This window comes from Dioscorea cayenensis, chromosome 10 (genome assembly GCF_009730915.1).
Source record: "Dioscorea cayenensis subsp. rotundata cultivar TDr96_F1 chromosome 10, TDr96_F1_v2_PseudoChromosome.rev07_lg8_w22 25.fasta, whole genome shotgun sequence".
NCBI lineage: Eukaryota > Viridiplantae > Streptophyta > Magnoliopsida > Dioscoreales > Dioscoreaceae > Dioscorea > Dioscorea cayenensis.
In genome coordinates this window covers 16,043,553-16,115,641 of record NC_052480.1, presented here as the reverse complement: position 1 = coordinate 16,115,641, position 72,089 = coordinate 16,043,553, and the positions used below count along the sequence as shown (strand labels likewise).

Genomic DNA, 72,089 nt, shown 5'->3' with positions numbered 1-72,089 from the left:
ATTCATCAAAGATAGACATCATATAACTTTAAAATATAGTGGGCACGTTGCATAATCCAAAAGGCATTTTCCTTTACATGAATATACCATATGGGCAAGTAAATGTTGTCTTCTATTGATCTTCAAGTGCAATAGGGATTTGTTGATTGATAAGTACCTGATATTAGTAATACAAAGTATTCGTTTTCTTACGATGAGTATTACTTTTCTCAGATTTTATCGCTAATATATGTGTATTTGTGTTCTTTGGTGCATGTAGGGTTGTGGAGGCAAGTATAGAAGAAAGAAGCCAAAGTAGATCATGGAGGCACTATGTTGATGAAATCTTGGAGTGAACAAATATGAAGACACAAGTTGTGCTCAAAGATACATGAATGTGTGCCAACTTCCATGTGCTTAAACAATTACATGGTCTGGAGGGGCACGACGATAGCCACATTTGTGTATTATGACTTGTGCAATGCTAGCAAGATCTTTGTCAATGTTATCCCTTATTGAAAGAAGTGAAGCGATCTACGGCATAGACGTGTGACAATTCATGTGGCCTAAATGAAAAGTGTGGATTCAGGAGTATTTTGGTGGAGTATTGTAGCAGGAACTGTAACAAATCAATGTAGCAAATTGCTATAGCAGTTATTGTTCACAGGTTGCTGAAAAAATCAATTCCTGTAAATTCACACCGGCGTGTGGAAATTCCACACGCCCGTGTGGACTCCTGATTCCAGCCCAATTTAAGTCACAATTTTAAACCGATTGGAGAATCTTTTTCCCCATCTTTTCCCCATCTCTTCACCATCTTTGGAGGCATCCGCGGCTAGGGTTTGGAGATGCTTTGGTTAGGGCTTTTCGAGTCATTTGACTGGCTTTCAACACCGTGTTTCTTTAGAAGATAGTTATTACGGGGAGCTTTTGTCGGCATCGATTCGGCGACATTTGCCCTAGGCTTGACGAGGGAACCTTTGAAGAAGACGCGGAACTCCACAAGACCATCGATACGAACACCAAAGGGGGTTTTACTCATGGAGTGGTTTGACGGCTTTCGACACCTCGTTCCTTCAAAAGATAGTTATTATGGTAGCTTTTATTATTGATTGAATGCTTGTTGAGTTGATTTTCCCTTAGAGTGACACTAGCGTTGAGAATCCACCTTGGTAACCTTTGTGGATGAGTGACACACCATGAGAGTTAGACAATGCTAGATTGGAGAGGATTGAAAGGGTGAGTCGAGAGGTAGCGGGACACCCCTTTCCCCTCTTGTATGATTTATCCTGTCTCCATGTTCCAAGAGTTCTTTGTAGTTACAATAGAGTGAAGTGCTAAGAGACAAACTCCGTTGGGGCTTAGTTGCAAGAGCAACAGAGTGAAACGTTGAAGTAGTCCTTAGTATCTTGGGTTTGATTGTGATAAGGGGTCTTTCACTTGGACCAAAGGGTGATATCTACATTAGAGAATAGGGTTTATCACATGGAGTCCCTAGAGCTTTAAGCAACCTTACACAGTGTGGGGCATCAAGACAGAGCAATTTCTCCGCTGGGGCATAGTATAAGGTTAGTCACGGTTGACCTTAAGTTTGGGACAGTGTGTTTAAGCATTTCCATAACTCATTAGACATCAGTTAGTAGAGATAATGATTAGTCTTTCACTTGAAACAATTATCCTAGAGTGAGAAATATCCGGGTGGCCCACTTACTGTCGAGTGCCTCTCCTATCTTTTGTTTGCGCCTCCTTCTTCTTTTCTTATTTCTATTTCTGTTGATTTTGTTCACTTCACTATCGATTCATCTTTATTCTAGTTAATAGAAATCTTTGTGTTTCTGATCACTATTCCCTGTGAATTCAACTACTGATGAGCGATCCGCAAGTGCACGGAGTCGTCAAGTAATACCCCTCGTGCGAGCACGAGAGGATCGTATTCCCTGGGCCCAAGAATCTACTCTTACTTCCTCTTTGCGTATTGTCTAGCCGAATAATTCGAAGGGTTTCTCTAATCTATTACTTGAAATAAAAGAACAACAAATGGAGTCTATGATAAGGTAGGGGTATAAAATCAGGGGAAAGAAATGGTCACGGATGCGAATTCTACTAAAGTGCAAAGGATGCTATGAATGTCATGCAATTGAAGGTTTGGACCTAGAGATTTCCTAAATTAGATCAACCCGATGGTCACGGCAATTAACCCCTAATCCGGTATAAGTATTGACACGTAATTTCTTCCGATCAAATCCTCACACGATTGCATTAACAAGTGGGGAAATCCCTAATTAGGGCCGGAACACAACTTTGGTCTAGCCCTAATGGTGGAGGGGCATGAATACCCGATGGTCACGGCGTATTCGTACATGAATCCCTTCCAAACTTGGTGTGTCTAGTACAAGGGCGATGGTCACACTACCAAGTACAACCTAGCAGTTGGTTTACAGAGTTCTCATGTAAGCAACACATCAAATGCACCAAGAATGAATCACAAATACACAACAATAGCAATAGACAAAATTAAATCATCCAAATGCACAAGTTCACCCCAAGGCTCACCGGCATCCAGTGACCTTGGGGTCTACTCGTCCATACAAACAAATACAAGCAACAAGTCCATGAAAACAACTACAAATGGCATAAGAAAACTCCCTCAAACAATAGAAGTAGGAAAACAAGCCAAGCTAGGTGGAAATGCTTCCACGGACGCCGCGATGGGGGCGGCTTCCTTCATCGTCTACAAACTCCCAAAGAAAAGATCGATGAAGATCTAGCCAAAACCGAGCTCTCCCTTTGATTTTCCTTCTCCAAAACGTGTGATCTTGCCTCCTAAAGACTGGTGAAAATCGGCTCCAAGAACTCTCCCAAAAACTCCTCCCCGTTTGCCCTAGAAAAATCGGTTTCATTTATATCCCGTCAGTCCATGCGGGCGCATGGAGCCCGTGGAAGCTCATGCACCAAATGCCTAGAAAAACATGCGGTACAGGATAAGCTACGAATTTCACACGCATCGACTATTGAGAATTTCTAGCAAACCTCACGGGCACCTATGCGGGCGCATGGAGCCCGTGAAACTCACAGCCAAATGCCCGCATCAAGAACAATGACCTGCTACAATACCGCTACAGTGCTGGGACCCCCCAAAAATGCCGTTTTTGGTGTCAAATTCATCTGATTTACATTTTTCAGCATCGTTCGACTCATTTAAGACCTGCAACACTGAAATAACCAATTTAGACATAAAACGGGCATCAATTCGTTAACATATTCACAAATGATACAAGATTAATACATATAAAATACATACATTTAGGCGTTTATCAACTACCCACTCACCAGGGTATTCTTACTTTGACAAACTTGTGCACCTGCAGTCAACACGCAAAGGGTGTTATCAAGTTTTTTGCGCCGTTGCCGAGGAATAGGTGATTTAGAAATAGTTTGCACTTTGCTATTTTAGCTATTCATCACTTAATCTATTTCACATTTTCTTATGCTCTCATCGTTCAAATTGATTTTTTTCTTTGATTCCAGGAAAAATAATCAACATACCTGAATTATTTGACGCAATCACGGGAATGGTTGAAGATATAAAACATAAAGTTCAGTTGTTTGCAGTACAGTCGACTTCATGTTGTTCTCTGCAAGAGCAATTAACCATTAACCATCGCGTGGAAGGATCAGTTGTTAATTAAATTAATGGAATTTAGGATCCGAATTGTGAGTTAAATAGTTGACACGTCCGTATATGCGTGTAAACCGCAAGAGCATGGGTGTCGAAGTAATAATCCCAGATGAGTGGGTATCGTATCCAGAGAGAGTAGGGAATAAAGATACTTAAGTTGTTTCTTAACTAATATGGAAGATGAATACTGATAAGTGTGACAAAATATGAAATAATGAGAATAAAAGCAACAAGATAGAGGGCACATGTAATGGAGAAGGTAGGGGAATCGATACAGATGGGGTACCCGGATATTGATCCACCTAGGACAATCGTTTCAAGTGCAAGAACCCTCTATTATACTTCCTAATTGATGCAACAAAGAGTCGTGGAAATCCTTAATTACAGGATACCAAATCTAAGGTCAACCATGCCTAACTCTATACATGTCCTGGAGGAGAGATTGAATAACCTCTCAACCTCTCCCTCGCATAGAATTTCATTAAGCTCTAGGGATTCCAAGTGAAAAACCTTGTTCCTATGTATAGACCTAATCCTTTGGTCTATGTGGAAGATCCCTAGCCACAATTAAGCCCTAGGTGCTAAAATCACTTCAACACTTCACTCCATTGCACACGCAACTAAGCCCCAGTGGAAGGTAATCCCTTAGCCCATTCACTCTACTATGGCCGCAAAGAACTCTTGGAACGTGGAGGTAGGATAGATCACACCGGAGGGGAATGGGGACGCTCCGCTACCTCTTGACTCATCCTCTCAACCCTCTCCAATCTAGCTTTGTCAAACTCTCATGGTGTATCACTCACTCACAAGAGTTACCAACAAGAACTCTCAACCCTAGAGTCACTCTAGGGGAGTATTCATACAATCAAGTCTCCAAGATTAGGACTCACAATAAACATCAATTAATTGAAAGCATAATAAAGAGACTCAATAAAACGAATACATCCTAGGGTTCACAAATACCCAAGTACCCACTAGGGGTTTAGCTCTCCATGGAGCTAGATACAATCAATGAAATCGAACGTAAAAACAAAGCATGCATAGAAAAACCACCTCATTAGTCATGGCGATGGTCTTGTGGAGAGTCCTCTACTCATCGCAAGGGTCCCTTTTTCTGGCCTAGGATACACCTCACCGGATCAGTGCCGACGAAAGCTCTCCCACTAACCTTCTTTCAAAAGGCGCACGATGTCAAAGCAGTAGAACCCCTCCAAAGCCCTAGCCAATACCTCTAAAAACCGTAGCTGCTGCCCTCTCTCATGTTGGGGAAAAGATGGAGAAAAGAATGCTAAAATCGGGGCTGAAATCGGCTTTTAAAGGGCCGGAATCGGGAATCCACACACCCATGTGGGCTCCCCTATGGATTTTTTGCACGGCCGTATGGAATTTCCACACGCCAATGTGGATTCTCTGTTTTCTTGTTTTCTCAGCCGCCTGTAAACAGTGTTGCTGCAGTATTTTTGAAAAGATTTTTCGAAGATCACTCAACCATTGACAACACTCCTTGAAAAGGATGCCCTATTTGATTTTAGGAATGATTGCTTGACTGATTTCAACTTGTTCAAGGAAAAATTAGTGCAAGCACCGATTTTGATCACACCGGATTGCAACAAACACTTTGAGCTTATATGTGATGCAAGTGATTATGCGGTTGGAGCAGTTTTGTGTCAGAGGAAAGGTAAGCAGTTCCAACAAATTTATTATGCTATCAAGACTCTCACATGTGCTCAAGAAAATTATACAACCTCCAAAAAAGAGTTGTTAGTAGTGGTGTTCGCTTTCGACAAGTTTAGGCCATACGTCATCTTATCTAGGGTCACGGTATTTACTGATCACTCGGCACTTTGTTATCTTATGAACAAGGCTAATGCGAAACTGAGGTTAATTCATTGGATCCTATTGTTATAAGAGTTTGATATGGAGATAAAAGATAAGAAAGGAACCAAAAATGTGGTTGCGGACTGACAAGGTCCCCTTGCGTATATCCCGCAAGTGCACGGGTTTGTCGAAGTAATAATCCAGGGTGAGCGGGTATCGAATCCATAGGGAGTAGGGAATAAAAATACTTAATTCGATTCTTAGCTATGTAAAAGATCAATGATAATGAGTGTGACAATGATTCAATTCTCAACAATAAAAGCAACAAGTAAGAGAGCAAAACTAAAGAAGGGGGTAAGACAATCGATAAAGATGGGGTACCCGGATAATGCTCCACCTAGGATAAATGTTTCAACTGCAAGAACCCTCTATTATGCTTCCTAATAAATGGAATGGTGAGTCGTGAAAATCCTTAATTACATAGTCCCAAATCTAAGGTCAACTATGCCTAACTCTATACATGTCCCGGAGGAGAAATCGAACAATCTCAACACCTCGCACTCGCATAGAGTTGCAATAAGCTCTAGGGATTCCAAGTGATAAATCTCTTCCTAATTATAGACCGAACCCTTTGGTCCAGGTGGAAGGTCCCTAACCACAATTAAGCCCTAGATACTAAGATCACCTCAACCATTAACTCTATTATGGCCGCAAAGACCTCGAGGAACGGAGGTAGAATCTATCACGCCGGAGGGGAAAGGGGACGCTCCCGTACCTCTCGACTCACCCTCTTAACCCTCTCCAACCTAGCTTTGTCTAACGCTCGTGGTGTGTCACTCACTCACAAGGTTACCAACAAGAACTCTCAACCCTAGTGTCACTCTAGGGGAAATGTTCATACAATCAAGCATTCAAGGTTGGAACTCACAATAAACATCAATTTATTGAAAGCATAATAAAGAGGTTCAAAGAATCAAATACATCCTAGGGTTCACAATACCCGAGTACCCACTAGGGGTTTAGCTCTCCATGGATCTAAGTACAATCAAAGAAATCGAATGTAAAAGCAATGAATCCATAAAGAAACCCCCTCGATAGTCGTGTCGATGGTCTTGTGGAAAGTCCTATACTCGTCGTCCAAGGATTCCCTCGTCCGGTATAGGATACGCCTCGACGGAAGCTTCCCTACCAACCTTCTTCCTAAGGAATGACGATGTCGGAGCCATAGAACCTCTCCAAAACCTTGGCCAATACCCCTCGAAACCCTAGCCGAAGCCCTCTCTCAAGATGGGGAAAAGATGGAGAAAAGAATACCAAAATCGGGGCTAAATCGGCTTTAAATAGGGCTGGAATCGGGCGACTACACGGGCGTGGATGCTCCACGCGCCCGTGCGGAATTTCCACACGGCCGTGGATAATTTCCACACGCCCGTGTGGATTCTCTGTTTCTCTGGTTTTTCGGCCGGCTGTGAGCAATGCTGCTACAATATATGCTACAGTGTTGCTATAGTGATCTGCTACAGTATTTGACCTGAATAGCTTCCCAGTTCCATACTTTCATCGGGGTAACGCAACGGGCACACGTTCACATCATGGATCACTTGCTTCTTCAATGGTGTACATGTTGGTGGAGCTCTTGTTCTATGTGCATAAGTCGGAATGCTCGAATGTGACTGCCTTTGTGCCCCTCCAAATGGATGTGCCCACTAGAATATCAAGGAGGTTGGCACACACTCTAGCATCTCACACCTAACCTATGTCTTCGCGTTTGAACCTTAGCAAGATTTCCTCCAAAATTGGTGCATTATGATCCACATTGGCTTATTTCCTTCATACTCGGCCTCACAACCCTACCTGCATAAAAGTAACATATAAACACACATATTGGTGTAAAAACCCCAGGAAAGTAATGCTCAACATAAGGAATGAACGCTTTGTATTCGTATCGCACAAGCACTTATCACGGACCATCTGTCTACATTGGAGTGGTGTGAAGGTCAAGGGTCGTCATGCAATGAAAGTAACAATTTCTTTCCCGAGGAGCACTTGTATGTAGTTCAAATTTCTAAATTAGAGGGCACTCCATGGTTTGCAGATTTCACAAATTATTTGTAAGGGAAAGTACTGAGACAGGGTCTTACCTTCCAACAAAATAAGAAGTTCTTTAGCGATTTGAGGAATTACTTTTGGGATGATCCATACTTGTTTCACATTTGTTCAGATCATGTAGTCCGAAGGAGTGTATCAAGAGAAGAAGGTTGGGACATCTTTGCACATTGTCATTCAGGGCCAGTTGGGGTCATTATGCTTCAAGCAGAACTACTGAGAAAGGGTTAGCTGCCGGATTTTATTAGCCGACTTTGTTTCAGGATACACATCAATTTGTTCTTCAATTTGATAGTTATCAGAGGGCAGGAAATTTATCACGGTAGGATGAAATACCACAAAATCAGATGCAATTTTGTGAGGTGTTTGATGTGTGGGGTATTTATTTCGTGGGACCATTTCCAAAGTCTAATGGTAATCAATATATCTTGGTGGTGGTTGACAGTATCTCTAAATGGGTGGAGGCTCAAGCTCTGCCTACTAATTATGCTAGAACTATGGTGAAATTTCTGAAGAGGTTATTCACTCGATTTGGATCTCCACAAATTATCATTAGTGATCGAGGAACTCATTTTTACAACACCCAACATGAAAAAGTATTGAAGCACTATGCTGTGCATTACTGCCTTGCCACCCCCTACCATCCACAAATAAGTGGTCAAGTGGAAGTCACTAATAGAGAGTTCAAGAGAATCCTAACGAAGTCTGTGAAACAAGGAAAGTGGGATTGGTCAGAATGGTTGGATGACACACTTTTTGGCCCACAAAATGACGTATAAAACTCCAATAGTGGCATTTGCTTGCTTGGCTTGAGCAAAGCAGGGGAACAAAGAATGCTTCATCTTAATGAGTTAGATGAGTGGAGGATGAAGGCATACGAGAATGCAAGGATTTATAATGAAAGAATTCAGAAGTGGCATGACAAGCATATTAAGAATCTGAAAGGGTTTAAAGTCAACGATTAAGTGTTGTTGTCCAATTCTCGATTGTGGCTATTTCTTGGGAAACTAAAGTCTAGATGGTTTGGACCTTACACTGTAACTGAAGTATCACCTCATGGTGCTGTGAAAATTACCCATATGGAGAAGGGTACATTTAAGGTGAACAGACAACAGTTGAAACTATACTTTGAATGAAAGGTTAGTAATGATGACTGATAAGTGCTTGGGTAGACATATTTTTATATATGTTTTACATGCATTGAGCATCATTTTTACCATGGTTTATGTCTCATATTGTGTATTTGGTGTTCTTTTATGCATATAGGTTGTGAATGCCTTGAAGAGTAAAAAGGAAGCAAAGATGGGCTATAAAGACACAATGTTGGGAGTTCTTATTCAATTCAAGGACCAAGACACGAGAGGAGTTCATAAACGTGGAGATGTGTGCCAACTTCCAAGAAGATTCAAGTCAATTTACGAGTTGGAAGGGCACAAAGGCAGCCACATCTTCATGTATCTTCTCTTTGTGAAGATTGCAAGACCTCTCAAAGATACGTCGATGAATAAAAGTTTTATAGCCTACCACATGGACGTATGCCCGGACATGTGGCCTCAAGAGAAGAGTGTTTGGACCGCGTTTTGTGAAAAGCACTGTAGCAATTTTACCGTAGGAATTTTGATGTAGCAGCGCTGTAGCAAAATCACTGTTCACGCGCCCGCGTGAAAATTTCTGCAGCCGACACGGGCGCGTGGGGGCACATGGCAGATGCGGTCTAAGGCCTATAAATAGCCATTTTGCCCTTTTTCTTTCTCATCTTTTGTGCTGCTCTTGAGGGTTGAGACGGCTAGGGTTTGTAGAGGAGGTCTTTGCGGCTTTGGAGGCACTTCGTCACCAACTTTGATCGATTCCTCCTCCGTCATAGCATCAAGGAAGCCACCGGTGAACCTAGCTTCGGAGTGGGTCCTTCAAGACATCGAAGCTCTCCATCAAGGCCATCAGTTCATATATAAGGGGGTTTATTTCTATGGTTTTAATGTACTTTCAATCATTGATGGTGTGTTTTGTATGTTGCTCCATGGAGAGCTAAAACTCTAGAGGGTATTTGGGCATGTGAACCCTAGGATTCTCATCTTTTGTGGATTTGCTTAGAGTTTCTATTTAATCCGAGTTTGATTAAGTTTTAATCTTGATTGTCTAATGCTTGCTTGCCTTATTGATCTTTTGGTTATTTGGTTTGCATGATTTGTTACCTTGGTGAGAGAGAGGTCTCCATTAGGGTTAGAATCTCAAGATTGAAGAGGGTTGAGAGGGCGAGTCATGAGATAGTGAGCATCCTCTTTCCCCTCCGATTGGTGTATTCTATCTCCGTTCCCTAAGCTCTATGCAACCATATTTGGTGTGAGGTGTGAGATTGAGAGATTTCTCCGCTGGGACCATGTAGGGTGTTAGGATCCTTTTGCCGGGAATTAGGGTTGGATCAATCTTTAGGAATCGGATACACCTCTTGGAATCCCTAGAGTGCTTTGCGGTCATATGTGGTGTGAGGTGTTGAGATTGAGCGATTTCTCCACCGGGACCTCGTAGAGGACTAGTATCGGTGATCGGGAAGCCGGATCCGATTATATTTAGATTTCCATGACTTAACTTACTCATCATAAAAACACTTTGCTTATCCAGTACCTAATACCTGAATCCTAGGGGAGCATTGCCCGAATACCCCATTTTTAATGATTGAGATCTCCATCCATTTAACCATTGCCTATTCGTCTCCGGTATTCATTTCTTCACACATTAGATCACCACACCTTTCCATTTATCATTAGGTTAGAAAGCAAAGAAGAAGTTAGTACTAGTAGCCCTGTTCCCTATGGATTCGACTACCTGACTCACCAGGTATTTTATTACTTCGACACCCGTGCACTTGCGGTTTACACGAATATTCGGACGCGTGTCAATGACAAGGAGGTGTTCTTCCTCCATGAGCCCTTGTGAAGTAAGGTCAGGTATGTTAATCTTAGTAACGTTAAAAAAGCGCTTCTTGGGAGACGGCCCAAATCTTTACTGTTTTTCCTAGGGTTTAGTTTAGTACTTGCATGAATAAGAGCAGGAGTGTTGGTGTCTTGATTTTTACATGATTTGGCTGTGTTTTCCTCGTGGATTATTGGTGTTTTCATGTGCTTAATTGTTATTGGTGAAGTTTCTCGGTCATTTGAGCATGTTTTTCATGATTCTGTGGTTAATTTTGCATTGCATAGATAGGCTCTGAGTAGGTATAAATGTGCAGAAATTTTCTGCATAGCCTATAAAATTTTTATAAGCCATCCAGAGAACACACACAACCATGTGGAATTTCCACACAGACATGTGTCTCTGTTCAGAGCTCATCCAGAGCGGACACAGGGGCATGCATTTGTCCCTGTGAAAATACTTCTGATGGTCACACGCCCGTGGGTAATTTCCACAGGGCCATATTGATAAGTGCTTATGCGATATGAATGCGAAGTCTTCATTCCTTATGTTGAGCATTACTTTTCTCAGGTTTTTACACTAATATGTGTGTTTTTATGTTACTTTTATGTAGGTAGGGTTGTGAGGCAGAGTATTAAGGAAATATGCCAATGTGGATCATAATGCACCTATTTTGGAGGAAATCTCGCTAAGGTTCAAACGCGAAGACATAGGTCAGGTGTGGGATGCTAGAGTGTGTGCCAACCTTCTAGCATTCAAGTGAGCACATCCATTTGGAGGGGCACAAAGGCAGTCATACTCGAGCATTCCGATTTATGCATATAAGAATGAGAGCTCCACCAACATGTATATCATTGAAGAAGCAAGTGATTCACGATGTAAACGTGTGCCCGTTTGCGTTACCCCGATGAAAATATGGAATTGGGAAGTTATTCAGGTCAGAGATTGTAGTAGAGCACTGCAGTAACACTGTAGCATGTACTGTAGCCGCATTGTTCATAGCCGACCGAGAAATCAGAGAAACAGAGAATCCACATGTGCGTGTGGAAATTATCCACGGCCGTGTGGAAATTCCGCATGGGCGCGTGTACCGTACACGCCCGTGGAGTCGTCCGATTCCAGCCTTATTTAAAGCCGATTCAGCCTCGATTTTGGTATTCTTTTCTCCATCTTTTCCCCAACTTGAGAGAGGGCTTCGGCTAGGGTTTCGAGGGGTATTGGCTAGGGTTTTGGAGAAGTTCTATGGCTCCGACGTCGTGCGTCGTTTGGAAGAAGGTTATTGGGAGAGCTTTCGTCGGCATCGATCCGGTGAGGTGTATCCTAGGCCGGACAAAGGATCCCTTGCGACGAGTAGAGGACTCTCCACAAGACCATCGACACGACCATCGAGGGGGTTTCTTTATGGATTCATTGCTTTTACATTCGATTTCTTTGATTGTACTTAGATTTGTTCAATCGACAAATACAAGTTTTGAATCAGTCGAGGCTACACTTCGCAATCACACCACCTCCTTGCACAACCTTGAAAATCAAGTGGGGCAAATTGCGAAGTCTCTCTCCGAAAGGCCACATGGAAGTTTACCAAGCAACACGGAAACCAATCCTAGAGAACATGTGAAGGCGATCACTTTGAGAAGTGGTCATGAGGTTGAAGGGAGGCTTCCGAGTGAAAAGCCGAAAGAACACACACCCGAGGTTGTAGAGGTTGAGAAGGGAGTAAACAAAGAGAAAGACGTGGCACCCCCACCATTCAAGACAAGAATCCCTTGCCCCTCTAGATTGAAGAATGACCAAGGGGATGAACAGTATAAGAAGTTCCTGAGTCTGTTCAAACAACTCCACATCAATATTCCTTTTGTAGAGGTATTCGCTCAAATACCTAAGTACGCGAAGTTCCTAAAAGACCTATTGACGAACAAGAGGAAATTGGAGGAGAGTGCTTCAGTGGTGCTAGATGCTTCATGCTTGGCGGTGTTGCAAAAGAACATGCCGAACAAGAAGAAAGACCCGGGAAGCTTTATCATTCCGTGTAAGTATCAACGTCATGCCATATACTTTCTCCCAAAAGCTAGGCTTAGGAGAGCCTAGTCCTACTCGGATGACTTTATAATTGCCGAACCGAACGGTACAACATCCGAGAGGCATCATTGATGACGTGCTTGTCACGGTGGACAAGTACATTTTTCCGGTTAACTTTGTAGTGCTAGATGTTGATGAGAATGTGGATGTACACTTGATACTTGGGAGACCATTATTGCGGACTTCCAAAGCATTGATTGATATGGACGGCGGAGAGCTCACATTGAGAGTTGGAGATGACAAGCTCACATACTGCCTTGCTGAAGCCATGCGGCATTCTCTTGATTTCGATTACACTTTATATTTTCTAGACACTACTGATGAGCATGTTGATGAATATGTGCAGGAAATGTTCAACCCAGATCCATATGAAGGTTTGTTCGACCAAGAGGAGAGCAATGAAGAAGTAATGATGCTTGGTTCGACTGGAGAAGAAACATCTACCCCGGGGATCTTGAAGAAAGTGCTCCGAAAAATGAAGAGGGCTCGGAGACGCCACCGAAAACGCTCCAAGATTGTTAGAGACGTACATGAGCCAAGGAAGTTGGACGAACCATTGCTAGGTGGTCCGAAGCCCGAGAGTACATCCTCTACCCTCAAGAGATTTTGCTCATCATGCTTTCAACCCATGAGTAAGAGGGCAACCTTCATTTATGAACCCTCGTGAGGTAAGAAAGATACGTCAAGCTTAGTGATATTAAACAAGCGCTTCTTGGGAGGCAACCCAAGTGTTTATTGTTCTCGCACCTTTTAGTTTAGTTTGTTTTCATGAATAAACTGTTAAGTGTTGGTGTTTCAATTTTTAAGTGCTTGTGCTGTGATTTTGTTGTGGGATTTTTAAAAGTATTCATTGTGTGTCTTGTTGAGAGTTGGTGAAGTCTGGTCGTTTGAGTTCTATTTCATGTTTTTATCTGGTAAATTTTTCATAATATAGCAGGCTCTGAGTGTGTAAACATGTTTAGAATAGTTCTACAGAGCCTGCAGGTTTTTCTATGTCATCCAGAGAAAACACACGAGTGTGTGGAATTTCCACACGCCTGTGGGTGTATACTGTGAGCTCATCCAGAGAAGGCACAAGGGCAGTCACACTCAAGTATTCCGACTAATGCACATAGAACAAGATCTCCATCATCTTATCCGTTATTGAAGAAGCAAAGTGATCCACGGCATAAACGTGTGCCCGTTTATGTTACCTCGATGAAAATTGGATTCGGGAGTATTTTTGGCATGGTACTGTAGCAGGTACTGTACCAAATTGCTGTAGGAAATCAATGTAGAAGTTACTGTTCACAGCCGGCTGAAAATCACAGAAACAGAGAATCCAAACGGGCGTGTGGAAATTATCCACGGCCGTGTGGAAATTACGCACGGGCGCGTGTTCCGTACACGCCCGTGGAGTCGCCCGATTCCAGCCCTATTTAAAGCCGATTTCAGCCCCGATTTCAGCATTCTTTTCTCCATCTTTTCCCCAACTTGTGAGAGGACTTCGGCTAGGGTTTCGAGGGGTATTGGCCAACATTTTGGAGATGTTCTACGGCTCCGACATCGTGATCCCATTAGGAAGAAGGTTGGTAGGGGAGCTTCGATCGAGGCGTATCCTATACCGGACGAAGGAATCTTTGGACGACGAGTAGAGGACTCTCCACAAGACCATCGACACGACCATCGAGGTGGTTTCTTTATGGATTCATTGCTTTTACATTCGATTTCTTTGATTGTATTAAGCTCCATGGAGAGCTAAACCCCTACTTGGTACTTGGATGATTGCGAACCCTAGGATGTATTCGTTTCATTGAACTTCTTTATTATGCTTTCAATAAATTGATGTTTATTGTGAGTTCCTACCTTGAATTCTTGCTTGAATGAACATTTCCCCTAGAGTGACACTAGGGTTGAGAGTTCTTGTTGGTAACCTTGTGAGTGAGTGACACACCACTAGCGTTAGACAAAGCTAGGTTGGAGAGGGTTGAGAGGGTGAGTCGAGAGGTACGGGAGCATCCCCTTTCCCCTCCGACGTGATAGATTCTACCTTCGTTCCTCGAGTTCTTTGCGGCCATAATGGAGTGAATGGTCTAAGGGATGAACCTCCGCTGGGGCCTAGTTGCGCGTGCAATGGAGTGAAGCGTTGAGAGGATCTTAGTATCTAGGGCTTAATTGTGGCTAGGGAGTTCCATCTGGACCAAAGGGGTAGGTCTATATTTAGGAATAGATTTATCACTTGGATAACCCTAGAGCTCATTGCAACTCTATGCGAGTGCGAGGTGTTGAGATTGTTCGATTTCTCCTCCGGGACATGTATAGAGTTAGGCATAGTTAACCTTAGATTTGGGACTATGTATGTAAGGATTTCCATGACTCACCATTGCATTAATTAGGAAGCATAATAGAGAGTTCTTGCACTTGAAGCGATCATCCTAGGTGAAGCATTATCCGAGTACCCCATTCTTTATCGATTGCCTTACCCTCTTCTTACTTTTGCTGTTTCACTTGTTGTTTTTATTGTTGAGAATTGAATTAATTTCACACTTATCACTATTGATATTCCATATAGCTAAGAATCAAATTAAGTATTTTCACTCCCTACTCCCTGTGGATTCGACCCCGCTCACCCGGGATTATTACTTTGACAAGCCCGTGCACTTGCGGGAATAAGCAAGGGGAACTTGTCAATAGCCAATGGCGGTTCACCTTAGTTGCAATGATTGTATTTGTGAGTTTAGGAGAATTTTTAACAATGAATGTTTTCATGCTCTAGTTTTTGCTTGAATTTCTAGGAATTTTTGCCCGATTGACACTTGTTGCATTACTCACTTTTTGAACTCTTTTGGAAACTCATGTTTCATATATAAGGGATTAATTATAGTTGTTTCTTGTGTTAATTCTAAAGAAAATGGAAAAAATGAAAAGAAGGAACAAAATAGTTTTATTGTTTATTTGTGCTTGTTGGGTAAAAAGAGTTACCACCTATGAAGTACAAAGCTACTCTCATAAGTCCGATACTAGTTATGCCCTAATGAGAGAAAGAGATATCTCATGGGATGAGAGAAAGCTACCACTCCGGTAGAAAGAGCAACCACTTCGAAAGTGTGAAAGCCACCTTAGCGGCCGCTTTGGAAAGGGCTACCTTAGAGGATGTGTGAAGCTACTACTATTATTGAATTTTTTGTTACTTTTTGTAGATAAATAATAGGTCCCTTGTACTTATAATAGTGAGGAGTATACTTTGGGTTGTTTTGAGTTAGTTCATACACTTACACGATTTCGGGTTTGTTGTCCTTTCTTATTCAAGTTTTTAGCTAGAGCATTGATTTTTCATATTTAGTGTGGAAATTTCCATTACTTGTAGAATGCTCTCTTTGTATGCTTTGCTGAACCTAAGGCCAAGCACTTCTAATATTTCCTTCATCCATGCATACAATGTTTTAATCTTTGCTTAGGGACAAGTATAAGCTTAAGTGTGGGGGAGTTTGATAAGTGCTTGTGCATTAAGAATATGAAGTGTTCTTTCCTTGTGTTGAGCATTACTTTTCTCGGGTTTTAACACTAATATGGGTTTAATTATGTTACTTTTATGCAAGTAGGTTTGTGAGGCCAATTATGAGAGAAAGAAGCCAATGTGGGTCGTAATGCACTAATTTGGAGGAATTCTTGCTAAGGTTCAATGCTAAGACATAGGTCGGGTTCCAGATGCAGGAATGTGTGCCACCCTCCTCGTACTCAAGTTAGCACAACTATTTGGAGGTGCACAAGGGCAGTCACATTCAAGCATTTCGGCTTGTGCATATATAACAAGATCTCCATCAACATGTCCATTATTAAAGAAGCAAGGTGATCCATGACGTAAATGTGTGCCCGTTTGCGTTACCTCAATGAAAGTATGGATTTGGGAGTATTTTAGGCCGGTATTGTAGTGGGGTATTGTAAAAAACACAGTAGTAAAAAATACTACAACAGTACTGTTTACAACCGGCAGAGAAAAAAGGAAAACAGAGAATCCATGTGGGGGTGTGAAAATTCCACACGCTCGTGTGAAAAATCCGCAGGGGCGCCCACATGGGCATGTGTATTCCGGATTCGAGCCCTTTAAAAGCCAATTTCAGCATTTTTTTCTCCATCTTTTCCCCAACTTGAAAGAGGGCGGCGGCTAGGATTTTGAGAGGTATTGGCTAGTGCTTTAGAGAGGTTCTATGGCTCCAGCATCGCGTGCCATTTGTAAGAAGGTTAGTGGGAGAGCTTTCATTGGCACCGATCCGGCGAGGTATATTCTAGGCCAGATAATGGGACCCTTCCGACGAGTAAAGGACTCTCCACAAGACCATCACCATGACTAACGAGTGGTATTTTCTAAGGATGATTTGTTTTCACATTTGATTTCATTGATTGTATCTAGGTCCATGGAGAGCTAAACCCCTAGTGGGTACTTGGGTATTTGTGAACCCTAGGATGTATTTGTGAATCTCTTTATTATGCTTTCAATTAATTGATGTTTATTGTGAGTTCCAATCTCGAAGACTTGATTGTATGAATACTCCCTAGAGTGACACTAGGGTTGAGAGTTCTTGTTGGTAACTCTTGTGAGTGAGTAACACACCATGAGAGTTAGACAAAGCTATATTGGAGAGGGTTGAGAGGGTGAGTCGAGAGGTAGTGGAGCATCCCCTTTCTCTTCCAGTGTGATTTATCCTACCTCCACATTCCAAAAGTTCTTTGCGGCCATAGTAGAGGTAATGGGCTAAGGGATGACCTTCCGCTGGGGCTTAGTTGCAAGTGCAACGAAGTGAAGCGCTGAAGTGATTTTAGCACCTACGGCTTAATTGTGGCTAGGGATCTTCCACCTGGGCCAAAGAGTTAGGTCTATACATAGGAACAAGGTTTTTTACATGGAATCCCTAGAGCTCATTGCAATTTATGCGAGTGTGAGGTTGAGGGATTATTCAATCTCTCCCCCGGGACATGTATAGAGTTAGGTATGGTTGACCTTAGATTTGGGATCATGTAATTAAGGATTTCCATGACTCATTATTGCATCAATTAGGAAGTATAATAGAGGGTTCTTGCACTTGAAACGATTGTCCTAGGCGGATCAATATCCTGGTACCCCATCTTTATCGATTGCCTTACCTTCTCCTTTACCTATGCTCTCTATCTTGTTGCTTTTATTTTCATTACTTCATATTTTGTCACACTTATCACTATTCATCTTCCACATTAGTTAAGAAACAACTTAAGTGTCTTTATTCCCTACTCTCTGTGGATACGATACCTACTCATCTGGGATTATTACTTCGATAACAGTGCACTTGCGGTTTACACGCATATACGAACGTGTCAGCCTGTGAAGGTCCATGCCTGTGTGGAATTTCCACACGGGCGTGTAAAGCACTTAGAGAAATTCCTTGGATGGACAGAAAAGCCACAGGGACGTGCTTCTACCCCTGTGGGTGGGGTACACTGGCGTGGGTAATTTTCACACGCCCATGTGAATCTCTGCAGAGAATTCTCCACCATCATGAGAAGACACAAGGGCGTGTGGATTTCTGTAGTATTATTTTCTAAGTCTATTTGATCGATTCTCGTTTCAACTTTTGCAGATATGGCTCCGTGGACAAATAAAGTGACCAGCATAGAGCACATAGTGTTCTCGATTCCCGAGCACCGGGCTCAATTTGAGCATTTATCGAAGCTAAAAATCTGTCAGATGTGATTCTTGGATTTGTACTTGCTCAGGGAGGTGTAATTGGCTGATGACATGGTTGATGAGCTTGAGCAATTGCTCACTATGGGCTGTTGGAGCAAATTATTATCTATTTGTGTGCCTGCCATTCGTTTGTTGACATTGGAGGTATTGGCGTCTTTCGAGCTTGATCGGTCTTATAGGAGTTTTGACAGTGTCGACGTCATATAGTTTAGAGCATTTGGACACCATTATAGTATGAGAGTCTAGCAGTTCTTAGTCCCACTCGGATTGTATGGTGAGGCGTTCATAGATAGCGCAGGAGTACCCACCAGTTCAGATATTCTCTTCGACGTGAGCCCATGATTGATTTAAAAGGCTTGAGGGTGTTGTAGGGGTATTACAGGCAGATTTGGCTGAGGTTCATGCTACACAGGCCGCAAACCTTGCAGAGCTTATGGCATGTCTTGACATCCTACAGCAGATTTTAGAGTGAGACGTGACATCCCCCTTTGTGATGAGACCCCACACTCCTCCATCTTTAGCACCAGTTCCAATGGCAGTCGATCTACTGCTTGTGTGTTAAGAATATGAAGTATTCTTTCCTTATAATGAGCATTACTTTTGTCAGGTTTTAGTGCTAATCTTGTGCATTTGTGTTACTTTTATGCATGTACGGTTGTGAAGCCGAATGTTGAAGAAAGATGCCAATGAAGATTGTGAATGCACTCTTTGATAAAATCTTGGGAAGGAACAACGTGAAAACCCAAGTTGAGATCAAGATATTAGAATGTATGCCAAATTCCATGTATTCAAGCAATTACAATGATTTAAAGGGGCACAGAGGTAGTCACATTCGGGTATCCCGATTTGTGCATTGATAGCAAGATCTTCACCAATGAGGCCGTTTATTGAAGAAGTGACGTGATCTACGGCATAAACGTGTGCCTGTTTATGTTACCTCGATGGAAAACATGAATTCGGGTGTGTTTCTGGTGGTACTGTAGCAGGTTACTGCAGCAAAACATTTGTAGCAATTTAGTTTAGCAGGTACTGTTCACAGTAGGCTGAAAATGTGATTTCCAGAGAATCCACACGGGCGTGTAGAAATTCTATAGGGGTGTGTGGAACATCCACAGGCCCGTGTAGATGCCTGATTCCAGCCCTTTTAAAGCCGCGATTCAGCCCGATTTCAGAATCTTTCTTTCCATCTCTTCTCTAACTTACGAGATGCTTGTGGCTATTGTTTAGAGAGGTATTGGCAAGGCTTTTGGAGTGGTTCTACGGCTTTGACACCGCGATTCTATTGGAAGATAATTCTTGGGCGATCTTTCTTCGGCACCGATCCGGCGAGGTTTGCCCTAGGCTTAACAAGAGGACCTTTGGAGGAGACGAGACTACTCCACAAGACTATCTACACGAATACTACTGAGGGGATTTTCCTATGGACTATTTGTTTTTACTTTCAATTTTACAATTGATTGTATCTTGCTCCATGGAGAGTTAAACCCCTAGTGGGTACTTGGATTTGTGAACCCTAGGATGTATTTGTTTCATTAACTCTCTATTATGCTTTCCTTAATTGATGTTTTAATTGAGTTCCAATCTAGAATGCTTGATTGATTGAATACTCCCATAGAGTGACACTAGGGTTGAGAGTTTACCTTGGTAACCCTTGTGAGTGAGTGACACACCATGAAGGTTAGACAAAGCTAGATTGGAGAGGGTTGAGAGGGTGAGTCGAGTGGTAGCGGAGTGTCCCCTTCCTCCTTTGGTGTGATTTATCCTAACTCCATTTCCTTGAGTTCTTTGTGGTCACAATAGAGTAAAGTGCTAGAGGATGAACTCCGCTGAGGCTTAGTTGCGCGAGTGACAGAGTGAAACGTTGAAGTGAACTCTAATATCTAGGGCTTAATTATGACTAGGGGCCTTTCACCTGGACCAAAGGGTTAGGTCTATACATAGGAATAGGGTTTATCACTTGGAATCCCTAGAACTCCATGCAACTCTATACCGTGTGAGGTGTTGAGACTATTCGATTTCTTCGCCGGGGCATAATATAGAGTTAGTCACGGATGACCTTAGATTTTGGACCGTGTATTGTAGGATCTCCATGACTCATTAATGCATTAGTTAGGATGCATAATAGTTGGTTTTGCACTTGAAATGATTATCCTAGGCGGAACAACATCCGAGTACCCCACTTCTATCAATTGCCTTATCTCTCATTTATTTGTGCCTCTCGTTCTTGTTTCTTTTATTTTGTTTACATTACACTTCATCAACACAATCATTGTTTCATCTTCACTTTGTTAAGTAGCAACTTAAGTGTCTTTACTCCCTACTCCCTGTGGATACGATACCCCACTCACCTGGGAATTTATTAATCGACAAACCCGTGCACTTGCGGGTCACACGCAAGGGGAGTTGTCAACCACGAAGGAGACCGACGCTTGATATGTCTTTACTTTACTTTGTTCTTATTTTTTGTACTTCATTTCTGTATTTTATTATGGACTAGTATCACACCGAAAGGATCTTCTTTCTAAGATTATCTTTATTTTTGCTGTCTCGAGTTGTATTTCGTGGCCTTATCTTTATATACTTAAGTTTATTTTTGCCCAACCCACAGGGTCGTAATGCACTAATTAGGAGGAATCTTGCTAAGGTTCAAACAGGAAGACATAGGTTGGGTTCCAGATGCACGAATGTGTGCCAACCTCCTCATACTTGAGTTAGCACAACTATTTGGAGGGCACAAGGGCAGTCACATTCAAGCATTCTGACTTGTGCATATATAACAAGATCTCCACCAACATGTCCCTTATTAAAGAAGCAAGGCGATCCATGACATATATGTGTACCCGTTTGCGTTACCTCGATAAAAGTATGGATTCGGGAGTATTTCAGGCCGGTACTATAGCAGGGTATTGTAGAAAACACTGTAGAAAATACCACAGTGACACTGTTTACAGCTGGCCGAGAAGACAAGAAAACAAAGAATCCACACGGGCATGTGGAAACTTATCACGCCCTTTGAAAAATCCATAGGGGCGCTGATAAGTGCTTGTGCGATATGAATGCGAAGCATTATTTCCTTATGTTGAGCATTACTTTCCTCGGGTTTTTACACTAATATGTGTGTTTTTATGTTACTTTCGTGCATGTAGGGTTGTGAAACCAATTATGAAGGAAAGAAGCCAATGTGGATCACAATGCACTGATTTTCGATGAAATCTTGCTAAAGTTCAAACGCGAAGATATAAGTCGGGTGCGAGATGCTAGAGTGTGTGCTAACCTCCCCGTATTTGAGTTTACACAACCATTTGGAGGGGCACAAGAGCAGTCACACTCAAACATTGCGACTTATGCACATAGAACAAGATCTCCATCATCTTATCCGTCATTGAAGAAGCAAAGTGATCCATGGCATAAACGTGTGCCCATTTATGTTAGCTCGATGAAAAGTGGATTCGGGAGTATTTTTTGGCATAGTACTGTAGTAGGTTACTGAAGGAAATCAATGTAGCAGTTACTGTTCACAGCCGGCCGAAAATCACAGAAACAGAGAATCCAAACGGGCGTGTGGAAATTATCCACGGCCGTGTGGAAATTACGCACGGGCGCGTGTTCCGTACACGCCCGTGGAGTCGCCCGATTCCAGCCCTATTTAAAGCCGATTAAAGCCTCGATTTCAGCATTCTTTTCTCCATCTTTTCCCCAACTTGTGAGAGGACTTCGGCTAGGGTTTTGAGGGGTATTGGCCAACATTTTGGAGATGTTCTATGGCTCCGACATCGTGATTCCATTAGGAAGAAGGTTGGTAGGGGAGCTTCGATCGAGGCGTATCCTATACCGGACGAAGGAATCTTTGGACGACGAGTAGAGGACTCTCCCCAAGACCATCGACACGACCATCGAGGGGGTTTCTTTATAGATTCATTGCTTTTACATTCAATTTCTTTGATTGTATTAAGCTCCATGGAGAGCTAAACCCCTACTTGGTACTTGGATGATTGCGAACCCTAGGATGTATTCGTTTCATTGAACTTCTTTATTATGCTTTCAATAAATTGATGTTTATTGTGAGTTCCAACCTTGAATACTTGATTGTATTAACATTTCCCCTAGAGTGACACTAGGGTTGAGAGTTCTTGTTGGTAACCTTGTGAGTGAGTGACACACCACTAGCGTTAGACAAAGCTAGGTTGGAGAGGGGTTGAGAGGGTGAGTCGAGAGGTACAGGAGCGTCCCCTTTCCCCTCCGACGTGATAGATTCTACCTTCGTTCCTCGAGTTCTTTGCGGCCATAATGGAGTGAATGGTCTAAGGGATGAACCTCCGCTGGGGCCTAGTTGCACGTGCAATGGAGTGAAGCGTTGAGAGGATCTTAGTATCTAGGGCTTAATTGTGGCTAGGGACCTTCCATCTGGACCAAAGGGGTAGGTCTATATTTAGGAAGAGATTTATCACTTGGAATCCCTAGAGCTCATTGCAACTCTATGCGAGTGCGAGGTGTTGAGATTGTTCGATTTCTCCTCCGGGACATGTATAGAGTTAGGCATAGTTGACCTTAGATTTGGGACTATGTATGTAAGGATTTCCACGACTCACCATTGCATTGATTAGGAAGCATAATAGAGAGTTCTTGCACTTGAAGCGATCATCCTAGGTGAAGCATTATCCGAGTACCCCATCCTTTATCGATTGCCTTACCTTGTTCTTACTTTTGCTCTTTCACTTGTTGTTTTTATTGTTGAGAATTGAATCAATTTCACACTTATCACTATTGATATTCCACATAGCTAAGAATCAAATTAAGTATTTTTCACTCCCTACTCCCTCGTGGATTCGACCCCGCCACCCGGGATTATTACTTCGACAAAGCCTGCACTTGCGGGATATAAGCAAGGGGAACTTGTCAAGTTTTTTTGGCGCCGCTGTCGGGGAGTTAGGCGTTTAGAGATACTTTTGCACTTTGTTTTCTTATCTATTTTACCTTTCATTCTATTTCACATCTCTTCTCTATCACCGCTCTTATTTGTTTTAAAAAATTATTTCACACTTTTCTTATTCTTCCATCATTCTCATTTCTTTTCTTTTGTCATGTTTTTACTTTTTTTCTTGCAAGGATTTTTAAATGATGATTGAGCCCAGCTCGTTGCTCTATATTTGCAGGTCGAAGCTCTCAGTAAAAAAGTTGATAGAGTTGTTACTTCACGACATCAAAACATTCCATGTTACAACGTATATCATCCAACTGAAGTGGGCTACCCAAACGTATTATGGGATAATGGTGAACAACATTGGGAGGCACCTCAAGAGGAATGTCAAATGGGTGAGATACTCGAGAGGATGCATTTCAGCTATAAAGAGTATTAGCTAACTTTTATTGAAGCATCCGATGTCTCAGGTCCAAAAATATGGAGACCACACGAAGATGTCATGAAGCCTCCTATAAAAAAACCTTGAGCATCAACTAGAGGGATACTTGACACACTCTCCAGTGGAACAACAATTATTTGAGCAAGCAAGTGAAGTTCCTTATAGAGAAGATGTGGTAGTGAATGACAATGAAGAAGTGAGGCGGAACGAGTATGATGTTGTCGAGATTGAGAGGATACAAGAAGAACCGTTCACTCAATATGATGATTGTTTGAGTGGACAGTATGTTTGTGAGCAAGAAATGATGCAAGGAGAGTTGGCGAAGACAGATTGTTTTCAAGTTGAAATTGAAGAAGAAGCAACTACTAAAGTAATGGAACACGCATCTCTCTTTGGGATTGATCAATTCATAAATTGCAAGAAAGAGATTTTGGGTTTGGAAGAAGATGTGGGTAGGAGATTGAAGCCATCCAATGACCCACCTGTGCTAAGCTTTGGACAATTCCCCAACCCAAATTGTTTCCTTTGGAGGCCAAAGGTAAGATGGTTGGACTCTCCAACAAATATTCCACCCCGCAAGTAGATTTTTTTGGTTTAAAGGAAGTAGCTATGCAATATCTAGTCGGGAGGAACACACTCTTTTCAAGCCCCCATAAGGTAAGGGAAGAGGTACGTCAAGCTAAGTGACGTAAAAACAAGTGCTTCTTGGGAGGCAAACCAAGCAATTACTGCTTTTCCTAGTTTTTTTAGTTTAGTGTTGCATGAATAAGAGCTTGAGTGTTGGTGTTTTGATTCTTATATGCCATTGTTATGCTTTTTCTTGTGGACCGCTGGTGTTATCTTGTACTTTCATGTGTTTTGGTGATGTTTTTGGTCGCTTTGAGCTATTTCTCATGTTTTTTTCACCGGTAAAAACTTACATATTATGGGTAGGCTCGAGTGTGTAAACATAGTTAAAAAAATTTTCTCGCAGAGCCCTCGCAGAATTTTCTAAGGCATCCAGGAAAAACACACGGGCGTGTGGAATTTCCGCACGGCCATGGATTTCCACTACGAGCTCATCCAGAGAAGGCACAGTGGGCGGCGGCCGCCTCGTGAACCACTCATGCGACTATCACACGCCTGCGGGTACTTTTCGCACGGGCGGTGACTTCCTCGCAGAGTTGGGCGGTTTATCCCGAGAGCACACAGTGGGCGTGGACTCGCCTCGTGGGCGACCTTAGTGAACCACACACCCAGGGCGGTAATTTTTCGCACGCCTGCGGAATCTCCGCAGAGGATCTCTCCATCCCGAGAAGACATGGGGCGTGCGCTTGCCCCTCGTGAGTTGGGCTCAGGAATGTCCACGCCTGTGTGGAACTTTCGCACGGGCGTGGGTCTTAGAGAATTTTCTCGATTGCATGGAGAGTCCACATGGGCGCAAGGCCCCGCCTCGTGGGTCGGGCACATGGGCGGTAATTTCACACACCCCTGTAGATTTTTCGGGATATGCTAGAACCGCATGTTTTCTTTAAAATCTTTTCGGGTTTCTTCATCTTTTCACCCTCATACGTTTTGAGAACATATCCTTGCTCTCTCCTGACCTCTCACCGCTGCTTTTTAGAGGGTTGTTAATTGAGTTTTCCGGCCGCTTTTCTAGTCTTTCATTCTCATTTTGTCGGTAAGCTTCTCTTTCTTTTCTTTGCCAATCTTCATTTATTTTTGCAAAGACCAAAGTCATCTTCACCAAAGAATGGAAACAGATGTACTAGTTATTGACACCGACACTTGAGGCGCTCTTTACCTTCTTTTGTTCTTATTTTTTTCAGATTTTATTTTTCTCGCGATTTTATTTTTGATTTGTATACTCGTAAAGGATTTTCCCTCTCGAGTTTAGTTTCATTTTTGTTGTCTCGAGTTGTATTCATTGCTCTATCTTTTGTATACTCGAGTTGTTTTTTTGTTTTTATTGAGCTTCACCGAACCCCCTCGTATGCGCGAGATGGTCTTGTCATCATGGGAATTGAGACTTTTGTCATGGGCACGGCTAAGTTGCTTTCGACACTCTGCCCGTGTGAGCTTCACAACCCGTCGGAACATTACGCCTAAGTACTTAGCTCCATCAAACGCCACACTAGGAGTCATGGGAGTATTTTTTTGATTGCTTATCCCCACATATATTCTTCATTGATATACATTATGAGTGGGCTTGCATGTGTACATTGAGGACAATGTACAACTTAAGTGTGGGGGGGGTTTCATAGTGCACACATCTTTTTATTGTTCTTGATTGTTATATGCTCACATAGCCAATGGCGGTTCACCTTAGTTGCAATGATTGTATTCTTAAGTCTAGGAGAATTGTTAACATTGAATGGTTTCATGCTCTAGTTCTTGCTTGAATTTTTTTAGGAATTTTTTTTGCCCGATTTACACTTAGTGCACTACTCATTTTTAAACTCTTTTGGAAACTCAAGTTCGATGTTAAAGGGACTAGTTATAGTTGTTTCTTGTGTTAAATTAAAAAGAGAGAGAAAAATGAAAAAGAAAGAACAAAAATAGTTTTTATTGTTTAGTTATGCTATTCGGTGGAAAGAGCTGCCACCTATGAAGAATGAAGCTACTCTCATAAGTCGGATACTAGTTATGCCCTAATGAGAGAAAGAGCTATCTCATGGGATGAGTGAAAGCTACCACCACGGTAGAAAGAGCTACCACCTCGAAAGTGTGAAAAGCCACCCTTAGCGGCCGCTGGGGAAAGGGCTACCTTAGAGGATGTGTGAAGCTACCACCGCTTTTTGAAATGTTCGTTGTTTTCTTGTTGTAGATAAATAAGTCCCTTATACTTAGAGCTTTGAGGAGTATACTTTGGGTTGACTTGAGTGAGTTCACACACTTACACGATTTCGGGTTTGTTGTCCTTTTTATTCAAGTTTTTTTAGCTAGAGCATTGATTTTTTTCGTATTTAGTGTTGAAATTTCCCTTTCTTGTAGAATGCTCTCTTTGTATGCTTTTGGTGAACCTAAGGCCAAGCACTTCCAATATTTCCTTCATCCATGCGCATAATATTTTTAATTTTTTTGCATGAGGACAAGCAAAAGCTTAAGTGTGGGGGAGTTTGATAAGTGCTTGTGCGATATGAATGCGAAGCATTATTTCCTTATGTTGAGCATTACTTTCCTCGGTTTTTACACTAATATGTGTGTTTTTATCTTACGTTCGTGCATGTAGGGTTGTGAAACCAATTATGAAGGAAAGAAGCCAATGTGGATCACAATGCACCGATTTTGGACGAAATCTTGCTAAAGTTCAAACGCAAAGATATAAGTCGGGTGCGAGATGCTAGAGTGTGTGCCAACCTCCCCGTATTTGAGTTTACACAACCATTTAGAGGGGCACAAGGGCAGTCACACTCAAGCATTCCGACTTATGCACATAGAACAAGATCTCCATCATCTTATCCGTCATTGAAGAAACAAAGCGATCCACGGCATAAACGTGTGCCCGTTTATGTTAGCTCGATGAAAAGTGGATTCGGGAGTATTTTTTGGCATAATACTGTAGTAGGTTACTGTAGAAAATCACTGTAGAAGTTTATCCACGGCCGTGTGGAAATTACGCACGGGCGCGTGTTCCGTACACGCCCGTGGAGTCGCCCTATTTAAAGCCGATTTCAGCCCCGATTTCAGCATTCATTTCTCCATCTTTTCCCCAACTTGTGAGAGGACTTCGGCTAGGGTTTCGAGGGGTATTGGCCAACGTTTTGGAGAAGTTCTATGGCTCCGACATCGTGATTCCATTAGGAAGAAGGTTGGTAGGGGAGCTTCGATCGAGGCGTATCCTATACCGGACGAAGGAATCTTTGGACGACGAGTAGAGGACTCTCCACAAGACCATCGACATGACCATCGAGGGGGTTTCTTTATGGATTCATTGCTTTTACATTCGATTTCTTTGATTGTATTAAGCTCCATGGAGAGCTAAACCCCTACTGGGTACTTGGATGATTGCGAACCCTAGGATGTATTCGTTTCATTGAACTTCTTTATTATGCTTTCAATAAATTGATGTTTATTGTGAGTTCCAACCTTGAATGCTTGATTGTATGAACATTTCCCATAGAGTGACACTAAGGTTGAGAGTTCTTGTTGGTAACCTTGTGAGTGATTGACACACCACTAGCGTTAGACAAAGCTAGGTTGGAGAGGGTTGAGAGGGTGAGTCGAGAGGTACAGGAGCGTCCCATTTCTCCTCCGAAGTGATTGATTCTACCTCCGTTCCTCGAGTTCTTTGCAGCCATATTGGAGTGAATGGTCTAAGGGATGAACCTCCGCTGGGGCCTAGTTGCGTGTGCAATGGAGTGAAGCGTTGAGAGGATCTTTGTATCTAGGGCTTAATTGTGGCTAGGGACCTTCCATTTGGACCAAAGGGGTAGGTCTATATTTAGGAAGAGATTTATCAGTTGGAATCCCTAGAGCTCATTGCAACTCTATGCGAGTGGGAGGTGTTGAGATTGTTCGATTTCTCCTCCGGGACATATATAGAGTTAGGCATAGTTAACCTTAAATTTGGGACTATGTATGTAAGGATTTCCACGACTCACCATTGCATTGATTAGGAAGCATAATAGAGAGTTCTTGCACTTGAAGCGATCATCCTAGGTGAAGCATTATCCGAGTACCCCATCTTTATCGATTGCCTTACCCTGTTCTTACTTTTGCTCTTTCACTTGTTGTTTTTATTGTTGAGAATTGAATCAATTTCACACTTATCACTATTGATATTCCACATAGCTAAGAATCAAATTAAGTATTTTCATTTCCTACTCCCTGTGGATTCAACCCCGCTCACCCGGGATTATTACTTCGACAAGCCCGTGCAGTTGCGAGATATAAGCGAGTGGAACTTGTCAGGCGCCCACATGGGCGTGTGGATTCCCGATTCCAACCTTTTAAAAGCATATTTTAGCCATGATTTCAGCATTCTTTTCTCCATCTTTTCCCCAACTTGAGAGAAGGCGGCGACTAGGATTTTGAGAGGTATTGGCTACGGTTTTGGAGAGGTTCTATGACTCCGACATCTCGCGTCATTTGGAAGAAGGTTAGTGGGAGAGCTTTCGTCGGCACCGATCTAGCTAGGTGTATCCTAGGCCGGACAAAGGGTCCCTTTTAACTAGTAGAGGACTCTCCACAAGGCCATCACCACGACTAATGAGTGGTTTTCTATTGATGCTTTTTTTTTTACATTCAATTTCATTGATTGTATCTAGCTCCATGGATACCTAAACCCCTAGTGGGTACTTCGGTATTTGTGAACCCTAGGATGTATTCGTTTCATTGAATCTCTTTATTATGCTTTCAATTAATTGATGTATATTGTGAGTTCCAATCTTGGAGACTTGATTATATGAATACTCCCCTAGAATGACACTAGGGTTGAGAGTTCTTGTTGGTAACTCTTGTGAGTGAGTGACACATCATGAGAGTTAGACAAAGCTAGATTGGAGAGGGTTGAGAGGATGAGTCAAGAGGTAGCGGAGCGTCCCCTTTCCCCTCTGTTATGATCTATCCTACCTCCACATTCCAAGAGTTCTTTGCGGTTATAGTAGAGTGAATGGGCTAAGGGATGACCTTCCGCTGTGGCTTAGTTGCGAGTGCAACGGAGTGAAGTGCTGAAGTAATTTTAGTACCTTGGGCTTAATTATGGCTAGAGATCTTCCACCTGGACCAAAGGGTTAGGTCTATATATAGGAATAGGGTTTTTCACTTGGAATCCATAGAGCTCATTGCAATTCTATGTGAGTGTGAGATTGAGAGGTTATTCAATCTCTGCTCTGGGACATGTATAGAGTTAGGCATGGTTGACCTTAGATTTGGGATCATGTAATTAAGGATTTCCACGAGTCATTGTTGCATCAATTAGGAAGTATGATAGATGGTTCTTGCACTTGAAACGATTGTCCTAGGTGGATCAATATCCGGGTACCCCATCTTTATCGATCGTCGTACTTTCTCCTTTACTTGTGCTCTCTATCTTGTTTCTTTTATTTTTGTTATTTCATATTTTGTCACACATATCACTATTCATCTACCACATTAGTTAAGAAACAACTTAAGTGTCTTTATTCCCTACTCTCTGTGGATATGATACCCACTCATCTGGGATTATTACTTCGACACCTGTGCACTTGCAATTTACACTCATATACGGACGTATCAAGTTTTTACCGCCGTTGCCGGGGAGTAGGCGTTTAGAAATACTTTGCACTTTGTTTTCTTAGCTATTCATTCATTCTATTTCATATTTCTTTTCTATCATCATTGTGATTTTGTTTTCTTTCTTTTGGTGCAACCCTAGGTTATGACTCGAGGGAACCCTTCGATATTAATTGAAGGAGATCCCAATCTCGAGCGTACACTTAGAAGAAAAGGGAAAGAACATGTGCAAGAATAGTCTAATCTAGCTGATTTGGAAGTAGAAGAATCAAAAAACATGGCTGAATAGAATGAGCAGCAGCAGAGTTTATCCAATTATGCCAGACCTTCAGTATTGGCGACACAATCGAGCATTATGTGTCCCCTGATTACAGCTCAGAAGTTCGAGCTGAAGTCGGCATTCATCCACCTGTTGCAGCAATCCACACAGTTTAATGGTTTGGCCGATGAGGATCCAAACAGTCATATAGAGAACTTTCTCGAGGTGTGCGACATGCTTAAGATAAACGGGGTAACAGATAATGCCATCAAGTTGAGAGCCTTCCCATTTTCCTTGAAAGGGAGAGCGAAGCGGTTGTAACACTCATTACCTAGAGCATCAATTACCACATGGGAGGAGATGGCAGAAGCTTTTCTTGCCGGTTATTTCCCTCCCGAAAAATCTACAAAGCTTAGGAATGAGATCTCATCCTTTGTACAATTGGAATTGGAGTCTCTATTTGAGACGTGGGAAAGGTTCAAGGAGCTCCTGAGAAAGTGCCCGCAACATGGATTCCAGCAGTGGATGGTTGTTCAGACCATTTACAACGGTTTAAACCCGAGTACAAGGCAATTCTTGGATATGGCAGTAGGAGATAGCTTAGGTAGCAAGATCCCCAATGAGGCCCATCAACTAATTGAAGAAATAGGGTTAAAAAGCTACCAATGGAATGCTAGGGAGAAGAAAAAGGTGGACGTCCTCCATGAGGTAGATGCAGTAACCTCATTGGCGGCTCAAGTGGAATCATTGAGTAAGAAGTTAGATCTCCTAACTTCGAATAGAGTGGCGGTCATGACTACTTGCACCGGGTGTGGTGGAGGACATGCTTCCTCTGATTGCCTAATCTCTATTGGTTATGCATCTTCGGTTGAGAATGTCAATTTTGTAGGTAATGCTATGAGGAATCAAGGAAACCCATACAGCAACACCTACAATCCGGGTTGGAAAAGTCATCCCAATTTCTCATCGAGCAACCAAGGTCCACAAAAAGCCATAGGGCTACTGGATTTCCAACAACAACAGCAAGCCCCAAACATGGAAAATAGAGTTCCAGGTTTGGAGATCGGAATGAACGATTTGGAAAAGGCCTTAACTAGGTTTGTGCAATAATCTAATACAAGGTTCCAATCAGTTGAGGCTACACTTTGCAACCACATCGCCTCTTCGCATAATCTTGAAAATCAAGTGAGGCAAATTGTGAATTCCTTATCGAAAAGGCCACAAGGAAGCTTGCCGAGTAACACCGAGACCAACCCTAGAGAGCATGTGAAGGCGATCACTTTGAGAAGTGGTCGTGAGGTTGAGGGTAAGCTTCCGAGTGAGAAACTCAATGAACACGCACCCGAGGTTATAGAGGTTGAGAAGGGAGCAAGCAAAGAGAAGGTGGTGGCACCCCCACCTTTCAAGCCAAGAATCCCTTATCCGTCTAGATTGAAGAATGACCAAGGGGACGAATAGTACAAGAAGTTCCTGAGTTTGTTCAAACAACTCCACATCCATATTCCTTTTGTTGAGACATTAGCCCAAATACCAAAGTATGCAAAATTCTTGGAAGACTTGTTGACCAACAAGTGGAAGTTAGAGGAGAATGCATCAGTGATTTTAGATGCATCTGGCTCAGTGGTTTGGCAAAAGAACGTGCCGAATAAGAAGAAAGACTCGGGAAACTTCATCATTCCATGTAACATTGGCAATTTGGGTGAAGAAATGACATTGGCGGACTCAGGGGCCAGTATCAACGTCATGCCATACACCTTCTTTCAGAAGCTAGGCTTGGGAGAGCCTAGGCCCACTCGGATGACTTTGCAATTGGCTGACTGAACAGTGAGACATCCGAGGGGTATCAATGAAGACGTGTTTGCCAAGATGGACAAGTACATATTTCCTGTAGATTTTGTGGTGCTATACGTCGATAAGGTTGCGGATGTACCCTTGATACTTGGGAGGCCATTCTTGTGGACTTCCAAAGCATTGATTGACATGGACGGCGGAGAGTTAACATTGAGAGTTGGAGATGACAAGCTCACATACCACCTTCCTGAAGCCATGCGGCATTCTCTTGATTTCAATGATACTTTGTATTTTTTAGACATTACTGATGAGATTATTGATGAATATATGCTGGAAATGTTCAATCCGGACCTTTACAAGGGTTTGTTTGACCAATTGATGGACAATGAAGGAATCATGATGCTTGGTTCGACGGAAGAAGTACCATCTACCCTGGGGATCATGAAGAAGGTGCTCTGGAAGATGAAGATGGCTAGGAGACTCCACTGAACAAATTGGATGAATCATTGCTAGGTGGTCCCAAGCCTGATAATTCCCTCTCTACCTTCAAGAGACTTTGCTCATCATGTTTCCAAGGCATGGGTAAGAGGGCAACCTTCATCTATGAGCCCCCGTGAGGTAAGATAAGGTACGTCAAGCTAAGTGACATTAAACAAGTGCTTCTTGGGAGGCAACCCAAGTGTTTACTGTTTTCTTAATTTGGTAGTTTAGTGTTTGCTTGAATAAATTGTTGAGTGTTGGTGTCTTGATTTGTAGATGCTTTTGCTGTGATTTTATTGTGGACTTTTAATTTTACCGTGTATTTTCATGTGAATTTGAAAAAGTTTTGATCATTTGAGCTATCTATCATGTTTCTCACTGGTATAGTTTGCATATTAGGGCAGGCTCTGAGTGTGTAAATATGTTCAAAAAGTTTCTGCAGAGCCTGCAGAGTTTTCTAAGGTATCCAGAGAAAACACACGGTCCTGTAGAATTAACACATGCCCGTGGTTTTGTATTGCGAGCTCATCCCAAGAAGGCATAGGGGCGTGGACTCACCCCTGTGAAAAACCTTGTGATTCTTGCACGCCCATGGGTAATTTCCACATGGGCATGTGATTTCCTACAGAGACTTGGCAAACTATCCCGAGAGCACACAGGGGCGTGGATTTGCCCCTGTGGGCGAACTTGTGAAACACGCACGGGCGTGGGTAATTTCCACACATCCGTGCAGATCTCTACAAGCGAGCTCTCTCTATCTCGAGAAGACACAGGGGCGTGCGGCTGACCCTGTGAGTTCGGCTTGTGAATGCCCACACCCGTACGGAATTTCCACACAGGCGTGTGTAACACTTAACGATTCTTCTCGGGTGGACAGAGAAGACACAGTGGCGTACAGCAGCCCGTGTGGGTCTGGCGCACGGGCGTGGATATTTCCCACACGCCAGTATATTTGTGTTCAGAGATAGTGAGTGTTTTCCTGAAAGTGCACAGGGGCGTGCACCTGCCCCTGTGAAGCTTCCCTGTGGAGGCGCACGGTCGTGGGTAATTTCTGCATGCCCGTGCGGTTGTACAGAACTCCAAGAGGCACAATTTTTTTTTAAAGGATTATTGTTTATCTTTACCCTCATAACCTTCATTCATCTAAGAGCACTCTTATATTGTTTCCCGTCCTTGTATCAACGATTTGGAAGAATTTTGTTTGGTTTTCCGAGCGATTCTATGTTCTCTCATCTCAACTTGTCGGTAAGCCCTATCTTTGGGTTCCTTCACAAATTCATGACTTACATCGATGAAATCAGTTAATAATGCTTCATTTCTATAATTAGAATGATTGTTTACATTTAGCGCAAAGTTAGCAACGATGTAATGGTGCATTTGAGGATTTTTGAGGCATGGCCGTGCGTTGTTCATGCCCTGCGGATCCACACGAGCATGTGGAAATTCCGCACGACCGTGTGGATTTCTGCAGCATTCCTTAATTAACTTGTTTGATCATTTTTTTTTAATTTTGTAGATTATGACACCCAGGTCAAATAAGCAAGCTGATAAGCGACTGCGAGAGTCATCTCCTGAGTCCATGAGCATGAGATTCACCATCCCCGAGCACCAGGCTCGGTTTGAGCGTCTGTCGAGACTTCAGCTTGGACATACTCGATTCTTGGACATAAGTATACTAAGATACTTGCAGCAGGGAGATGAGTTGGCAGATGAGGTCGAGGATCTTGTTTCAGTGGGTGGTTGGAGGCAGTTATTGTCGATTAGAGAGCCAGCCATCCGTGAGCTTACATTGGAGGTCTTGTCATCATTTGAGTTCAACAGATCCTATATGAGATTTGACAGCCTCGATATCATTTAGTTCAGAGCACATGGACATCACTATAGTCTTAGTATCACTAAGTTCTCAGTTCAGCTCGGCTTGTACGAGGAGGCATTTACAGACATTGAGGAGTATTCTCAATTAAAAATATATTATCCTGGAGCTTTGACCCCGTAGAGAGCTTACAAAGCATTATGTGGTCAGGGCCAGTATGAGACGGGGGTGTCCAAGGCCGCATGTCTTTCCCGACCTGTGTATCGATATTTGTATGTCATCATAAGCAGGTCGGTGAATAGCCATGGTTATAGCACTGGCTTTCTGAGCTGGCAGGAGCTTCTGTACTTGTATTCGATGATGCAGCGCATTCCGATCCATCTAGGACACATCGTCGCTGAGTACATTTGATATCAAGGCCAGTATGCCAGATTGGGAGCGATCTTCTTGGGTCCATACATTACGAGATTAGCTCTGGGGATGGGTCTCTTGGGCGCGATTCATGCGGCCAAGAAGACGAGTATACCTGCACCCCTGAGGCTGGAGACGATGAGATTGATGGGCATGGTTCACAGGGTTCAGATGGGGGTTTATGCTCTGGTACTACCAGTTCTGAAGATAGCCGAGGAGGAGAGTGATGATACCGAGGCTTCCAAGCCTATCCCCGAGCCTCAGCCAGCACCGATGGAGACCGAGGCACCTCATATGGCAGAGGATACACCCCAAGTATGCATATTTTCACCATCTCGAGCCCATGATCATGTTGAGAGGCTCGAGAGTGTTGTGGGGGTGATACGGATAGAGGTTGCTGAGGCCCGAGCAGAGATTGCTGAAATTCGGGCTACACAAGCCACACAGAATACAAAGTTCATGGCATGTTTCGACATGTTACAGCGGATTTTAGAACGAGATGTCACCTTATTATTTGTCCTGCGGCCGAGAACTCCACCGGCATGTCCAGCACCTCCATTCCCTATTCCAGCACCGGTTGACCCACCATGTACTTCATCACCAAAGACCAAAGCAGTTAGAGAGATTTGAGCCGAGAATGACACCGACAATTGATTTGTTTTTTTCATTTCTTTTACTTTTGCACTTATATTTTGGACTTGTATTCTCATAAAGGACTCCGCTTCTGAGTTTATCTTTTATTTTGCTATCTCGAGTTGTATGCATTGCTTCATCTTCTATATACTTGAGTTGTTTTATTTTTATTGAGCTTCACTGAACCCCCTCGTGTATGCGTGCAGATGGTCTTGTCATCATGGGAATTGAGAACTTTGTCATGGGCACGGCCAAGGTGTTTTGTCACTTGACCGTGTGAGCTTCACAACCCGTTGGAACAACACAACCAAGGACTTAGCTCCATTAAATGCAACACAAGGAGTCAGGGGAGTATTGTTTTGATTGCTTATCCCACATTTGAATTTAATTGATATACATTATGAGTGAGCTTATATGAGTACATTGGGGATAATGTACAACTTAACTGTGGTAGGAGTTTCATAGTGTACACATCGTTTCTATTAGTTTTGATTAATATTACATGCTCACATAGCCAATGGCGGTTCACCTTAGTTGCAATGATTGTATTCGTGAGTTTAGGAGAATTTTTAATATTGAATATCCTCATGCTTTAGTGTTTGCTTGAATTTCTAGGAATTTTTGCCGGATTAACACTTGTTGTACTTCTCACTCTTGAAACCCTTTTGGAAACTCAAGTTTGATGTTAAAGGGATTAAGTATAGTTGTTTCTTTTGTTAATTTAAAAAAAAGGATCAACATAGTTTTATTTCTTATTTGTGCTTGTTGGGTGGAAAGAGCTACCACCTATGAAGTATGAAGCTACTCTCATAAGTCAGATACTAGTTAAGCCCTAATGAGAGAAAGAGCTATCTCATAGGATGGGTGAAAGCTACCACTCCAGTAGAAAGAGCTACAACCTCGAGAGTGTGAAAGCCACCTTAGCTGCCGCTTTGGAAAGGGCTACCTTAGAGGATGTGTGAAGCTACTACCACCTTTGAAATGTTTTTGTTACTTTGTGTATATCAATAAGTCCCTTGTGCTTAGAACTTTGAGGAGTATACAGTGGGTTGTTTTGAGTGAGCTCACACACTTAAATGATTTCAGGTTTGTTGTCCTTTTTTATTCAAGTTTTTAACTAGAGCATTGATTTTTTGTATTTAGTGTTGAAATTTTCCTTACTTGTAGAATGCTCTCTTTGTACGGTTTGGTAAACCTAAGGCCAAGAACTTCCAATGTTTCCTTCATCTATGCATATAATGTTTTAATCTTTGCTTGAGGACAAGCAAAAGCTTAAGTATGTGGGAGTTTGATAAGTGCTTGTGCGATACAAATACGAATTGTTCTTTCCTTGTGTTGAGCATAACTTTTCTTGGGTTTTAACACTAATATGGCTATATTTATGTTACTTTAATGCAGGTAGGGTTGTGAGGCCGATTATGAGAGAAAGAAGCAAATGTGGGTCGTAATGCACTAACTTAGAGGAAATCTTGCTATGGTTCAAACGTGAAGACATAGGTCGGGTTCCAGATGCAGGAATGTGTGCCAACCTCCTCGTACTCGAGTTAGCACAACTATTTGGAGGCGCACAAGGACAGTCACATTCAAGTATTCCGACTTGTGCATATAGAACAAGATCTCCACCAACATGTCCGTTATTAAAGAAGCAAGTCGATCCACGACGTAAATGTGTGTTCGTTTGCGTTACCTCGATGAAAGTATGGATTCAGGAGTGTTTCAGGCCAGTACTATAGCAGGGTATTGTAGAAAATACTATAGCAAAAATACCGCAGCAGCTCTGTTTATAGCCGGCCGAGAAAACAAGAAAACAGAGAATCCACACGGGCGTGTGGAAATTCCACACGCCCGTGTGAAAAATCCATAGGGGGGCCCACATGGGCGTGTGGATTCCCGATTCCAGCCCTTTAAAAGCTGATTTCAGCCCCGATTTTAGTATTCTTTTCTCCACCTTTTCCCCAACTAGATAGAGGGCGGCGACTTGGGTTTTGAGAGATATTGGCTAGGGCTTTGGAGAGGTTGTATGGCTCTGACATAGCGTGTCATTTGGAAGAAGGTTAGTGGGAGAGCTTTCGTTGGCCCCGATCTGGCTAGGTGCATCCTAGGCCGGACAAAGGGACCCTTTTAACGAGTAGAGGACTCTCCACAAGACCATCACCATGACTAATGAGTGGTTTTCTATTGATTCTTTGTTTTTACATTCGATTTCATTGATTGTGTCTAGCTCCATGGAGGGCTAAATCCTTAGTGGGTACTTGAGTAGTTGTGAACCCTAGGATGTATTCGTTTCATTGAATCTCTTTATTATGCTTTCAATTAAATGATGTTTTTTGTGAGTTCCAATCTTGGAGACTTGATTGTATTAATACTCCCCTAGAGTGACACTAGGGTTGAGAGTTCTTGTTGGTAAATCTTGTAAGTGAGTGACACACCATGAGAGTTAGACAAAGCTAGATTGGAGAGGGTTGAGAGGGTCAGTCAAGTGGTAGAGGAGCATCCCCTTTCCCCTCCGGTGTGGTCTTTCCTACCTCCACATTCGAAGAGTTCTTTGTGGCCATAGTAGAGTGAATGGGCTAAGGTATGACCCTACGCTAGGGCTTAGTTGCCAGTGTAATGAAGTGAAGCGCTGAATTGATTTTAGCACATAGGGCTTAATTGTGGCTAGGGATCTTCCACCTGGACCAAAGGGTTAGGTCGATACATAAGAATAGGGTTTATCACTTGGAATCCCTAGAGCTCATTGCAATTCTATGCGAGTGCGAGGTTGAGAGGTTATTCAATCTCTCCTCCGGGACATGTATAGAGTTAGCCATGGTTGACCTTAGATTTGGGATCATGTAATTAAGGATTTCCATGACTCATTGTTGTACTAATTAGGAAGTATGATAGAGTGTTCTTGTACTTGAAACGATTGTCCTAGGCGGATCAATATCTGAGTACCCCAATCTTTATCGATTGTCGTACCTTATCCTTTACTTGTGCTTTGTTGCTTTCATTTTCATTATTCATATTTTGTCACACATATCACTATTCATCTTCCACATTAATTAAGAAACAACTTAAGTGTCTTTATTCCCTACTCTTTGTGGATACGATACCCACTAATCTGTGATTATTATTTGCGGTTTACATGCATATACGGATGTGTCAATACATACATTGAGGGCAATGTACCTCTTACGTGTGGGGGGAGTTCACATTACACGTGTTCTTTACACGAGTTTTGATTGAAAATACGTGCTCACATAGCCAATGGCGGTTCACCTTAGTTGTAATGGTTGTATTCTTAAGTTTAGGAGAATTTTTAACATTGAATGTTCTCATGCTCTAGTTTTACTTGAATTTTTAGGAATTTTAGCCCGATTGGCACTTGTTGCACTACTCGCTCATTAAACCATTTTGGAATCTCAAGTTTGATGTTTAAAAGACTAGTTTAGTTGTGTCTTGTTTTAATTTTGCTGAAAAAATGTTATATTTGTTTTGGGTGTGCATTTTGGGTGGGAAAAGCTACCACCTATGAAGTATGAAGCTACTCTCATAAGTTGGATACTAGTTTTGGCCTAATGAGAGAAAGAGCTATCTCATAAGATGAGTGAAAACTACTACCCCGGTAGAAAGAGCTACCACCTCGAAAGTGTGAAAGCCACCTTAGTGGCCACTTTGGAAACGACTACCTTAGAGGATGTGTCAAGCTACTACCATTTCTTTCCTTTCTTTTTGTACATAAATAAGTCCCTTTAACTTAGAACTTTGAGGAGTAAACGTTGGGTTGACTTGAGTGAGTTTAGATACACTTATGCTATTTTGGGGCTGTTATCCTTTTTGATTCTAGTTTTTAGCTAGTGCAACGATTTTTTAAATTTGCTGTTGAAATTTCCCTTACTTGTAGAATACTTCCCTTGCATGCTTTGCTGAACCTAAGGCCAAGCACTTTCAATATTTCCATCTTCAATGCTTCAATGTTTTAATTTTGCTTGAGGACAAGCAAAAGCTTAAGTATCAGAGAGTTTCATAAGTGCTTGTGTATTAGTAATATGAAGTATTCTTTTCTTATGATGAGCATTACTTTTCTCAGATTTTATCGCTTATACTTGTGTATTTGTGTTCTTTTGCGCATATCTGGTTATGGAGACAAGTATAGAACATAGAAGCCAAAGTAGATTATGAATGTACTTTTGTCGATGAAATCTGGGAGTGGACAAACGTGAAGATACAAGTTGTGTGCAAAGATACATGAATGTGTGCCAGCCTCCATGTGCTCAAGCAATTACATGGATCGGAGGAGAACAAAGGCAGCCACATTTGGGTGTTATGACTTGTGCAATGTTAGCAAGATCTTCGTCAATGTTATCTTTTATTGAAGAAGCAACGTGATCTACATCATAGACGTGTGCCCATTTATGTTGCCTAGATGAAAAGTGTGGATTCAGAAGTGTTTTTGGCGGAACACTTTAGCAGGTAGTATAGTAAACAATTGTAGCAATATACTGTAGTAGTTATTGTTCATAGGCCACTGAAAAAGGACTTCTTGTAGATTCACACGGGCTTGTGGAAATTCCACACGCCCGTATTGAGGGATCCTTTTTTTCATCCTTTGGCCTATCTTTTGTTATCTTTTGAGGCGCCAGCTGCTAGGGCTTGGAGAGGCTTTGGCTAGGCTTTTGGAGAGGTTTGATGGCCTTCGACACCACGTTCCTTCGGAAGAGAATTATTGGGGGAGCTTTCATCGACACAGATCCTGCGAGGTGTGCCCTAGGTTTGACAAGGAAACTTTTGGAGAAGACATGGCTACTCCACAAGACCATCTACATGACTACCAAGGAGGTTTTATTCATGGATTGAATATCTTTACTTTTGATTTCATTATTGATTGCATTTTGCTCCATGGAAAGCTAAACCCCTAGAGGGTACTTGGACTTGTAAACAATAGGATGCAATTGTTTCATTGACCTTTTATTATACTTTCCTTAATTGACGTCTTTAATTGAGTTCCAATCTTAAATGCTTGTTGAGTTGATTTTCCCTTACAGTGACACTAGGGTCGAGAATCCATCTTGGTAACCTTTATGCATGAGTGACACACCATGAGGCTTAGACAATGCTAGATTGGAGAGTGTTGAGAGGGTGACTCGAGAGGTTGCGGTCATGGTTGACCATAGGTTTTGGGATCATTTGTTTAAATATTTCCATGACTCATAAGACATTAGTTAGGAGACATAATGATTGGTCTTGCACTTGAAACAATTATCCTAGGGTGAGCAATGTCTGGGTGTCCCACTTACCATCGATTGCCTCTCCTATCTTTATTTGCGCCTCCTTCTTCTTTTCTTATATCTATTACCATTGATTTCATTCTAGTTAAATAGAAATCTTTGTGTTTTTTTATCACTATTCCCTATGGATACGACTAGCCACTCACCAGGGTATTATTACTTCAACAAACCCATGCACTTCCGATCAACACACAAAGGGTGTTGTCAATGGGGTACTCAGACAAAGCTCACCATAGGACTATTGTTTCAAGTGCAAAACTAATATTATGCCTCCTAATTAAAGTTTATTGAGTCGTGAAAATCCAAAGACACATGGTCCCAAACCTAAGGTCAACCGTGACTAGCCTCTACACCATGCCATGGGGGAAAGGGATACTCTCAACACCTCACACTGTGTGTGACTGTTTGAGGCTCTAGGGATTCCAGGTGATGAACCCTATTCTCTATTATAGATCAAACCCTTTGGTCAAGTCAAAAGATCCTTAATCACAATTAAGCCCCAGCATTAAACATTTCTCAACACTTCACTCTGTCGCTCACGTAACTAAGCCCCAATGGAAAAGATCTAATAGCACTTTACTCTATCGTGATTGTAAAGAACCCATGGAACATGAAAGTAGAATAAATCACATCAGAGGGGAAAGGGGACTTTCCGCTACCTGTTGACTCACCCTCTCAACCCTCTTCAACTTTGCTAAGTCTAACGCTAATGAAGCTATCATTTATTCAAAGGATTACCTAGATGAATTCTCAACACTAGTGTCACTCTAAGCGAAATTAGATTGAATCCCCGAAAGTATACGGGTTCGCCAAGTAATACCTCATGCAAGAACACAAGGATCATATTCCACGGGGCTAAGGAGGTCCTATTACTCCTTCAAGACCTATTATCTAACCTAATATCTTATGCATGGTAGATTACTCTAATAATTGCAAGAAAATACGCAAATATGATTATATAAATCACAGAATAAGTCAAGTGATTGCAAGAGCAACAATGATGTGTAAAGGCCTATGGATGTGGTTCCCTGTGAGGGGTCATCATGATACATGTATGCTCAATAAAACATAGCAATGGTGATTTAGACCGAGGGATCTCAAAACTAGATCAACCCCAATTTCTCGGCGACTAAGCCCTAATCCCATACGAATGTTGATAGGAATCTCATTCTAACCAACATCCCTATGATTGCATTAAACACAAAGAGATGTCGAAATAAGGATATACTTACCCTAAGTCTATCATTATAATTCAGAAGGCTACTGACATCCAATTTCTCTACATGTCGATACAAGCAAAGTCCTTCTAGTTCATTAATGATCTAACACATGTGAGTAGGTCACATCTACATGTATAACTCAATAAATAACTATGGATCTCTCCATTTAGTAGTTCTAGGCATGAAGAACAATGAACTAAACCATAAATCAGCCCAAGCATCTCAATTAAACAAAAAACATTCAAAATACATGATGAACCCCCCAAGGTTCATCTACATCTAGTGGCCTTGGGGGTCTAGTGTGCCATCATACAAACAAAAACAATGAAATTAAAAAAGATAAAGAATGAGTTCATAGGTTACACTCCCTAGTCAAAATGATGAAGAAGGAGATGGAAATCTGGCCAAATGAGGCTCACCCTAGCTAAAAAGTGGCGAATGACGCTTGCCCTATCTAAAGGATGCTCCACGGTCCTTGATCCTTCCTTCCTTAGTGGTAGATTTCTCCCCTCGATGATGAAGTTCTTAACTCCTTTAGCCTTACAACGTTGCCTTTCAAAGATGTCTTCGTTCTCCCCTTCCTTCCCGCAAGTGATGGCTGCCCAAAAGAATGCCCTTGAGGCCCTAGAAGTGTCTTTTCATAATCCCAAATTATAAGGGCCGTATGGGGGTTGCATGGGTGTCAAGTCAGACTCAAGATCACCAAAACCAGAGGCATACCAGTGTCAATCCTACTGTCAATGAGGGGTAATGGAGGCCGTATGGCTTAGGCCAAATCTCTTGCCTCTAGATGCTACAATGTCAATCCCGGGCTGTATTAAGGCAGTATGACTTGGAACACTTTCTGGCGAGAAAATTCTCCATGTGCTACAGTGAGTGCTACAGTGATTTTGTTACAGTGCCACTGTTATAGTACTCCAACTATAGTAAGCTGCTATAATAAATACTCTATAGTACTATGACACCTGGTGTTGTCCATGTTCTCCATGGCTCCTCTTTGCCCTACAAGCAAATAATACTCGATTAAGCACAAAACGAGCATTAATCCCTACAAAAATACATGTTAGATGTATAAAATCCATGTACTAAAATACATACATTTATACACTAATAAAAAATCATAACAATAAGCATACAAAATTGAAACTCAATTAAAACATCAATTAAAGAAACATAATAGAAGTCAATTAAATAAAATCATCCTAGGGCTTACAAGTCCATGTACCCACTAGGGGTTTAGCTCTCCATGGAACAATACACAATCAAAGATGAAATCAAAAATGAATATAAATACTCCATGTAAATAACAACGTTGTTTTCAGTTGTGGCAGTCTTGAGGAGCCACTTCTTCTTCTCCAAAGATTCCACCGTCAAGCCTAGGGCACACCTCGCCAAATCAATGCCGTCGAAATCTCCCTCAATAATTCTCTTCCGAAGGAAATCAATGTCGAAAGCCTAGAAACCCTCCAAAATGCCAACAAAGACCTCTCCAAGCCCTAGCCGTGCTCTCTCCAAAAGATAGGCAAAAGATAGGAAAAATATCCCCAAAAAAATACTTCGAAGGGGTATTTGAAGAGCTGGAATCGGGATTTCACACGCCACTGTGGAAATTCCACACATGCGTGTGAATTTCGAGGCTCTTCATTTTTTACGCGCTGTGAACAATAACTGCTAAATTACTTTGCTTCAGTTGATTGCTACAGTACTCCCAAAATCATTTTTTTATCGAGCCGTATTGTTGGGCACACATCCATGCGGTAAATCATGTCACATCTTCACTTTCAAACACATTGGCGAAGCTCTTGACAAAATTACACACATTAGGGCATATGTGTGTGACTATCTTTGTGCCCCTCCAATTTATAATTTTACTTGCACATTTTTTGGAGGTTGGCAGACAACCACATGCCTGTGATCACAACTTGTGCCTTGATCTTTGTTTGGTACAAGAGATTCCTCAAAAGTCGCGTTCATGATCTATTTTTGCTTTCTTTCTTCCAAACTTGTCTCCACAACCCTAAATGCACAAAAAACACAAATACACATGAATGAGAAATAAAATATGATAAAAGTGATGCTCATTGTAAGAAAAGTATACTTAATAATACTTATACTCAAGCACTTATCAATTAGAATCCTAAAGTTCACAAGCCCAAATATCCTCTAGGGGTTAGCTCTCCATGGAGCAATGTACAAAACAAACCATCAATGAATGAAAGTATATAAAAGGCATAGAAATAAACCACCCCACCTATATCTAAACTGATGACCTGAATTGAGAGTTTTGACATCTTGATAGAATCCACTCCGAAGCTAGGTTCACCAGTGGCTTCCTTGATGCTATGATGAAGGAGGAGTCAATCAAAGTTTGTGAACCCTTGCCTTTGTAATTTTCTGATCCTTTTGGATATAGTAGTCCCGAGGGGATCCTCGCCTAGGGGCCTCGCTCTTACATTGTCAATTGCTTCCTTAATGTGTTTATGTGGTGTGATGTAGTCCATTTTTTATAGTTTTCACTTTTGTTATTTTCTTACTTTGTTTTAATCATATATTAGGTAGACTAGATAGTGACGTCTAGGTGAAAATAATAGCAACTCTTGGGACCCCAGGAAATGTTACCCTCTCCTGCTTGCACAAGTGGTTTATTACTTGACGACCCTTGCACTTGAGGACTAAATCATTAATTCATTCCCATGTAGTAGTAATAAATTAAGATAAACAACCTAAATGGTCCCCTACCTTTTTGTTTTTCTATTTTGGTAACCTAGCTATAAAAAGTTACAACTTGGTCCTTTACTTTTAATTTTTGTTATAATTTAGTGACCCGAGCATACATCATTAATGGTAATAACACAGAGCATATGCTAGCTCAGATACTAGAGCTGATAAAAATTTGTCACGTAATATGCCTTATGTGATTGTCATTAACAGCATATGCCCGGGTAAACAAATTATAACAAAAATTAAATGTAGGGGACCAAATTGTAATTTTTTAAAACTGGATAACCGAAATATGGATACACAAAAAAGTAGGGAACCATATAAGTTTTTTACCCATAATATTATAACCCATCATAGCTCTCATATCTGTATTTCCATAAATAGGACAAAATTTTTGTTCAATTTTATTTTCATTAAGAAAAAAAGAATTAAATAAGTAAACTAATCATCCCGAAGGACTCCTATGTCTGGTGCAGAACTAGAGACAAAGAGAGATTTAACAAAATAAGATTGTATATTTTAAGCTCCCATTTCTAAGGCCAGATGTAGCCTAGATACCAATGCTTTATAGTTAGCATTTTTACACATTTCACGTGCTTTCTAGAAATATCTTGCTTTTATAGTATCAATATGAAGGGCTACTCTATGAATTCCAAATGTATCAAGGTATGTGATGAGTGCCAACTTGATTATTGTTTCTAGTGTTGTATTCATATGGAAACATAGCCTTTCTATTATAAACCTTTGTATTTATAAGACTATTCTAGAAAATGAGAGAATTCATAGGTACTCTATTGTCTAAGGGTTTGTGTTATTTTGGAGATGCTTTCAGTAGTTGTTAATCTTACTAGACTAGATGAGAAGGTTTGGTTATTACTAGAGCTTTCTTGGTTTTAGACTATGTTTCAGCAATTGAAAGAGGGATCATGAGGGTTTACCTTGTAGAGAAAGAGAAAAGAGTAACATTAGAGGAAATCAAGCTTCAAGGGGAAGATTAAGGCTTTAATCATTACCAAACCTCATGTGTTTGTTCCTTTTTGTCTTTTCTATGATGTATTTATAATTTAATTGTTTGTTTTGCATAACTTTGAAATTTTCTTTATAGTTATTGTGCGTAGTTAGAGTTCAAACTCTTTTATGCTAACCTTTCATTGGATCTTCATGTTTGAATGAATATAATTGATGTTGTGCAACTGATTTTAACTTTCAAATGAGTTTGTGATGGTGAATGAAAGGGTTTAGCCCTAATTTTTAACTTTTTAATTCTATTGTTTTAATTTATTTTGTTCATCAATCTTATTAAAATAAGTTTGCCAACGCCCCTTGTAGGTGACCCGCAAGTAAACGGGTTTGTCGAAGTAATAAATTCCCAGGTGAGTGGGGTATCATATCCACAGTGAGTAGGGAATAAAAATACTTAAATTGCTATTTAACCAAGAGAAGATGAAACAATGTTTGTGTTGATAAGATGTAATGTAGACAAGAATAAAATAACAAGGAAGATAAGCATAAATAAGTGAGAGGAAAGGCAATCGATATAAAGTGGGGAACTCAGATATTGTTCCACCTCAAATTATCGCTTCAAGTGCAAAAACAACTATTATGCTTCCTAACTAATGCATTATTGAGTCGTGGAAATCCTAAAATACATGATCCCAAATCTAAGGTCAACCGTGACTAACTTTATGCTATCCCCGGCAGAGAAATCTACCAATCTCAACACCTCACACGGTGTAAAGTTACAAGAAGCTCTAGGGATTCGAAGTGATAAACCCACTTCTTATATGTAGACCTAACCCTTTCATCCAGGTGAAAGGCCCCTAGTCACAATTAAGCCCAAGATACTAAAGATTACTTCAACGCTTCACTATGTTGCTCGCGTAACTAAGCCCCATCGGAGTTCCTCTCTTAGTATGTCACTCTATTGTGACCGCAAAGAACTCTAGGAAATGGAGGTAGGGTTAATCACACCGGAGGGTAAAGGGAACGCTCTGTTACCTCTCGACTCACCCTCTTGACCCTCTCCAATCTAGCTTTGTATAAGCTTCATGGTGTGTCAGTCATTCACAAGGGTTACCAATGTGAACTCTCAACCCTAGTGTCACTCAAAAGGAAAATTCATTCAACAAGCATTCAAGATTGGAACTAAATTAAAACATCAATTAAGGAAAGCATAATAAAAGGTTAATGAAACAAATACATCCTAGGGTTCACAAATCTAAGTACCTACTAGGGGGTTTAGCTCTCCATGGAGCAAGATACAATCAATAACAAAATTGAAAGTAAAATTAAGTAATCCATAGGAAAACCCCGTTGGTAGTCGTGTTGATGGCCTTGTGGAGTAGCCTTGTCCTCACCAAAGGTCCCATTGTCAAGCCTAGGGCACACATCACCGGATCAGTGACGATGAAAGCTCCCCCAATAACTATCTTCTAAGAGAATCGTGCTGTCGATGTGTAGAACCACTCCAAAAGCGTTGCTAATGTCTATCTAAACCCTAGTTGAAAGCCTCTCAAGAGTTGGAGAAAAGATGGAAAGAAGATGCTGAAATTGGGCTGTGGAATTTTCACACGGCCATGTAGATTCTCTGGAATCCATATTTCCTCGCGGTCGTGAATGCAGAATTCACCGCAGTAATTTGCTGCGGTGATTTCCTACATTACCCCCCTCCCACAATAAGAATCCATTTTTCATCGAGGCAACATAAACGCGCACCCATTTATGTCGTAGATCTTGCTATCATAGATAGGTTGATACGTAAATGATCAGCTTTTATGCCCTCCAAATCATCTCCTAAATTCTTAAAACGCATTGGAGGATGGCACACATCCACGTATCTTCGATCACAACTTGTGTCTTCACTTTTGTTCCTTCCAATATTTCATCAAATGGTGCATTCACGATCTACTTTGGCTTCTTTCTTCATACTCAGCTTCACAACCCTACATGCGCGAAAGTAACACAAATACACATCTATTTGCGATAAAATCTGATAAAAGTAATGCTCATCGTAAGAAAAGAATACTTCGTATTACTAATACACAAGCACTTATCAAAGTTTCATTGGCTTACAAAGGTTTCTTTACCGAGATATAGGGGTCTAATCTTCTAATGGCATTAAGGAATACTTATATCACTCAAAAATAAGAATTTAAGGTTTCAACATAGGAATTAATTGAACTTATTCTAGTTGATCTTTTATGATTCCTAAAGATTATTATCTTGATTGCTCGGATATTAGAATACTACTGTTTGGAGTAGAAGTAAAAAAGAACATATTATGAATATCTAAAGAAAGGAGTTATTGATATATAGGGGTTATCCAGAATGTGGATTCCTAGATTTAAACTAGAATGAGTGATTATTTAGATTGAACTTCCATCATACGCTAGCTATTGTAGTACACTTTACTTGGATATAAGGATTTAGGATTCAAAGAGTTTCCTCATCAATTGAATGCCTCTTCAAGAATTAATGTCAAATAAGAGAGTTGCCTAGATATGGGAGTTGCACAGTTATAGAATTTAGAGTTGAAAGAATTGAATTTGATCACTGATGAGTTTCTAAGTGTGTTTGTTTTCTATTGTAGTGTTTTATACACTTTGCATGCATTTTTATGGGCAGATGCCCATTTTAGGCTTAATTTGGTATATTTTTATCTACAGACATGAAAAATACTATTAGGGGATCCAAACGCCTTATGGAGTATTTTCTAGTGAAAAGGGCGAGTTTAGAATAGAAATATTATAACAGTCGACGAGTGGATTTTATATAGATATTTAATATATCCTATTGAATGAATTGCTTGTCTTTTTGTCTTTTTGCATGTATTTTTTATAAATCGATGTTTATTTGGGTATGCGTGCTCAGTTGTGCAAGAAATTAGGTCTTGGAACAAAAGGAACAATTTAGGATCAATTTCAGCAAGAAATGGAGTTGGAATACACTTTTCAGGGCAAGCACGGTCAGTAAGAATGCCCCTACTTCTAGCGGTATAGATTCCAGGACATAGAGAAATTTAGCCAACTATAGAAGCACAACTGTGCTTGGAAGCATTGGCAGGAAGCATGGGCGTGCTCCTGCCCATGTACTTTACAGGAGCTCTCTAAAGGAAAAGAATACGTTTTCTATACCCCTAGCACTACCGTGCTCTTGAAACATGGTCAGGAAGCACAGACATGCTTACACTCGTGCACTTTACATGTTGTACTACAGTCATGCCAAAAATAAGCACCAAGACATCCCGAGAAGAGCACAAGCAAGAGCATGTCATGCTTGAATTGGGAGTTGTATTTTCAAGCTCAAAGTTAGGCTTTTAAAGGGGGATCTTCTCCTTTTTTCTTGGAGAAAAAGGCTAGGGCAGAGTTGGGACCATTTATGGCCACATCTAGAATGAGAGATCATCGTGGGAGTGGAGGAACACCAGCAAGATCATCATTGGATGATCCCTAATAATGATTGTGAAACAAGTATGGAGTTTATTGATTTCATTTGATTCTCTTGTTGTTTTCCCATATGCATTGCGGAACCATGATGGGCTAACAGTCATTCGGTGTTCGGATTATGAACCTTGACTTTTGATGTATTAACTATGTTGCTTTGATTATTGAGTTTCTTTGTGATTTCCCTTATGTTTATCTTGGTTGCAAACTTTTGTGTTGATTGCCTTGATATGCATGTTGCAAATCATGGCATAGGAATTGCCACTAATTGGTTAACAAAACTTGGTGGGCATGTTACCAGTAGATGTAATTTTAGTTAAAAAGCATGTCAACCATAGTTGCACATCGGCTCTCTAGATAATGATCAAGAGATCCATCTATTTATGGTACACACTAGGGAAGGGGTTTAGTCTGATCCTACAAATAATTCGTATGTTACCAAACTCTCTATTATGGTTTTACCCGCAGTCCAAGGAGATGTACCATTTAATCATTGAGTAAGTCAGTACATTTGTCGAGGGGATTTATCTGGGCTATTGTCCCTCCCCCTGATTTCTTCTCATCCAAATCCCATCTCTCATTCTCCCTCTATTGTCTTTTCTCGTTTTGTATTTTCTTTAGATTCACATTTCAACCTAATCTTTGACCCGGCTACATATTAAGGATTCAACAAACATCATGAGATATACTAATCCCTGTGTGTTCGACTACCCTACCCATTTAAATACACTTTACTACTTATATGACCTGTACACTTGCGGTCACACAAGGGGTGTATCAACAATACTGTAGTCTAAGAACACCCTTTGTACATCCTTTTAAAATAAATCTGGTTCTTAATGAGGGAGATATGATCACTTTGGTAAAATAACACAACATATCCATGTTCATAAATACTTCATGGCTTCTTAAACTATGATTTTTCACACTTTGGGAAGCTTAATATCTCAAAAACATTCTTTCAAATTAAATTTTATGTGTAATTTTTTAAAATAAGTCTTCCACGAATCATAGTAAATATCTATTCAAAAACTATTTAATTGCTTCTAAGTTTCAGGATTAACTACTTGCTTCAAAATAACTCTCAATACTCGAGCTCGTGCTTATGACTCGTCTTGCTTGTTAATTTAATCCTAATTCTCTTGCGTTTTTCTCTCTGATTCGATGCTAATTCTATAAAAGTCAAAATTAACAAAGTTGTACAACTTTTAAGTGCTCTTTCTAACACGCCCAAAGTCTCTTTAATTCACCTAAGAACATGGAAGTTATTTAGTGAGGTCATGCGAAGTTTTCAAGCCCAATAATAGCTACAACTTCATAAATACTTCATTCTTGGCTTTTACCTGAAACTAATCAATACATCAAAAGATTTTCTTTCTACAAAAATACAAAATATAGTCTAAAATACATAGTTTAAACACAAGGAGGCTATATATAATATACATGTCAAAAAGAACTATGAAAAGCAATAAAAATTTAACACACATTAGCACTCCTAGCATGAATGTCAATAGGAGCCAAAGTGACATAGTTTTAAATTAAAAAAAAAGTCAAACAAGAAACTATAGACTTTTCCAAACTTCATTTTAGAAAAAAAAGAAAAAAAAATCTATCAAGCATTTGTATTTGATGTGGACTAATTCAAACCCACGTAGTACCCCACTTTTCACATCACACCCACTATCTCCTTTTGCACCCATGATCTCGAACACGTGAAATGTTTACATAGCTATAAGCATGCATCTAGAAATAGCCTCCCTAATTTAAACAGAAGAGGGGATGGGGGGAAAGAGATCAAAGGAAGACGAGTGTTTATTCTCTACTGACTTAGCAATCAGAGTGTTTATGGGGAACACTTCCCACACTGTAATAGGTCTTGGCATCTGAAGAAGGAAAAGACTCCAACTCCTTTTGTTCGACCTCCAAGCTCGAAGTTCTACAAGTTCAATGCCCCCAATAAATTCACTGTTGTATTTTGGGCAACAACAGTTGGGACTATCTGTGGGAAAACGATCAAAAGGCCATCACGCAAGGTTACCTTCGTGTAGTCTCTTCAATCTAGGCTAATGCCACCAAGGAAGTCCCAGACATCACGCTCTCAGATGGCTACTACACAAAATGAAATGATTCCTCAAAGTGAAAACCTTCAAGAACAGTTAGGGGTTCCACCTGAGCCCTCAAGAGATACAATGCCAACGATTCCTTTAAGCGAATATGAAGCGCTTAAAAAGAAATTTGATGAAAAAAATAGAAAGTTGGATGATCTAATGCTCTTTGTCCAACAAGCTTTACCTCAAGCAACACTCCCATCCAACCTCTATCACAAGGGAAAGCAAGCTATGGAACAACAAGAGCAAGGTGATCCACATCCTCATAACCAAGAGAGGGTTGAACCTCCATTAGCCGGAAAAAATACAGAAAAAATCCAAGAGGTGGTAGAAAGCACCTACAAAAGAGAATCAAGAGCATTTGAGAGAGATGCGGAGGAATCTACCTTTAGCATAAAGGAGACAGCTGATCTAAAAAAATGATTGAACAGGCACTAGAACAAAAGAAGCTGGTTCCTAATGAGGATACACCACAAAGAAGTAAGGTACCTTTTGTCAAGGAAATCATGGTAAAGCCACTACCCAAAAAGTTCAAGATGCCACAACTAACAACTTATTCTGGAAAGGGTGACCCTTATGACCCTATGCAAAACTATGAGGCGGTGATGCTTCTTCATGGATGGGAGGATGCAATCATGTGTAGAGTACTTCCGTTTACTTTAACAGAGCACGCACGTATATGGTTTAATAATATGAAGGAAGGATCAATTTCAAACTTCAATCAGTTGAGGAAAGAATTAATAGATGAATTCTTCATTAATGCTAGAAGAAAGAAAGACGCTTCGTATCTTCTGACCATTAAGCAGGAAGAGAAAGAGAGGATGAAAGACTATGTTGAAAGATTTCGTGCCGCTATCTTAGAAGTACAGGATCTTCAAGCCACAGTGGCAATATTAGGAATGCTTCAACAGTCAAGGTCAAGAGATTTTCAAAAATCCCTTTCCCTAGATCAGCCACTCACTTTGGGAGATCTGTTCAGTCGAGCTAAAAAGTTTACCATTTCGGAGAATGTTATGAGGCACATCAATGCTGGAAACAGAGATAAGAAAAGAAAAGATAGAGATGAAACAAATAATGAAGGGAGAAAGACTGGAAGTGAAAATGAACACAGACAAGTTCCAAAACTCAAATTTGAGAACTTCACACCATTGAGCCAACCACATTCTACAATCTTGGCAAGTATAGAAGGACCTGGGCTCCTTACCTTTCCTCTTAAGGCAAACAAGACAATGGGCAAATTTACAGACGCATACTGGAGGTTTCACAAAACCCTTGGACACTCAACTGATAGATGTAGAGAACTGATGAATGAGATTGAATCTCTAGTTCGCCAAGGAAAGCTTAACAAATTTGTCTACTCAGAAGCATGGAGAAACGGGAAACTGTCTTACTCAAAAAAGGAAAGATCTGAAGATAACAAGGGGATGAATGATAAAAAAGACTCAAAGACAAGAGAGAAAACCCCCACTTTAGACAACAACCCATCTCACCCAGCAATACATGTTATCATCGGCGGTGAAACCTTAGCAGGTGAGACCTCTTCATCAAGGAAGGTGACACGGGGCTTGTCGGCATGGCAACCTTCAAGACTCCTCCGTGCGGCACTTGTGCGCAATCACAAGTCAGCCTGCTCTCGTAGGTGTAAGAACTCACACCTGCCCAAGGAACATACACAAAGGATGGACACAAAGATAAGAGAGAAAAACTTAAACTCTCTATTGATCGAAGAAAGCTATTACAACCAAAGCCAACTACAAGCCTTCCTCTCTCTTGCTCTCACTTCTCCCTAAGTGAGAGTTCTCTTCTCTTTCTTCTCTTCTTCTTAAGATGAGAATGAGAATGAGAATGAGAGAGTGAAGAATGGGATGATAGAAATGGAGAATGGAGGGGGGTTTATATAGCTAAGATTTGGAATCATCATCCAAGGGCAACGGGACGAACGCTCATCGAGACGTTCCCATTCCAAGAGCTAGATGCCGAGCCCAATTCCTCCAAGGACTAGCAAACGAGCTTTGCTCCTATTTGCCGGGTCCCGACATCAATCCATGCTCCCCATTAGCTATAGAGTGTCTCCCTCCCGCCACCGCTGGGCAGATAATCACTGTTCATCCGCCCGGGATGTCTCAGTACCATAACCGGCCTGCCGAGAGACTGTCTCCGCCCGTACATGTCTGTCCGCACGAGAATACGAAGGCTTGCTGCTTCAGTTGAGCGGGTCGCTACTCCGCTCTCGGACAAGATGATCCTCGATCATGTCCTAGTATGTTAGACCGCTCGCAGTGAAACCGAAATTGGTCTAAGGGAATGAAATAACCACTCCCGGCTCCTCTTGGCCTTGTCACTCCCGCGCCAAGGGCGTGACGCCCGAAAGCACCATAACAAACCTCCCCCACCGGGAGAATCCGACGTCCTCGTCGGAGGGAACTAAGTTGCCTTGGCATCCACCCAAGTGGCACACTTAGCTGTCTGCTCCCTTTGTCATCTTCAATCTTCACCCTACGCTATCTCGAACGCTGAAGTTGAACTCGGATCACCCTTATGTCCAGAGCAACAAAACCTTCGTCCGCTCGACCGGAGTTGAGTTTCCATGGGAAACTCGGATCCTCCTCAGGACCCATCGAGATCATCATCCGATGGCTCGATCTTCCTTTCGCACCTTGACTTGAAGCCGCCTCGATGTCAAGTGTTATGGCCTCCACACCGCTCTTGGATCGCATCGCCGATCCTCTCCATCGAGGCATAACCCGGGTAGGGTATTCCCGCTTGCTCTTGGTCATGCTACTGCGCTCACTTCGATCGAATGATCTGCACTTGCTCCCCGCCTCCCCGGCCTCGCAGACGCACTCATCATCCCCGCCAGTGACACGGCTCTCAGCTCCCCGCCTACAAGGTTCTACCGTCGCAAAGTCGTGCTCCCACAAAGGAACTTAGCACGAAACAATTGCTTAGAGTCACAACATAGCAATGGAGTGATTACCTCCATCCTCGCCTATGTGCCACAAGAAAAGGGTAATGCATCCGCATTCCCAGTGATACAACCCACAAGACTCGGTCTCCGCCCGATCTTGATACCTCTGCGACCCTCGCCCAACGCCGAACGAGCGCACAATCAAGTGCCCGCCTCGCCCATCCTCGAGCGATACCAGTGCGGGCCAATGGCTCACCTCACTATCACCGGTAGTGACGAGTGCAGCCATAATCCCCTCGTCCGCCGTGGCATGTCGCGGATGAAGCACCTCACCGGGTTGGGCACACCGACTTTGGCCCAACGCAAGCTTCAATGGTCTTGGGTGTATCGTGAGCCCGCCCTCCACGCGGCTCACCGAGGAACATCTTCCCCCTGTCGGGTCTCCATCGCGATAAATCAAGCCGCCCATACCACTACTCGATCTATGAGTAACCCAATCATCTATCAAGGCCTCCACCTGAATGATGGCTGTCGGTAGGTCAACCGCACCTTGCCGACGGAGCTCCGCCTGAGCCCATGGTTCCAATCCCGCAATGGAGTGGAACAATCGGTCCGCCGTGATCATGTCGTTGATGCCGGGCATGAGGGATGTGAACGTCTCCACGTATTCCCGGATAGTGCCCGCCTGCTTCAACTCCATCAAGGCCACTCTTGCAACCCAAGTCATGTTGCAAGGAAGAAACTGACCTCTCAGTCCCTTCATATCAGGAACGCCACAAGATGAGGATTCGGGCAACTCCATGTCCCGTCCAGACTCGCCGCTGGATATCCACGCACTTTCAAGGTGTTCAAGCTCCTCCGTGAGCTCCTGGATTAACCGATCCAGCTGATAAGTGATACCTTCCAAGCGTCCGACGTGATCCTCAATTTCATTCATCCATCTCGCCTGATCTTGCTCCCATAACTACTTTGTGCGGTAGCTCTAATATCACTTGACACGGGGCTTGTCGGCGTGGCAACCTTCAAGACTCCTCTGTGCGGCACTTGTGCGCAATCACAAGTCAGCCTGCTCTCGTAGGTGTAAGAACTCACACCTGCCCAAGGAACATACACAAAGGATGGACACAAAGATAAGAGAGAAAAACTTAAACTCTCTATTGATCGAAGAAAGCTATTACAACCGAAGCCAACTACAAGCCTTCCTCTCTTGCTCTCACTTCTCCTAAGTGAGAGTTCTCTTCTCCTTTCTTCTCTTCTTCTCTTAAGATGAGAATGAGAATGAGAATGAGAGAGTGAAGAATGGGATCATAGAAATGGAGAATGGAGGGGGGTTTATATAGCTAAGATTTGGAATCATCATCCAAGGGCAACGGGACGAACGCTCATCAAGACGTTCCCATTCCAAGAGCTAGATGCCGAGCCGAATTCCTCTCCAAGGACTAGCAAACGAGCTTTGCTCCTATTTGCCGGGTCCCGACATCAATCCATGCTCCCCATTAGCTATAGAGTGTCTCCCTCCTGTCAACAGCGCCAGATAATCACTGTTCATCCGCCCGGGATGTCTCGGTACCATAACCGGCCTGCCAAGAGACTGTCTCCGCCCGTACGAGTCTGTCTGCACGAGAATACGAAGGCTTGCTGCTTCAGTTGAGCGGGTCGCTACTCCGCTCTCGGACAAGATGATCTGATCATGTCCTAGTATGTTAGACCGTTCAGAGTGAAATCCGAAATTGGTCTAAGGGAATGGAATAACCACTCCCGGCTCCTCTTGGCCTTGTCACTCCCGAAAGCCCTATAACAGAAGGCTTATGCAAGGTAAGCTTATGAAGTTAACAACATCATGAAAACACAAGAGAATGAAGAACCTATTACTTTTACTTCCCAAGATCGAGGAGATGTTGTCATGCCCCACGATGATGCAATGGTTATTTCCGCAACTATTATGAAGTTCCCAGTAGAGAGAATTCTCATTGATAATGGGAGCTCGGTAAACCTTATCTATTGGAACTTCTTTGAGAAGATGAATTTATCGTGTGATAGATTGAAGAAGGTGGCATCCCCACTATTTTGGTTCTGATAAGTGCTTGTGCGATATGAATGTGAAGCGTTCATTCTTTATGTTGAGCATTACTTTTCTCGGGTTTTTACAATAATATGTGTGTTTTTATGTTACTTCTATGCAGGTAGGGTTGTAAGGCCGAGTATGAAAGAAAGAAGCCAATGTGGATCATAATGCACCGATTTTGGAGGAAATCTTGCTAAGGTTCAAACGCGAAGACATAGGTCGGATGGAGACGCTAGAGTGTGTGCCAACCTCCTCATATTCGAGTTTGGCACGTCCAATTGGAGGGGCACAAAGGAAGTCACACTCGAGCATTCCGATTTATGCACATAGAACAAGAGCTCCACCAACTTGCCTATCATTGAATAAGCAAGTGATCCACGACGTGAACGTGTGCCCGTTTGCATTACTCCGATGAAATTATCAATTCGGGAAGCTATTCAGGACGGATACTGTAGCAAAGCAATGAAGCAACACGGTAGCAAGTACTGTAGCAACAATGTTCACAGCCGGCCGAGAAAACAAGAGTTCAGAGAATCCACACAGGCGTGTGGAAATTATCCACGTCTGTGTGGAAATTCCGCACGGGCGCATGAAGCATCCACGCCCGTGTAGTCGCCCGATTTTAGCCCTATTTAAAGCTGAATCAGCCTCGATTTTAGGATTCTCTTCTCCATCTTTTCCCCAACTTGAGAGAGGGCTTCGGCTAGGGTTTTGAGGGGTATTGGCTAGGGTTTTGGAGAGGTTCTACGGCTGCAACATCGTCATTCCTCAGGAAGAAGGTTGGTAGGGGAGCTTCCATCGAGGCGTATCCTATACCGGATGAGGGAATCCTTGGATGATGAGTAGAGGACTCTTCACAAGACCATCGACATGACCATCGAGGGGGTTTCTTTATGGATTCATTGCTTGACAAGATCCCCTTGCGTATATCCTACAAGTGCACGGGTTTGTCGAAGTAATAATCCCGGGTGAGCGGGTATCGAATCCACAGGGAGTAGGGAATACAAATACTTAATTCGATTCTTAGCTATGTAAAAGATAAATGATAATGAGTGTGACAATGATTCCATTCTCAACAGTAAAAGCAACAAGTAAGAGAGCAAAAGTAAAGAAGGGGGTAAGGCAATCGATAAAGATGGGGTACCCGGATAATGCTCCGCCTAGGATAATTGTTTCAAGTGCAAGAACCCTCTATTATGCGTCCTAATCAATGCAATGGTGAGTTGTGGAAATCCTTAATTAAGTAGTCCCAAATCTAAGGTCAACTATGCCTAACTCTACACATGTCCCGGAGAAGAAATTGAACAATCACAACACCTCGCACTCGCATAGAGTTACAATGAGCTCTAGGGATTCCAAGTGATAAAATCTCTTCCTTACTGTAGACCTAACACTATGGTAAAGGTGGAAGGTCCCTAACCACAATTGAGCCCTAGATACTAAGATCACCTCAACGCTTCACTCCGTTGCACGCGCAACTAAGCACCAGCGGAAGTTCATCCCTTAGACCATTCACTCTATTATGACCACAAAGAAGTCAAGGAACGGAGGTAGAATGTATCACGCTGGAGGGGAAAGAGGACGCTCCAGTAACTCTCGACTCACCCTCTCAACCCTCTCCAACCTAGCTTCGTCTAACGCTCGTGGTGAGTCACTCACTCACAAGGTTACCAACAAGAACTCTCAACCCTAGTGTCACTCTAGGGGAAATGTTCATACAACCAAGCATTCAAGGTTGGAACTCACAATAAACATCAATTTATTGAAAGCACAATAAAGAGGTTCAAAGAAACAAATACATCCTAGGCTTCACAAAACCCGAGTACCCACTAGGGGTTTAGCTCTCCATGGAGCTAAATACAATCAAAGAAATAGAATGTAAAAGCAATGAATCCATAAAGAAACCCCCTCGATAGTTGTGTCGATGGTCTTGTGGAAAGTCCTCTACTCGTCGTCCAAGGATTCCCTCGTTCGGTATAGGATACGCCTCGATGGAAGCTCCCCTACAAATCTTCTTCCTAAGAAATGACGATGTCGGAGTCGTACAACCTCTCCAAAACCTAGCCAATACCCCTCAAAACCCTAGCCGAAGTCCTCTCTCAAGTTGGGGAAACGATGGATAAAAGAATACTAAAATCGGGGCTGATTTGGCTTTAAATAGGGCTGGAATCGGGCTTCTACATGGATGTGGATGCTTCAAGTGCCCGTGGGGAATTTCCACACGCCCGTGTGGATCCTCTGAACTCCTGTTTTCTCGGGTGGCAGTGAACAGTGCTACTACAGTACTTTCTACGGTGTTGCTACAGTATTTTCTACCGCATTTGAACCTTAACAAGATTTCCTCCAAAATCGATGCATTGTAATCCACATTGGCTTCTTTCCTTCATACTTGGCCTCACAACCCGACCTGCATGAAAGTAACATAAAAACACACATATTAGTGTAAAAACCTGAGAAAAGTAATGCTCAACATAAGGAATGAACGCTTCGCATTCATATCGCACAAGCACTTATCATTGCTTTTACATTCTATTTCTTTGATTGTACTTAGCTCCATGGAGAGCTATACCCCTAGTGGGACTTGGGTATTTGTGAACCCTAGGATGTATTCGTTTCTTTGAATCTCTTTATTATGCTTTCAATAAATTGATCTTTATTGTGAGTTCCAACCTTGAATGCTTGATTGTATGAACATTTTCCCTAGAGTGACACTAGGGTTGAGAGTTCTTTTTGGTAACCTTGTGAGTGAGTGACACACCACGAGCGTTAGACAAAGCTAGGTTGGAGAGGGTTGAGAGGGTAAGTGGAGAGGTACATGAGCGTCCCCTTTCCCTTCCGACATGATAGATTCTACCTTCGTTCCTCGAGTTCTTTGTGGCCATTATAGAGTGAAAGGTCTAAGGAATGACCCTCCAGTGGGGCTTAGTTGCGCGTGCAACGGAGTGAAGCGTTGAGGTGATCTTAGTATCTAGGGCTCAATTGTGGTTAGGGACCTTCCATCTGGACCAAAGGGTTAGGTCTATTATAAGGAAGAGATTTATCACTTGGAATTCCTAGAGCTCATTGCAACTCTATGCGAGTGCGAGGTGTTGAGATTGTTTGATTTCTCCTCCGGGACATGTATAGAGTTAGGCATAGTTGACCTTAGATTTGAGACTATGTATTTAAGGATTTGCATGACTCACTATTGCATTGATTAGAAAGCATAATAGAGGGTTCTTGCACTTGAAATGATTATCCTAGGCGGAGCATTATCCGGGTACCCCATCTTTATCGATTGCCTTACCTCCTACTTTACTTCTGCTCTCTTACTTGTTGTTTTTATTGTCAAGAATTGAATCATTGTCACACTTATCACTATTAATCCTTCACATAGCTAAGAATCGAATTAAGTGTTTTATCCCTTCTCCCTGTGGATTCGATACCCGCTCATCCGGGATTATTACTTCAACAAACCCGTGTACTTGCGGGATATACGCAAGGGGACCTTGTCAAGTTTTTGGCGCCATTGTCGGGGACTAGGCGTTTAGAAATACTTTGCACTTTGTTTTCTTAGCTATTTCACCATATATTCTATTTCCTATCTTCTTATTCTATCATCGTTCTGATTTCTTTTTCTTTCTTTTTGGGTGCAGCTCCAGGTTATGACCCAAGGGAATCCCTAAACATTGATTGAAGGAGATCCTGAGCTTGAACATACACTTAAAAGAAAAGAGAAAGAGCCTGTGCAAGAACAGTCTAATCCAGCTGATTTGGAAGTAGAAGAATTTGAAAACATGGCAGAACAGAATGAACAACAGTGAACATTATCCGATTATACCAGACCTTCAGTGTTGGGGACACAATGGAGTATTGTGCGTCCCCCGATTATAGCTCAAAACTTTGAGTTGAAGCCGGCATTCATCCACATGTTGCAGCAATCCGCACAATTCAATGGTTTGGCTGATGAGGATCCAAACAGTCATACAGAGAGCTTTCTCGAGGTGTGTGATATGCTAAAGATAAATGGAGTGACGGATGATGCCATCAAATTGAGAGCCTTCCTATTTTCCCTAAAAGGAAGAGCGAAGCAGTGGCTACACTCGTTATCTAGAGCGTGAATTACCATATGGGAGGAGATGGTGGAAGCTTTGTTAAGTTGGAATTGGAGTCTTTATTCGAGACATGGGAAAGGTTCAAGGAGCTCTTGAGGAAGTGCCCGCAACACGGATTCCCGGAGTGGATGATTGTTCAAACCTTTTACAATGGTTTGAACCTGAGCACAAGGCAACTCTTGGATGAGGCAGCAAGAGGTACCTTAGGTAGCAAGACCCTCTATGAGGCCCGTCAATTAATTGAGGAAATGGGGTTAAACAGCTACCAATGGAATGCTAGGGAGAAGAAAAAGGTGGCCGGTCTCCATGAAATAGATGTCGTAACTTCATTGGCGGCTCAAGTGGAGAATTTAAGTAAGAAGTTAGATCTTCTAACTTCAAATAGAGTGGCGGCCATGACTAATTGCAACGGGTGTGGTGAAGGACATGCTCCCTCCGATTGCCCGATCTCTATTGGTGATGTTTCTTCGATGGAGAATGTTGATTTTGTAGGTAATGGCATGAGACCTCAAGGAAACCCATATAGCAATACCTACAATCCAGGTTGGAAGAATCATCCCAATTTCTCATGGAGTAATCAAGGTCCACAAAAGGACATGGGGCCACCGGGTTTCCAACAACAACAAGCCCCTCAGGTGGAGAACAGAGTCTCAGGTTTGGAAACCCGAATGACTAACCTAGAGAAGCACTTGACTAGATTTATACAATTTGTAAATACAAGGTTTGAATCAGTCGAGTCTACCCTTCGCAACCACACCACCTCTTTGCATAACCTTGAAAATCAGGTGAGGCAAATTGCGTAGTGTCTCTCTGAAAGGCCACATGGAAGCTTGCCGAGCAATACAGAGACCAATCGTAGAGAGCACGTGAAGGTGATCACTTTGAGAAGTGGTCGTGAGGTTGAAGGTAGGCTTCCGAGTGAGAAGCAAAAATAACACACACCCGAATTTATAGAGGTAGAAGAGGGAACAAGCAAAGAGAAAGAGGTGGCACCCCCACCTTCCAAGCTAAGAATCCCTTATCCTTCTAGATTGAAAAATGACCAAGGGGATGAACAGTATAAGAAGTTCTTGAGTTTATTCAAGCAACTCCAAATCAATATTCCTTTTGTTGAGGCATTGGCCCAAATGCCTAAGTATGCGAAGTTCTTGAAAGACTTGTTGACTAACAAGAGGAAATTGGAGGAAAGTGCTTCAGTGATTTTAGATGCTTCATGCTCGGCGGTGTTGCAAACGAACATGCCGAACAAGAAGAAAGACCCGGGATGCTTCATCATTCTGTGTAATATTGGCAATCTAGGCGAAGAAATGACATTGGTGGACTCAGGGGCCAGTATCAACGTCATGCCATACACTTTCTTTCGAAAGCTAGGTTTGGGCGAGCCTAGGCCTACTCAGATGACTTTACAACTAGTGGACCAAACAGTGCGACATCCGGGAGGCATCATTGAAGACATGCTTGTCAAGATGGACAAGTACATTTTTTCGGTTGACTTTGTAGTGCTAGATGTCAATGAGGATGCGGATGTACCCTTGATACTTGGGAGACCATTCTTACGGACTTCCAAAGCATTGATTGACATGGACGGCGGAGAGCTCACATTGAGAGTTGGACATGACAAGCTCACATACCGCCTTGCTAAAGCCATGCGGCATTCTCTTAACTTCGATGATACTTTATACTTTCTAGACACTACTGATGAGATTATTGATGAATACATGCAGGAAATGTTCAATCCGGATCCGTATGAAGGTTAGTTTGACCAAGAGGAGGGACATGAAGATGTAATGATGCTTAGATTGACGGAAGAAGTACCATCTACTCCGGGGATCTTGAAGAAGGTGTTCCGGAAAATGAAGAGGGTTAGGAGACACCACCGGAAATGCTCCAAGGCTATTGGAGATGTACTTGAGCCAAAGAAGTTGGATGAACCATTGCTAGGTGGTCCCAAGCCTGATAATACACCCTCTACCCTCAAGAGACTCTGCACATCATGCTTCCAAGCCATGGGTAAGAGGGCCACTGACAAGGTCCCCTTGCGTATATCCCACAAGTGCACGGGTTTGTCGAAGTAATAATGCCGGGTGAGCGGGGTCGAATCCACAGGGAGTAGGGAGTAAAAACACTTAATTTGATTCTTAGCTATGTAAAAAATCAATGATAAGGAGTGTGATAATGATTCAATTCTCAATAATAAAAGCAACAAGAAAGAGAGCAAAAGTAAAGAAGGGGGTAAGGCAATCGATAAAGATGGGGTACCCGGATAATGCTCCACCAAGGATAATTGTTTCAAGTGCAAGAACCCTCTATTATGCTTCCTAATCAATGCAATGGTGAGTCGTGGAAATCCTTAATTACATAGTCCCAAATTTAAGGTCAACTATGCCTAACTCTATACATGTCCCGGAGGAGAAATCGAACAATCTCAACACCTCGCACTCGCATAGAGTTGCAATGAGCTCTAGGAATTCCAAGTGATAAATCTCTTCCTTATAATAGACCTAACCCTTTGGTCCAGATGGAAGGTCCCTAACCACAATTGAGCCCTAGATACTAAGATCACCTCAACGCTTCACTCCGTTGCACGCGCACCTAAGCCCCAGCGGAAGTTCATCCCTTAGACCATTCACTCTATTATGGCCGCAAAGAACTCGAGGAACGAAGGTAAAATCTATCAAGCCAGAGGGAAAAGGGGACGCTCCTGTACTTCTCGACTCACCCTCTCAACCCTCTTCAACCTAGCTTCGTCTAACGCTTCTGGTGTGTCACTCACTCACAAGGTTACCAACAAGAACTCTCAACCCTAGTGTCACTCTAGGGGAAATGTTCAACAACCAAGCATTCAAGGTTGGAACTCACAATAAACATCAATTTATTGAAAGCATAATAAAGAGGTTCAAAGAAACAAATATATCATAGGGTTCACAATACCCGAGTACCCACTAGGGGTTTAGCTCTTCATGGAGCTAAGTACAATCAAAGAAATAGAATGTAAAAGCAATGAATCCATAAAGAAACCCCCTCGATAGTGATGTCGATGGTCTTGTGGAGAGTCCTCTATTCGTCGCAAGGGATCCTTTGTCCGGCCTAGGATACACCTCGTCGGATCAGTGCCGACGAAAGCTCTCCCAATAACCTTCTTCCAAATGACGCGTGATGTTGGAGCCGTAGAACCTCTCCAAAAACCTAGCCAATACCCCTCGAAAAACTAGCCGAAGCCCTCTCGCAAGTTGGGGAAAAGATGGAGAAAAGAATGCCAAAATCGGGGATGAATCGGGCTTTTTAAATAGGGTCGAATCGCGATTCCATCCAGCGTGATGCTACACGCTACCGTGCGGAATTTTCCACACAGCGTGATAATTTCCACATGCCCGTGTGGATTCTCTCGCTTCTCAGTTTCTCGGTCAACTATGAACAAATGCTCGCTACAATACATACTACAATGTTGCTACCGTGTCTCGCCATAGATTCAACCTCGAATAGCTTCCCAATTCCTTACTCATCGGAGTAACGCAAACGGGCACACGCTCACGCCGTGGATCACTTGCTTCTTCAATGGTGTACACGCTGGTGGAACTCTTGTTCTATGTGCATAAGTCGGAATGCTCGAGTGTGACCGCCTCGTGCTCTCCAAATGGATGTGCCAACTCGAATACGAGGAGGTTGGCACACATTCTAGCATCTCACATCGACCCTATGTCTTCGCTTTGAACCCTTAGCAAGATTTACTCCAAAATCGGTGCATTGTGATCCACATTGGCCCATTTCCTTCATACTCGGCCTCACAACCCTACCTGCATAAAAGTAACATAAAAACACATATATTAGTCTAAAAACCCGAGAAAGTTAATGCTCAACATAAGGAATGAACGCTTCATATTCGTATCGCACAAGCACTTATCAAACTCCCCCATACTTAAGCTTTTGCTTGTCCTCAAGAAAAATTCAAAATGTTATGTGCATCAATGAAGAAGATATTGGAAGTGCTTGGCCTTAGGTTCACCAAAGTATACAAAGAGAGCATTCTACAGGTAATGGAAATTCCAACACTAAATATGAAAAATCAATGCTCTAGCTAAAAACTTGAATCAAAAAGAAAACAAAACCCGAAATCGTGTACGTGTGTGAACTCACTCAAAAACAACCCAAGGTATACTCCTCAAAGTTCTAAGTACAAGGGACTTATTTATCTACAAAAGTGACAACAATTTCAAAGATTGTAGTAGCTTCACACATCCTCTAAGGTAGCCCTTTCCAAAGCGGCCGTTAAGGTGGCTTTCACACTTTTGAGGTGGTAGCTCTTTATACCGGAGTGGTAGCTTTCACTCATCCTATGAGATAGCTCTTTTCCTCATTAGGCATAGCTAGTATCCGACTTATGAGAGTAGCTTCATACTACATAGGTGGTAGCTCTTTCCACCCAATAATCACAAATAATAAAACTATTTTGTTCTTTATTTTCATTTTCCATTTTTTTTTTAAGAATTTAGCACAAGAAAATAAACCTAACTAGTCCCTTTAACATCAAACATGAGTTTCCAATAGAGTTCAAAGAGTGAGTAGTGCACTAAGTATAAATCGGGCAAAAATTCCTAGAAATTCAAGCAAGAACTAGAGCATGAAAACATTCAATGTTAGAAATTCTCCTAAACTCAAGAATACAATCATTGCAACTAAGGTGAACCGTCATTGGCTATGTGAGCATATATCAATCAAGAACAATAGAAAAGATGTGTACACTATGAAACATTCCCCCACACTTAAGTTGTACATTGTCCCCAATGTACACATTCAAGCTCACTCAAAATATAAATCATTCAAAAAGCAAAATGTGGGAGAAGCAATCAAAACAATACTCCCCGACTCCCTAGTGTGATGTTTGATGAAGCTAGTTCGTTGGGAGTAGGGTTCCAACGGGTTGTGAAGCTCACACGGCCAAGTACCTTAGTACCTTCGCCGTGCCCATGACTAAGTCTCAATTACCAAGAAGACAAGACCATCTGCATCGCATACACGAGGGGGTTCAAGTGAAGCTCAATAAAGACAAAAATAAATCGAGTGTATATAAAGGATAAAGCAATGAATACAACTTGATGATGCAAAATGAAAAATAAGCTCGAAGGGAAACTCCTTTTCCGAGTGAAAAAAGTCTAAAAACAGGAAAAATAAAATAAAATGAAAGAAAGTAAAGGAAAAAATCAAGTGTCAGTGCCGCTTCCTGCCCTCGTGGCTCATGTCGCTAGTGAAGCACATAGTCGGTCTACCAGTGCCGGGGTAGAGGATGGAGGTGCTAGAGGAACTGAAGGGTCTGGATCTCAGTAGATCGTGTAGAAAGTCGAACCGGGCCATAAGATCTGTGCACTGAGCCGACTGCATAGCCCGGAGCTCCGCTACCTTAGTACAAATCGCTTTCACATCGGGTCTCCACCTCTCAATACGATCATAAGCTCGAGTACCCAAAGGCTACAGTAAGTGTGGGAATCACTGACACCCCCGCAAGATCTCCTCTCTCCCCTGGTGGTCTCGCGGTAGTCAGTAGCAAGAATATAGACTCTTGACCTCAAACCTCCGCATTCAACCCCATTATCCCGATAGTATCAAACGCAAGAGGGGTAGGCACAACCGTCCTCCTCAAAGACCACGTAAGGCGTCTCCCAAATCCATTCCCTAAATAAGTCTGGTGATATAGTGGCCAACAAACAATAAACTCACTCGCCGAGTGACCCCGGGTACTGCAGAATATCCGCCAAGATGCATCCCAGTGAAGTAGTACATTGCGGGCCATGGAGTACAAAAAGAGCAAAATCCACTTGGTCAAAGCAGCTTGTGTTATCTCGCTCAACCTCGTCACTGACCTGCCGATAATCAAGGCAAAATATCTGTAGCTAAACCGAGATAAGCTAGAGGCCTTCGACAACCCTGGTTCATACTCTCCTTGGCCACATAAAATCCTATACGCATGATATGGAGTTACGTACATCGGAAAAATCTCGCTCAGAATCGCCCATACTCTACTTTACCCGTAAGCGTAGATCGCATAGCCTGCCCGAATCGTGAACTCAGTGACACTCATTGAGAATGGATGTCCGAATGCTTGAAATTGTATCGTCTTCGTGGTATTAAATCTCCCGTGCATTAAATGAAACTCAAAAGACGCTAAAACCTCTAGCGTCAATGCGAGGTAAGCTGGCTCACTGATCGTCAGCAACGTCCTCCAGCTTCCCACCGCTAGCATCTCCTCAATTTCATTTGTCACCTCATCACCCTGCTGAATATCTTTCAACACTTGCAAATGTACGAAACAAGTTTGCCCAAACCCGAGTGCTGAAAGTCTCTCGAATCGAGCTTGATGCTCGGGGTTTGAGAATTCCATGTGTAATGGCTCGGGTGGTGTGAGTCTGAGACGCTTCACTTCATTTTTCTTCTGGCGAGGGGCCATATCTGTAGTATAAAAGAAGAAAACGATCAAAGAATCTCAAAAGCAATATACTACAAAATTCCACACGGGCTTGTCGAAATTACCCACGCCCGTGTGGATCTGTAGGGCGTTGAAGCTCCCATACGGGTGCACAACAACTCTCAAAATTTGATTTAAAACCAATTCTAAACGCTTCCTAAACATATACCATGCATGGAAATTCGCAATCAAAGATATTTGGTCTGTGAAAAACAAGAGTTGTCGAAGAAAAAGGATGAAAAGGTTACAGAAGAAATATTGTGAAAACTCTAAAAACTCTGAAAATCGGTATGATATGTGAAGTAGAATCCTCCCAAAACAATGATGAACGGTTGAACAGATGATAAGAATTCATTCTCTGGCGACTGGAAATGAAGAATAAGATGGATCACAAGGGTTTTAAGGAAAAAATCGCGTCTCTTGAAATTCTTTGCATCCACACGGGCGTGTGGAAATTCCCCATGTCCGTGCGCCTCACTTCAAGAGCACCAGAGGGCCGTACACACGTCCCTGTGCTCTCTCGGAAAAGTGCACCTTTGACTCTGACTGCTCATGCACGGGCATATGGAAAATACCCACGCCCGTGCATCCGACCCACAGGGGAAGACTCACGCCCCTGTGACTTCTCTGTTCATCCGAGAAAAATACCAAGTGTTATACACGCCCGTGCGGAAAATCCCCACGGGCTTGGACATTCACATGCCCAATTCACAGGGGCAACTGCACGCCCCTGTGTTTTCTCGGGATGGAGAGAACTCCTCTACAGGGTTTCACATGGGCGCATGGAAATTACCCACGCCTGCTCGAGGGTTCACAGGTCGCCCGTGATGGGGCGAGTCCACGCCCTGGTGCTCTCGGGAAAATCGCCCAACTCGCAAGAATTCACACGCCTGCGGAAATTACCCACTCAGCGCAGTGATATGCGATGGTCATTCACAACAGCCACACGCCCCCTGTACCTTCTCTCGGATGAGCTCGCGAAAGATACACCCACCGGGCGCGTGGAAATTCCACACACCCGTGTTTTTCTCCTGGATGACTTAGAAAAATCAGCAGTTCTCAGCAAAAATTTCTGAACATGTTTACACACTCGTGAGCCCCGCCCTATTATGCAAATTTTTACCAGTGAAAAACATGAAATAGAGCTCACATGACCAAACTTCACCAATTCTACATGAAAACACACGATTAAAAAAAACTCAAAGTTCACAAGGAAATCTCAAAGACAAACGCTCTAATAGATTAAAAACACCAACACATAACAAAGAATTAATGCAAACAACTAAACTAAAAAGCTAAGAAAAATAGTAAACACTTGGGTTGCCTCCCAAGAAGCGCTTGTTTAACGTCACTAAGCTTGACATACCTTGCCTTACCTCATGGGGGTTCATGGAGGAAGAATACTTCTATTGTCACCGCAAATCTCTCCGCCATAGTATGGTTTTAGCCTATGTCCATTAACTTTGAATGTGCCCTTCACCGGATGATTAATCTCAATAGCTCCATGGGGTGAAACCTCGGTTATGATATACGGACCAGACCACCTCGATTTGAGTTTCCCCGGAAATAAATGTAGACGAGAGTTAAACATTAACACCCGATCGCCTTCTTTGAAGTCCTTTGGCATCTTAATATGCTTCTCATGCCACTTCCGAATTCTCTCCTTGTATATCCTTGCATTCTCATATGCCTTCATCCTCCATTCGTCTAACTCGTTGAGATGTAACATTCGTTGCTCTCAAGATTTGCGCAAATCGAAATTCATCACTTTAATTGCCCAATATGCTTTGTGCTCTAATTCCACCGGTAAATGACAAGATTTTCCATACACTAAATTATAAGGATTGGTCCCTATTGGAGTTTTATATGCTGTTTTATGAGCCCAAAGTGTGTCATCCAATCTTTCGGACCAGTCTCGTTTCCCTTGTTCCACTGATTTGGTTAATATTCTCTTGAGCTCTCTATTTGTGACCTCCACTTGCCCACTTGTTTGCGGATGATAAGGAGTAGCTAGACGATGATGAACCCCATAGCATTTTAACACTTTCGCCAGTTGTGTATTACAGAAATGGGTTCCACGATCGTTGATAATGATCCTTGGAGTTCCAAAGCGGGTAAATAGCTTCTTCAAAAACTTCACCACAGTTCGTGCATCATTAGTTGGAAGAGCTTGGGCTTCCACCCACTTGGAAACATAGTCAACTGCCACTAGAATGTATTGATTTCCATTGGACTTTGGAAATGGTCCCATAAAATCAATTCCCCAAACATCAAATACCTCGTAGAATTACATGGGATTTTGAGGCATCTCGTTCCTTCGCGATAAATTTCCAGCCCTTTGACAACTATCACATCGTAAAACAAACTGGTGAACATCTTGGAATAAGGTTGGCCAATAGAACCCAGCGGCTAAAAACTTCTCTGCAGTTCGACTTGAAGCATAATGCCCCCCCACTAGGCCTGAGTGACAATGTGCAATGATGTTCCAACCTTCCTCTCTAGAAACGCACCTTCGAACCACCTGATCTGCACAAATACGGAACAAGTAAGGATCTTTCCAGAAAAAGTTCTTAATGTCATCGAAAAAAATTTCTTCTTCATCGAAAGCTTAGACCCCCTTCAAGACTGCCTTGATAGATAATTCGGAAAAATCAGGAACCATGGAACATCTTTCGATTCTAATTCTCGCATCGCATACAAGTGCTCTTCAGGGAAAAAATCATTAATTTCCTTGTTTACCGGTTCTTGCCCATCACAACCTTCTAGTCTCGACAGATGGTCGGCAACCACATTCTCTATCCCCTTTTTATCTTTGATTTCCATATAGAATTCTTGCAACAATAATATCCACCGAATCAATCTCGGTTTCGCATCTGCCTTGTTCATGAGATAACGGAGTACAGAAAGATCTGTGAACACAGTGACATTAGCTAGGATGAGATATGGTCTGAATTTATCAAAAGTATACACTACTGCTAATAATTCCTTTTTAGTAGTGGTGTAATTCTCTGGTGCACTTGTGAGAGTTTTGCTAGCATAATAGATTGGTTGAAATTGCTTATTTCTTCTCTGACTCAAAACCGCCTCCCACCGTGACAATCACTAGCATCACACATTACTTCAAACGGCTCATCCCACTTCGGTGTTGTCAGGATTGGTGCTTGCATTAACTTCTCTTTCAACACATTGATTGCATTGCATGTACCGTTTCTCGAAGTCAAAAGGGGTATCCTTCTCCAGAAGTTTGGTCAACGGTTGGGACATTTTCGAAAAGTCCTTAATAAACCTTCTGTAAAAACCTGCATGACCCAAGAAACTGGGGATCCCCTTTACATTCGTAGGTGGAGGAAGCTTGTCAATTATCTCAATCTTCACCTTATCCACCTCCATACCTGCCTGGGAAATCTTATGTCCAAAGATAATGCCTTCTTGCACCATAAAAGTGACACTTCTCCCGCTATACGTAGATCTCGCCTCTTCACATCTCACTAATACTTTTTTTCCAAATTGTTTAAGCAAGCATCGAAAAGAGTCCTCAACACTGAAAAAAATCATCCATGAAAAACTTCCATAATATCTTCGAGAAAGTCGTCGAAAATGGTCGTCATGCGTACTGAATGTTGCAGTGCGTATACAGCCCGAAAGGCATTCTTTTGTAAGCAAAGGTACCATAAGGGCAAGTAAATGTGGTTTTCTCCCTCGATCTTCGGGGCTATTGGAATTTGAAAGTATCCCGACATGCCATCAAGGAAACAAGAGAATTGATGTCCCGCTAGTTGTTCCAACATTTGGTCAATAAATGGCAAAGGAAAGTGATCTTCTCGAGTGACGCTCATTCAGACTCCTATAGTCAATGCAAACTCGCCAACTAGTAATCATTCTAGTGGGGATTAACTCATTCTTTTTCATTCTTCACCACCGCTATTCCTCCCTTTTTCGGGATAACTTGGGTTGGGCTCACCCACTTACTATCTGGTATGGGATAGATGATTCCCGCATCCAAAAGTTTTATTACTTCCGCCTTAACAACTTCTTTCATATTCGGGTTCAATCTTCGCTGAGGTTGGATCACAGATTTGTAGTCATCCTCCATTAGGATCTTATGAGTGCAGAATGATGGGTTTATTGCCCTAATATCGGAGATCTTCCATGCAATAGCTGATTTGTGCTTTTTCAACATGCTAACAAGCTTATCCTTCTACTCCGCAGACAAGTTTGAAGCTACAATCACAGGGAGTTTAGAGTCCTCCATTAAGAATGCATATTCCAAATGTGTTGGAAGAGTTTTAAGCTTAAAATCTGGTGGTTCAACAATTGATGGGTGCAAGCCGCCCTCTTTCAATTCATCAATCTCCTCGAAAACATTTGCCTCATGTTTGCAGTTATTCTCCTCCTATTCTAACTGAGTACCTATCTCCTTATAATCTTCAACAGATATCAACGTGTCCATTCCACATAGTTCTACTTTTGAAATAGCAACCCCAACTGAAAAGAGTTCCTGCCTCTGATCTTGATAGGAAGAATCAAACTGAGTAAGTATTCTTTCTACACTTTCCTCTAACTGGTCACTCATTGACGCCGACGTGGATTCCTCAAACTGCTTTATCACATTATCTAATTCATTATTTTGCCCTTGAATCCTGGCGATATACTCTTCAACTGATTCTTCTACTGGCTGTTGGGTTATACACTGCTCATGGTGAGAAGGACACAGCATGGCGTGCCATGCAATCGTTTGAACTTTCTGCTCCATGTGTTCAACCATTCTCGTGATAGTGCCAAATGATTCAAACATGTTAATCATTTCCTATATAAAAATAATAAGGAAACGTCAGAACAATGATAGAATGAGAAGATATGAAACAGAATGTATGGTGAAATAGCTAAGAAAAGAAAGTGCAAAGTATCTCTAAACGCCTACTCCCCGGCAACGGCGATAAAAACATGACAAGGTCCCCTTGCGTATATCCCGCAAGTGTACGGGTTTGTCGAAGTATTAATCCCGGGTGAGTGACGTCGAATCCACAGGGAGTAGGGAGTAAAAACACTTAATTTGATTCTTAGCTATGTGAAAAATCAATGATAAGGAGTGTGATAATGATTCAATTCTTAACAATAAAAAGCAACAAGAAAGAGAGCAAAAAGTAAAAGAAAGGGGTAAGGCAATCGATAAAGATGGGGTACCCGGATAATGCTCCACCTAGGATAATTGTTTCAAGTGCAAGAACCCTCTATTATGCTTCTTAATCAATGCAATGGTGAGTCGTGGAAATCTAAGGTTAACTATGGCTAACTCTATACATGTCCTGGAGGAGAAATCGATCAATCTCAACACCTCGCACTCGCATAGAGTTGCAACGAGCTCTAGGGATTCCAACTGATAAATCTCTTCCTTATAATAGACCTAAACCTTTGGTCCAGATGGAAGGTCCCTGACCACAATTGAGCCCTAGATACTAAGATCACCTCAACGCTTCACTCCATTGCACGCGCAACTAAGCCCCAGCGGAAGTTCATCCCTTAGACCATTCACTCTATTATGGCCACAAAGAACTCGAGGAATGAAGGTAAAATCTATCACGCCAGAGAGAAA

The 72,089-nt window shown here is 42.1% G+C and overlaps 1 protein-coding gene and 1 non-coding gene across 2 annotated transcripts; one reads left to right on the top strand and one right to left on the bottom strand.

Moving 5' to 3' along the window:
• Positions 1-30,491: 30,491 nt before the first annotated feature.
• LOC120271175 lies at positions 30,492-30,598 on the bottom strand. Its single transcript, XR_005539797.1, has one exon. It is a non-coding gene; the product is annotated as a small nucleolar RNA R71 (small nucleolar RNA).
• Positions 30,599-51,391: 20,793 nt separating this feature from the next.
• Positions 51,392-52,762, top strand: LOC120270321. Its single transcript, XM_039277332.1, has one exon. It carries the CDS (start codon positions 51,392-51,394, stop codon positions 52,760-52,762), a length of 1,371 nt encoding a protein of 456 aa, XP_039133266.1.
• The last annotated feature ends 19,327 nt before the right edge of the window (positions 52,763-72,089 follow it).

What these genes read in the sequence shown, in the direction of transcription:
- LOC120270321 (XM_039277332.1), top strand. Translation starts at nt 51,392, where the DNA reads ATGATTGAACAGGCACTAGAACAAAAGAAGCTGGTTCCTAATGAGGAT.